The sequence below is a fragment of the Pantherophis guttatus genome, chromosome 4, assembly GCF_059756535.1.
Source record: "Pantherophis guttatus breed Tessera chromosome 4, ASM5975653v1, whole genome shotgun sequence".
In the NCBI taxonomy this organism is placed as follows: Eukaryota; Metazoa; Chordata; class Lepidosauria; order Squamata; family Colubridae; genus Pantherophis; species Pantherophis guttatus.
Genome location: NC_142066.1, coordinates 38064776 through 38136864, shown reverse-complemented (window position 1 = coordinate 38136864; position 72089 = coordinate 38064776). Strand labels below are relative to the sequence as shown.

At 38.8% G+C, this 72089-nt stretch overlaps 3 protein-coding genes across 3 annotated transcripts in view; all 3 read left to right on the top strand.

The window, feature by feature from the left end:
* Positions 1-36456: 36456 nt before the first annotated feature.
* On the top strand, positions 36457-37489 carry LOC117668807 (olfactory receptor 6F1-like). Its single transcript, XM_034422865.2, has one exon. It carries the CDS (start codon positions 36536-36538, stop codon positions 37487-37489), a length of 954 nt encoding a protein of 317 aa, XP_034278756.1. The 5' UTR covers positions 36457-36535.
* A 16818-nt stretch (positions 37490-54307) lies between these two features.
* LOC117668806 (olfactory receptor 6F1-like) lies at positions 54308-55288 on the top strand. Its single transcript, XM_034422864.2, has one exon. It carries the CDS (start codon positions 54335-54337, stop codon positions 55286-55288), a length of 954 nt encoding a protein of 317 aa, XP_034278755.1. The 5' UTR covers positions 54308-54334.
* Positions 55289-71463: 16175 nt separating this feature from the next.
* The window catches only part of LOC148114025 (olfactory receptor 6F1-like), a 945-nt gene continuing 319 nt past the window's right edge, over positions 71464-72089 (top strand). The window contains exon 1 of the mRNA XM_087893634.1: positions 71464-72089. This exon is cut by the window's right edge and continues 319 nt beyond it. Within this exon, the coding sequence (XP_087749760.1) occupies positions 71464-72089 (626 nt within the window).

Genomic DNA, 72089 nt, shown 5'->3' with positions numbered 1-72089 from the left:
TCTAGCTGCCTGAGCGGAAGGAGTGAGAAAATCTTGGCAAAGTAAGGATTACATACAGTGACTGTGCAGAATAGAGGCCGCCATACTGTAACCGGAAAAGACTTCAACAGTTGTAAAAGAACTTGTTTCTTTTTTCTTTATTGAAAACATACCGAGGCCAACAAAAACATTGAAAAGCACTGCTCCAACTTATCATTATTTTCTTTACTTAAGTATAGATGAATTAATATTAATGTTATTTATTGGAATTAATCAATTAAGAAATATAGAGTATATTTAATCAATTTAGAAAATATTTATAATATATAGAGATTTAGAAGTACTATTATTAGAACATCATATTACTATTAATTAATTAATTATTATATATTAACCAGTATATATTATTAGAATATTTTATGTTTGTGGATCTTATTGAATAACTAATTACTAGATATTAAGATACTAAGAATTGATCAATTGTATAGTCTTTAATTAGATAAGATATTTATTTATATATATATTTATACTGGTAGCAATATTTATACTCATATTTATATTTAGATTTATATCTATATTCTTATCACATTCTTAACTGAATTATATATAATTTTATATAGAGAGAATTAATTATTTAAAAGAATTTATTTATTTAAAGAAGGCTTATTGGATTGATCTTTTATAAGGAGGGGGGAAAAAGAGAAAAGAAAAGAAAGGAATTATAGAAATTATAGAAATTTGGATGGTGATTTGGGAGAAAGTTGATAAAATACTGGGAGAACAATACAAGATTTTGAAAGAAATGACTAGCACTACCACAACCACGTTGAAAACAGCTAAGAAGCCAACACCATTTTTAACGGGAACAACGGCCTCCCCAGTGACACAGAAAACCTTAGAGGGAATGTTTGCATCAGACAAGCAACCCAGTACACCTAATATGCCAACAATGCAGGCCACACTCATAACAATTCAGGAAAATATGGCCAAAATGCAAGAGTGTATGACCAGAAACCATGAACAATCCAGAAAAGACATGGACGAGGTAAAGAGAGAAGTCAAGAATGACATTCAAAAGATTGATGAAAAAATGGACTTAATACAAGAAATCATTCAAAAAAATGACCAAAGGATAAAAGAAATAGAACAAAAAACTGAATTGACGGAAGAAAAATTAGAAGCATTAGATACAAAAATGACAGGATTAAATAAGGAACTTGAGAACACTGTGGCCCAATTAGAAATGGAGAAGGCAGCATTCTATTTGCGTTTCCAGAATGTAGCGGAAGACCGGGAGGAAGATCTGACGATGGTAATGGCTGAGATGATAGCAGAGGCACTCCAGAGAGAAAAAGACGAGATAATTAATGAACTAGATGAAGTTTACCGAGTCCACACTAACTACGCCCGACAAAACAAACTCCCTCGGGAGGTACACATAAGATTTGTAAGAAGGAAGGTGAGGGATATTGTATATAAGATAACAAAGGACGAACCAATGTATTATAGAAATAAAGAAATAATCACCCTAAAGCAAGTACCTAAAAGAATACGAGATTTGCGAAGAGATTATTGGTTCCTGGCCACGTTACTAAACAGAAGATATATACCATTCAAATGGATAACCCCGGAAGGAATGTTAGTAACGTGGCAGGGAAAGAAAATCAAGGTGGACTCGCACAGCAAAGCAAAAGAATTATATGACCAAATGATGGGTGCTGAAGCAACAAATGGTAATAAAGAAGAGGAAGGACGGAATATCAAAGGAAAACAGAAGAGAGATCCGGGAAAGAACACCACAACAAGGAGGGAAAGTAGATGAAGGAGAGACCCAGGAAGAGGAAGGAGTGCAGACAAGAGGCAAAAAAAAGGAACAGGAAGAAATAAAGAAGAAACAACAGGAAAGTTAATAAAAAATAATAATAATAATGGAACGGACTTTAAAAATACTATCTGTAAATGTTAATGGACTCAACTCACCATCCAAACGACACCAAATTTACAAAAAAATTTGAAACAAAAATCAGACATTGTGTGCCTCCAGGAGGTACATATAAGAAAACAGGATATTAAATATATACAATATAAAAAATTAGGTAAAGAATACGCTTCATTGGCAGAGGAAAAAAAAAGGAGTGGTGGTATATATCAAGGAAGGAATAGACAGTAATATGAGGTATGTGGATACAGAAGGTAGGATAGTCATGGTAGAGCTAAATCTTGAGCTCAAAAAGATATTATTGGTAGTAATATACGCCCCAAATAGTCAACAATTAGAATTCTACAAAAAAGTGCATGAGAAAATTATAGAACAAAAAATGGAGAATGTCTGTCTGATTGGGGATTTTAATGCTATCTTAGATGTAAGAAAAGATTATGAATGTGGTCAGCAAAACAAAAATAAAAAAAATGTATTACCTAAAACCTTTATGGATATGGTGGAAGAGTTAGATATGGTAGATAGCTGGAGATGTCTTAACCCCGAAGCAAGAAATTATACATATTATTCGAATCCGCATAAATCATGGTCAAGGTTGGATATGATTTGGGTAACTAAGATGTTAATAATGGAGATAGAAGAAGTAGATATTTTACCAAATAATTGGGCTGACCACAACCCGATAATGATGAAGTGGAGAGGTCAGCAGAGAAAGAAGAATAGATGGACTATGAACACACAGATACTGCAAGAAAAAGAGTATAAGAATTACATAGAAAAGGAGCTAGAATGGTTCTATAAGGAAAACACAAAGCAACACACTTCCCTACAAAACCTATGGGATACAACCAAAGCATATGTAAGAGGCCTCACGATATCATATAATGTAAAACGGAGAAAAGAGAGAGAGAAAGAATATAATAAATTATTAGAAGAAATTCAAAATTGGGAATGTAAATTGCAAAGAAACCCAGGGGATGAAAAAATAAGGTTAAATTGGTTAACAGCAAAACATAACCTAAACATATTAGAGCAGGGGAAATATGCAACAGCATTGAAATATATAAGACAAAATTATTTTGAAAACGCAAACAAACCAGGGAGATGGCTGGCGTATAGGCTGAGGAAGGAAAGAGAAAAAAGAACAATTCAGAAATTACGAGATGATGAGGGAAGGATTCAATGGGCCCTAGAGGGAAAAAAGGACATAACAGTCCAATATTATCAAAAACTGTACGAAAAGGATATAGTAACAGAGGAGGAAATTGAATATTATTTAAAAGGGGAGGGATTGCAAATACTAACAGAGGAAGAAAGAGAATTATTAGATAAGGAGATTACGATGGGGGAGCTAAAAGAGGCACTGAAGAGGCAAAAAAATAACAAAACCCCGGGGACAGACGGTTTACCAATAGAATTCTATAAGACATTTGGAGATCCATTAAATGGAATACTGTTAGAAATATATAATGAGGCCCTAATGGAGGCAAAACTACCCAACACATGGAAAGAAGCATATATTTCCTTAATACCTAAAGAGGGGACAGATACCACACTAATAAAAAATTATAGGCCGATTTCTTTGTTGAATACCGATTATAAAGTTTTCATGAGCATAATTGCCAACAGGATGAAAATAATATTACAAAATAAAATACATCAGGATCAAAATGGTTTTCTGCCTACAAGGCAGATAAAAAACAATTTAAGAATAGCATTGGATGTCTTAGAATATTATGAGGTGCATCCAGAGAGACAGGTAGCACTGATCTTTCTGGATGCACAAAAAGCGTTTGACCAAGTTAACTGGCAATTTATGAAGCAACAAATCAAAAGTATGAATTTTGGAGAAAGATTCACTAAAATGATAACATCGATATATCAGAATCAGAAAGCATGTGTCTTGGTGAATGGTGACCCAACAAAATTTTTTGGAATAAATAAGGGAGTAAGGCAGGGATGTCCACTTTCCCCTTTACTATTTATTTTAACATTGGAAAATTTATTAATCAGAATTAGAGCAAATAAAGAAATTCAAGGATTAAAGATCAAGAGAGAGGATTACAAGGTCCAAGCATTTGCAGACAACCTTGTCTTTTTCGTAGAAAACCCATTAGAAACAACCCCAAAATTAATAAAAGAGATTGAAAAATTTGGAAAGGTAGCAGGTTTAAAAATTAATAAAGAAAAGACAAAAATGATAACAAAAAACATGATAACAAAACAAGTAGAGAAATTAGTAAAAGAATCCGGTCTGCAGGCAGTTAAAAAAGTTAAATACCTAGGGATAAATTTGACGGCCAAAACGACAACAATAAAAGAAGACAATTATGATACTTTAGTCCAGAAAATAAAGGAAGATTTAGAAAAATGGGGGAAACTAAAATTGTCTTTACTGGGGAAAATAGCAGCAATAAAATCAAACATACTGCCAAGACTCCTTTATTTATTCCAAACAATTCCAATAAAATTAGATAAGAAATTCTTTGATAATTTGGATAAAATAACTAAAAAATTCGTGTGGGAAGGGAAGAAATCAAGAATAAAATTGAATATACTACAAGATGATAAAAGTAGAGGTGGATTTGGACTCCCGGCATGGGATAAATATTACAAGGCTGCCAGTTTATTATGGATTAAAGATTGGATAACCTTAGATAATCAAAGATTGCTAAATTTAGAAGGGCATGATTTAATGAAGGGATGGCACGCCTTTATATGGAGTTCAGGAAATAAAATATATAAACATTTTAAGAACCATACAATTAGGAGATCTTTAATTAACACATGGCTACAAATTAAACAAAAACATTACATGAAAATTCCCGGCTGGCTATCGACTATAGAAGCAATAACGCACCCTAACATATTATCAAAACAAAAGATTCTAAGATACAGAGAAATAGTAGATGTTCAGGGGAAATTGAAAACTAGGGAAGAGCTCAAAGAACAAGGAATAGGAATAGACTGGTGGCCCTACTCGCAAATAAAAGTAAGATACAGAAAAGACCAAGAGGAAGAAAGAATAGATTTAAAACAAAATCGATTAGACAAACTATTAGAATCAAAAGAAGGGAAATTAATTTCAAAAATCTACAAATATTTACTCGAATTCGATTTGGCAGAAGAGTTGGTCAAAGGGCAGATGATAGCCTGGGCGAGGAACATAGGGCATAATATACAATTAGAAGATTGGGAAAGAGCATGGGAAGATAACTATAGAATGACAAAATCGGTATCATACAAAGAAAATCATTATAAAATGTGGTACCGATGGTATCTGCCACCCGCAAGGTTAGCAAAAATGTATCCAAATGTGAACCCGGCTTGCTGGAAATGTAAAAAAGCGCAGGGAACTTTTTACCATGCTTGGTGGCTTTGCCCAAAAATCAAAAAATATTGGAACAAAATAAAAACATGGATATTAGAGATAACAAATCACGAAATTGAATTAACACCTGAAGTCTTTTTACTCGGCATGATTAATAAGAATATTAGGAAGGACATAAAATACCTAATACTCCACATTATAACAGCGGCAAGATTAGTGTTGGCACAACTCTGGAAAATAGACCGTTTGCCAACTGATCAGGAAGTAATACAGAAAATCTATGTATGCGCAGAGATGGATAAATTAACCCTAAAATTACAGGATAAGGAAGATTCAAAATACTTTAAAATATGGAATAGCTGGTACCAGTGGATAAGTCAGAGAGAGGGAATGCTTAGAGATGAAAGTTAGGAGAAATTAATGCAAATAAACAACTGCACTGTCAGAGAGATATAGAAGGAAATAAGTCACTGTGCGTATATATATATATGTATATATAACATTAGAAAGTAGTTGATAGATGAAGTTGAGCACTATATATGTATAGTATATGTACTTGTAATTTGTGTGTTTGATTAAGAAAAACTTGTTCAGTTTTTCTTATAATTGTTTTAAATGTCCTTTTTTTAAATACGAATAAAGTTTGTTTAAGAAAGCTGGCCGGGTGACATTGGGCCAGCCAGTCACTCTTTCAGCTCACAAGTTAAAAAAAAAAAAAAAAAAAAAAAGAAAGTTGCCATGTTGGACAAAGCAAGATACTTCAGGAAGGCAAACCAGTATGTTGTTATGATTGTATTCCATGTTCAAAAGACATGGTTTCTAACCAGACAGGTAAGTGATAGTAAGTGATGTGTTTGAACATGTACAGTATGTAATATCTGAGCAAGAAATTCACTCTGTCTTCTTTCTAGAGACAGATCTGTACTTATACAGACATATCTCTTTCTGGGGTAAAAATCTTACTTATGAAAGGCAAGATATTCTGAGATGAGAAGAATATTAATCTATTTTTTCTCCAGGAAATCTTAATTAGTAACCATGACTTACTAATGTCATGCTAACAATAGAAATCAATGAGAAAATATGAAATATAGATAAGCTTTTGACATATGTAACTATAATTAATAATATAGAGAGGAGGAAGAGGAAGAGAATAAAGAATACATATTCATAATTTATTTATGTATTTATTTATGTATTTATTTATGTATTTATATATTTAGTTAGTTAGTTAGCTAGTTACTAGCTAGTTAGTTAGTTAGCTAGTTAGTTACTTTTTTAATTGCCAAGCACCTGTATTTTGATCATGTGACCATGCTGCAACAGTCATATGTGTAAAAAAAATGGTCATAACTAACTTTTTTCAGTACTGTTGTAACTTTGAATGGTCATTAAATGAATTATTGTAACTCGAGGACTACCTGTATAAAGGTGTATTCATTAGCTGTGCAAGTGTAAATCTAAAATATTACAATATATGAGGTGGCAATATATAGTATATCACCTAAATCAAGATAGAAAATGTATAATAAACCTAAAGAGAGGAACAGAAGTGATGAGTCATTTCTGTACAGATGTATGGTCTATAGCACTTTTAATATGACAGAAATGTTTATAAGATATTATTATATTTATGTACACTCTCAACTTAGCTTTTGAGAAGTATTACTTGTTTTTTTATTCTTTTCTTAATGTTGTCAATCTGTTGTTGATGTCCCCGTCCCCGTCCCCAACCAGTGGTGGGTTTCAAATTTTTTTACTACCAGTTCTGTGGGTATGGCATGGCTTGGTGGGCGTGGCAGGGGAAGGATACTGTAAAATCTCCATTCCCACCCCAATCCAGGAGCAGGTTACTGCAAAATTCCCATTTCCTGGGACTCGGGAGGCAGAGAATAGATGGGGGGCGGGGTCAGTCAGAGGTGGATTTACCGGTTCTCCAAACTACTCAAAATTTCTGCTACTAGTTCTCCAGAACTGGTCAGAACCTGCTGAAACCGATCTCTGCCCACAAGCCCATCACCACCATAACTCTCTGTGTGTCTCTTTGAGCTAGTCTGGAGAAGTCTGTACAATTTTTAGCAAGATTTTTAGAGTTTACATTTAATTGAAGATGCAACTATTTCAGTCTAAAATAGAGAGAGCTAACAAATTTACTGGATGGACATACAAATAACTCATGAATCTTTCAATCATGTGCTCAAACTGAGGGAAAGAATGGGCAATAAAGCAGTTTCAGGGAAGAGTTTTCCTTTTTTCCCTGACAGCAATGATAATTAAGATAGTACCAGTGGTCAAGAACCTCAATTTGAGGAATTAGGACTACTGAATGTAAACTCAGGCCTGTACAAATAAGATAAAATGTTAGCCTTTCAAATAAAAGTACAAAAAATGGATTTCCATCAAAATATAATCACTTGTGCTGTCATTTTTTTAACATCATAGATAGCAATCACATCTAAGGTCTTTATTGTGGTTGGATCTGGTGCATCTGATTGCTTCTTTGTGAAATGTGCTTCTTCTTCTGGCACCAAATCTGTATGGATACAAATCTGTATGGATAAATCTTCACCATCTTCAAAGGAAAATAATTAAATTATTGGTACATTACTTTGAGGGTTTTTTGGTCTGATTTGAGTAAAATTAACAAACACAAATGAGAAAAGAAAAATCCAAGTTATAGAGAAGAAAGTGTATGATATAAATAAAAGATTAAGCAGACAAATCTATAAATCTGAACAACTGGTCAACAATGAATACAAAAGGTATGCTGTCTCCCATAATTACATCTAATGCAGGGGTGTCAAACTCACATGCTGATCATGCCCACACCCGGTTTAGCAAAGGGGGAAAAGTCTCTATACATCACATGATGATGACATGATGACATGAGTTTGACACCACTGATCTAATATTAACTTATCATTTCTTTTTCTAATCCTCTTATTCTGTTTCATTTTCACTTTTATATTGCATAGAACAAATGGCTGTTCTTACATGTTTATATATGGTAACTGGTTTCATATATATATGAAATGAAGTGTAATTTATTTTGTGGATGTTTTTATCGTTTTAATGTCTTTTAGATTGTTGTAATTGTTTTAAAATTTTAGACTTGTAAGCTACATTGAGATGGGTGGCAACAGAAATTGAATAAATAAATGAATAAATAAATTATTTTTACAGCATCATCTTCCCTTTACACAAGTTAAATTTATATACATATAAATTCGCTGGTCATCCTTGTGGGTGCTATGTGTCTTCTGCAACCTCATGTCCTCTCCCAGAGGCCTGGGAATTTGAGAGTTTTGCATAGGATCTTAGCTATTTCTACCACTGCAAATCCTCCATGGTTTGGACTGGTTCACTGCCCACATATGCGCGGTGTGCACCAAATGCATGCTGTACATGTGAATGTGCACTGTTCACCAAATGCATGCTGCATGCGCATGCGCATGCACAGTTAACACCAAACACATGCTGTGTGCACGTGCATATGCAGTACGGACCAAACACATGCTTTGCACGGAAAAAGGAGACTTAACAAAATAGAACAGAGAGGGTGGGAACAGATGTGCCGTGCAATTTAGATTTAGAAAGCAGGATTTCCTGATTTCCAACGAATATAAATTGTATGGCACAGTTGATCATTAGAAATACCAGTTTGGACAAACCGGTGGCTGTTTTTTAATACTACTTCACCCAAACCAGTAGCTTTTATCACTGATTCTCTCGAATCGGTGCGAACCAGTAGGATTTCACCACTCCACTGTACTCTTTTGGACATAGACTTCTGATGTTGTTACTGGCATCTATTGGAGCCCTTCTCCAACTTTAGGTATCACAGCCCCAAGTGCTCCTACCAACACCGGGACCACCTTGGTTTTTCCTTTTCACAATCTATCCATTTCCTCCTTCAGGACCTGTTACTTCTCTAGCTTCTCAAAGTCCTTCTTCCTGACATTGCTGACACTTGACACTGCTACATCTATCAGCACCTCTGTCTTCTGGTCCTTGTCAACTTCCACAAGGTCTGGTTGATTGGCTAGTAGAATCCAACTGGTGATTGTACTCTCTGTCCCACAACATTTTACTGTACCATGAAGTATGCTGTGGCCTACTTTGCCAAATGCTTTATTGAAGACTAAATAAATTATGTCTATAGTATTTCCCTCTCCCACTCATTTAGTCATTTTGTCAAAGAAGTCAATAAGGTTTTCTGGAATGATCTGTTTTTGATAAATACATGCTGGCTTCTAGTAATTATCTTGTTTTTTTTCTAGATGCTCACAAATGCACTGCTTGAATATCTGTTTCAGGATCTTCCCAAGTATTTATGTCAGCCTTATTGTTCTATTTTTTCATGGATCTGCTTTTTTCTCCTTTTTGTATATTGGAACCAAATCAGCTCTTTTCCAGTCCTCTGGATAAAATATTTCCCCAGTGTGTCATGACTTTTGAAAGATTTTGTTCAGTGTTTCCGAGATCATGTCTACCAGCTCCTTCAGAACCCTGTAATTTATCTAGTCCTGGTGATTTGAACTCATCTAGAGTGGGAAGATGTTCAATTTCCTTGCCTATTTTGTCTTTTGACATCCCTATTCTGTAACCTACAGCACTGTTTTTGATGGTTTGAATTATTTCATCATTTTGCATGAAGACAGATGCAAAGAATAAATAAAGAAATTCTGCTTTATCTCTGTTACCCATCACCTCATCAGTGGATCAACCATTTCTTTGATTCCCCCCTCCTACTTTCTTACCTGTTGAAAAAAAATTGTTGTTTGCATTTATTGAAAGTCTTACTTCATTCTGAGATTTACTTTTCTTGACTTCACACTTGCAGATTCAGATATTTGCTGGTATTCTGATTTAGTTGAAGTTACATGTCCCTCTTTCCATTTTCTTTTTTACTTAACCTTTTTTTTTTCTCACAGTTTTTTGGAGAATACTTTGTTCAATCATACTGGCTTCATCCAGGGTTTCTTGTTTTTCTTTCTCTGGATATTGTCTTATTTTGGGTTTTATAAAAGTTGGTTTCAATCTAGCTTTTTTAAATTTTATTTTATTTTTTTCTTCTCATCATGTTCTGCTCATCTTTTCCTCTCATCATGTTCTGCAGATAATTACTAGAAACCAACATTGATTTCTTTTTCCTTCTCATCACGTTCTGCCAATTTGTGGTTTAGTTAGACTATATAGCAGTTAATCTGTGAAGACAAAATGGTGTTCACAAGTAACTGATTACATTTTCCAACTGTTCAATCAATTTTTTGGGGGGATTTGAACATTGGTGCTCTGGACAAGCATACAGACTCTGCATAACTTATGCTTACTTATGGTATTATTGCATGGTAAAAAGACAAAAGGATGCTGAGAGTTAATGCAAAATGTGTTACAGGATCCATGGATCAGGCCCAACAACTGACACGATTCACTCATTTAAACAAGTCTTCTTTTATTTACAGGTTCAACATAACATCACATGCAGTATCTGGAAGTGGGATGCATGGGAGAGTGTGTCTACCTTTTATACCTGTGGGCGGAGACTCAGGTACGGAGTGGCCTGTGGGTGGAGCTGGCCAGGTGGGTGTTAGTGTTAACCCCTGCACTACTGCACCACAGCTGACCCCTGGCATGGGCAAGGCATTTACACTTGACAAATCCCCCTCTAAATGCCTGACCTGCGGATGTGGGTCTGACTGTCTAATTGGCACCCAGGGGCGGATATCGAGTTTGGATACTAGGTGTGAGTGTGTCTACCCTGTAATGGTTTTGTGAGTATGTCTGCGTTCTGTTCTTCTGTGTCACAATGTATGGCCTTTATGAACCAGATTTTGGAGAGTTGCCTCACGTGTTTGTACTTTATGTCTATATGTCTTGATCTTTGTCCTACTGCGTTGGCCATGGATATTTCTATGGCGGCCATCTTCGTAGATGTTTATCGGGTAAGCTGGTTCGCTCCACACACTGGTGAGTGGGTGGTCGAACCAGATGAGGTTGTTAGCGGCTTTGGAAAGGCATATATACTCTGCCTCTGTGGTCAAAGTGGCTACCAAGTTTTGCTTACCTGTGTACCAATGCACCGGGCTATTGTTCAAGTAAAATATGTATCCTGATGTGCTTTTCTGGCCTTTGGTATCCCCGGCCCAGTCAACATCAGCGTAGCAGGAGAGAATGGGCTCGTTGGATGTTTCTGGTTCTAGGACTAGGCACGCATCGGCACTTTGTTTCAGATATCTCAGCACCCTTTTCACAGCGTCCCAGTGGTACATGGTAGGTTTGCCCACGTGCCTGGACAATAGATTAACTGATAATGCAATGTCTGGCCTTGTCCAGTTGGTGATATACAATAGTGAGTCTATGACTGACCTGTACAGTGTGTTGTCCTCAAATTCGGGTGATTCATCATGCATGTTTTTTAGGAAGTCCGGTTGCATGGGTGAATCACACCCTTTGGCATCTGCCATGTTGCACTTGTGGAGTAATTCTTCTATCTTTTCCTTTTGGGACAGCTGAAAACCTTTGGGGGTTTCATTGACCTGCACGCCTAGGTATCTGTTTATTTTTCCAAGGTATTTTAAAGTGAAGTGTTCACTTAGTTTGCTGGCAAAGGCGTTGTGATTCCCTTCGTGTTTGCTGATGTAAAGTATGTCATCCACGTAGACTAGGATGTATTCTGGCGAGTCCCCCTCTCTCCTAGTGAAAAAACAGTTGTCGGCTACGGTTGCTGTGAATCCCATTGACTTCAGGACCTCAACCAGGCACTCGTACCAGCGTTTGCCTGACTGTTTTAGTCCATATAGGCTTTTGTGAAGCAGCCAGGTGTCTCCCCTGTTGGTCTCTTTACTGTGTGGTGCCCTAATGTATATTTCCTTATCTAGGTTGGCGTGCAGGTAAGCTGTCTGCACGTCGAACTGGTGTACCTCTAGTCTTAACAGGGAAGCGATGACCAGGGCACTTTTGACGCTTTCTGTTCTCACGGTGGGCGAGTAGGTGTCGGTGTAGTCCTCTGGGAACCTCTGAGCAAACCCCTGGGCAACCAGTCTGGCTTTGTATAGATTTTGGCCACCCTCCAGGTTCTTGATCTTGAAGATCCACCTGGTGCCTATCGCACTTTTGCCTTCTGGGACCTTGGCTGGAGTGTAAACTTCTAGCCTTTTCAGACTGTCCAATTCTTTGGCCATAGCAGACTCCCACTTTGTCCTCTCCTCCTGAGGTAGCCTCAATACCTCTTCGTATGAATTGGGTGTGACATGGTTCGTGTGTATGTGCATCACGTAATCATTTAACCTTCTTGGCAATTGGTTCCTGGTTGATCTGACCGGCCTATCTGTCATCTGTTCAGTGTCATGTAAGTACCTGGCTTCCCTTTGTGTTAGTGAGTCTACACTTATTTTGGGGTGATTCCCTTTCCATTCCTCAATCTTGATGCCTTGGAGATTGGGTTTGTGTCCCTTCCCTTCCTGTCTATCTGCCGTTTCGTGTTTGTCTTGCACTTGCTCGTCTGGCCTATCCTCCCGCCTGGTGGATACCTCATTTAGGTGTATCCTGGACCAGTTGGCTTGCTCATGGAATGCTGCTGTCCTAGATACTATGAATCTGTCGTTACTGTTCACAAATCTGAAGCCCTTGGTACCTGGCTCGTATCCCATAAACCTCAGTCTCCTGGATACTTTGTCCCCCTTCTTGCGCAGCTGTTTGGGTATATGGACGTCAGCAGTTACGCCGAATACATGTAAGTGTGCTATCTGTGGCCTTTTGTTGTACATGAGTTCGTAAGGTGTTTTGTCTATCACGCTGGACCAGGTTCTGTTTAGTGTGTAGTTTGAGTAAACCAAGGCCTCAGACCAGAAGCGTTGGCCGATTCCCGCGTCTTCTAAGGCGCACCTGACCATTGTCTGCAGAGTGGAGTTTCGTCATTCTACGACACCGTTCTGAAAGGCAGAGAACGGGGACGACGTAAAGTGAAGCACGCCTTTGGATCTGAGCCAATGGGAGAAATTCTTTGACAGAAACTCGATCCTCTGTCAGTCATGATTTGTTTGATTTGGGTGTTGTTTTGAGTCTCTACCCTTTTGTAGAACTCCTTAAATTTTTGGAAGGCCTCATCCTTTCGTCTTAGGGTATAGACGAAGCCATAGCGACTATAATCATCCACGATGGTGAGGAAGTATCTTTTCTTGTATTTTATGGATGGCCTTAGGGGCCCTACCAAATCCATGTGGACTAAATTGAATATCTGTTTGGCGGCGCGTGAGGACTTCTTAGGCCTGGGTTTGACCTTTAACTTGGAACATTTGCACACCGAGCACTCGAGGTAATTTTCACAACTCTTTATTTTGATACCCTCGGTACAGTTGGCCATTTTTTGGACTATGGGGAAACTGGCGTGCCCTAGTTTCCGGTGTAGTAGGTGAGCACAGTCGTCGTGCATGGGTCTGCCTATCGATGGCCCTCTCTGGGTGTGTCTGGTGGGTTGTGTCTCATGTGTCTTGTTCTCCTCGTTCTCTGTCTCTCCCTCATCCACCTGTTCTCCCTCAGCTCTGCCTTGGTTAATGTCTTACGTGCTTTCTGAGTTGGTGTATATGCTGGGTGTGTTACTCTCATAGAATGTTATGTATGGTAACCCTTGACCGACTGTCACTCTTCCTATATCCTTTCCGCCCTTGCTAACGTGAGCCTTTCCTTCTGCAAAGGTTACCTTAACCCCTGATTCTTCACTGAGTTTTACCACAGCCAATATGTTGTGGGGTATCTCCGGGACCAACAGTACCCCCTCTATTTCCCCTACGTCTGGCAGCATAACTACCCCCTTGCCTGTCACCTTAACCTCGCTTTGATCTGCAACCTTGATTGAGAAGTTCTCCTTTGTGAATGATGAGAGCAGTTTTTGGTTGTAGGTTGTGTGGTTGGAGGCCCCAGAGTCTAGAAGCCACGAGTTGGCCTCCCTACCCTGATGTGTTGTGTGAGTGCACTCCCCTATCCCGTACAATGATCCTGTTCTGCTGTCACGTGAGCTATCTCTGTTCCCCCTCCTGTCTCTGGGGATGGGTGAGTCCCTGCGTCTGTACCTTTCCTCAGAGGTGTGTCTCTCCGTTTGTCTGAACCTATGTTCTGGTCTGCTTCTCTCCCTGTAGTTCTTGGGGCAGTCCCTCTTGAGGTGCCCCCTTGACCCGCAGCTATAGCACTCTGATGTGTTATGCTGTTTTTCCTGGAAGGCTACTTTCTTCTCGCTCTTATGTTCCCTGGAGGAGCCAGAGTGGCTCCTTTTCAAATTGTCTTCAGCGATCAGTTTGTTGGACAGCTTCTCAACAGATAGTAGGCCTAGATTAACAGTATCTAAGTGTGTTAAGAAGCTGTCCCATGAGTGATCTAAAGAGTTAATTATTACACTCTTCATGATCTGATATGATATGACTTCCCCCCTAAGGTGGAGCTCTGCCCTGGTAGCGTTTAAGGACACCAGGTGTTCACTTATGGGGGTCCCTGGTTTGACCCTGGCAGAGAAGAAATCTTTGGAAATCTGGGTGGTGGTAGACACACTTTCACTGTAAAATAACCCAAATATTTTTTGTATGATTTCTGATACAGTGAGGTTATGACCAATGCTGTGATAAATTGTGGGGGATATGCTAGCAATTAAAAGGTAAAATGCCCTATGGTGCATACAGTCCAACTCTAAAGTCCATGGTCTCTCTGGGGGGTCATTAATAAAATGTGACATATTTTCTTTTAGGAACACCACCTGAAGCTTCTGTGACCACTCTAGAATATTGCCCCCATCCATCCTCAACTTGGGAAAGTCACTTGGTAAGTTCCCAGCATTATTTGTAAAGTTACTTACTGCAGGCTGCTGTCCATGGTTCTTTATGTGCCTATAGCAGCAGTACGGCATGGGAACGCTTGCCGGTAGTTTAAAAGTCCCGCTTTGTAATTTTTTTCTTTTTTCTTCTTCTAGGCGGAAGAGCGCATGCGCGAAGTCCATTTCAGCTCTGCTGTCGTTGTGGAAGGACCTGTTCATCACGGCTCCGGTGTAGAGGCCTCTGTCAGTTGGGTAGGCCTCGGCTTCGGTCTTGGGGGTCCAGGTGTGCTCCGGAAGGTGTCGTCCCGCAGCTGCTTCTCCGAAATGAAGATCCTGGCGGCGTTGGGGTCCCGGCGACGACTGTAAGTAGCTGCCCCAGTCCCTGCATTCCGGGGTGTGCGGCTTGGGCGATCGGAGGCGCGGTGTTCCTGGGGTGCATAGGAGGGTCGGCGCGCTGGCATGGGCATCAGTGGTTCTCGGGTGGGTGCTCCGTTGCCCTTCTTCTCACCTCCCCTTTTGTTTTGGCCCTTCCGGTTTCTCTTTTGTAATCTTGAGGCCTGGGCCGAAGGCGGCAGCAAGGGTCTTCATGGCCTTATCGACCTGCTGCTCGGTCGGGGTGTACCTGGGGTCCGAGTCGGATTCTGTCCCCTCAGCCCGGTCGCTTTCTTCATCGCTCATGGTCCGGCATTTTTCGCGCGCCGGCCATTTTGAATTCTGGCTGCCGATTGGATGGGGGTCGGCCATCTTGTCCGACCACGTGGACAAAGATGGCCGCCGTTTCAAATTTTGAGCGGGGCTTCGGGGCTCGGTGACTGTTGAGAGGTCCTTTTGGGGCGATCCACTCACCGAGTCCAGCTCCTCGAGTTCTGGATCTGAGTCCTCCTCGCTCCTCGCCACCTCGCAGTCCATTATGACGCTCCGCAGGTCTGCGATGAGGTTCTTGTTGCTGGCTCGCTCCTTCAGTAATCGTAGGACGTCGAGCCGCAGCTTTTCTTCCTCCCGGTCGTTATGGTCTGCCATTTTTCCTTTCTTGATCTCCCCCTTTTCTTCCGTTGCGGTGGCTTTGGGGTCGATTGAGGTTTCTACCTTCCCTGGCGAGCCCGATGGGTTGCTTTCCCATTGCTTCGGAGGTGTCACCATCTCGTAGGTAGGGATGTGTCCTCGTCATGTGGTCTGAAGTTATTGGGCCATAAAGCCATCCTCTGCTACCATCTTGTTACAGGATCCATGGATCAGGCCCAACAACTGACACAATTCACTCATTTAAATAAGTCTTCTTTTATTTACAGGTTCAACATAACATCACATGCAGTATCTGGAAGTGGGATGCATGGGAGAGTGTGTCTACCTTTTATACCTGTGGGCAGAGACTCAGGTACGGAGTGGCCTGTGGGTGGAGCTGGCCAGGTGGGTGTTAGTGTTAACCTCTGCACTACTGCACCACAGCTGACCCCTGGCATGGGCAAGGTATTTACACTTGACAAAATGTGTACCTGATTGTCCTGTAGGATTGGAGTAAAAATTGTGGTTACTTCCTATTTCTTGTCTTACTGAATTTTAAACAGCTCATGGTTTCAATTAATTAACCAATTTGCAATAAATTCACTTGCATTTCTGATTGAAAAGCAATTGCAGTAACTAGTCAGTCATTGGTAAATCATTTTTCAACATCTAACTAAGGTTGAAGAAGCAAAAATGACAGCATCCAATATATTACTACTACAATGATCAGAAAACCATGTAAATCCTACATTTCTGCTTGAATATTGTTATTCTAATAATTTAAAAAGGCAGATTGGGTCTTGATGCTTTGTGGCTGAAAGCCTAGTCACAATTGTGAAAACTTGCCATTATATTATATGTTTCAAGCAATAATAAATTGGAACATCTAGTTTCCTCCATGCGCTCACTGAATTATTGCATTCAAAATATTTTCAAGGTTGCTTGTAGAAACCAATAGTAAAGCTCTCTCACTTTTAATCTCAATTGTGTCTAATTTCTTTATAGCAATTAAGAGTCAATTTCTGCACATGGTTAAAAATGGAAATGTGAACTAAGTGTCCTTTGAAAGGCTCCTTTTGTGACTGGAGCGAGTGTGGCACATTTCATTAGCTTCCAGTTTTCACACCCTTCATAATTACTGCTTTTCAATCTCCTTATTCAAAGCAACCAGATAGAGAACAGTTTTGGAAAACTTGCATAAGATCCTGATAGGGAATAAGGTCTGGACAGGGATCTTATGCACAGTGGATTGAAGAAGCAAATCTACTTATCAGCTTCCTATTCTTTCTGCAAATATCAGATTTTCATGGATCTGTCTTAAGGCTGACATCCTTCCTTGTATTGTTTTCTAACTGGAGAAAACCATAGCTCCAATACTGAGTGGAAATATTGGCTATGTTAAATATTTAAAGTTGAAGTTTCAGTTATTTAGTCAGCATTGTCATATTTCAATGTGAAATAAATATTGTGACATCATGATTTATTTCAATTTTATTTTTAATGCATTTTGGAGACCTCTGTAAGTAGATGGAGACTTGTGTGTCTGTCTTTTGTATTTTGCAATCAACAGTACTGTGATCTCAGATCTTAAATATAGTATGTTCCTTGAATCTGTTCCTGGTTGCCTCTTTTCCCTTCTCCATTCATCATTTTTAAAAAGAATGACAGGAGCCAAAAGTGGTCAAATGAAATTATAATTCATTAAAGTTGGCACTCATGAATGGGGTTGGAGATAAAGAGAAACTTATAGTTCAAATAATTAAGGAATCTGACAAATATTCACATAAATCCTGCCATTTAAGTCCTGTGTAATATGAGAAACCCAAAGCAAGGTAAGATTTCAAAGCTCAGAGCAAAATCCTAATTTCATGTAAATAGAAAGCAAACAGGAAGCAAACAAAAAAGCACAGTTTTTAGCAATATGCTTTGATTGTGCTGGATCTGCAACGTGACAGCATGAAACAGTTGTAGTGCTTTAAAGTTTATAAGGTTGCTTTTAGACCCTCCCATATAGTTATAAATATACTCTAGAGCCATGATGGCGAACCTATGGCACACATGCCACAGGTGGCACATGTAGCCATCTCAGTGGGCATGCGAGCTCAGCTCCGGTGGGACCGGAAGTCGGCAAACAGGCTGTTTCGGGCCTCTGGACGGCCTCCAGGGAAGTGGGGAAGGCCGTTTTTACCCTCCCCAGGCTCCTAGAAAGGCTCTGGAGCCTGGGGAGAGAGAAAATGGGCCTACCGGGCCCACCGGACCATCGCATGCCAGGAGGGAAGAGCAGGGGGTCACGCGCACATGCACAGGGCACATAGAATTATGGGTGTGGGCACACATGTGCGTGACCCCCTTCCACTGGCATGCAATGGCAAAAAGGTTAGCCATCACTGCCCTAGAGTTCATAGGTATTGAATTCAGTTCTAAGAATTCTCAAAGTGGATGGGATGCCTAGGGAATTTTTGGAAGTTCTAGAATTGGGCCAGGTTGGTTTAATAAAACCCAATTATATGGGGAGGAAATGGCAAAAATTGATCTAGAATATAGATAATAACTTCACAGAGAAATATTGTTTCTGCTGTGCTACTATTCTATATGCATCATAATCTCTACCAAGAAGTATATCATAAGCATGTGTTATAAGGAATGTTATCATAATGCAACTGAAGCTATAACTTAATGGTCAAGATGGTGGCCTAGAAACCAGAAATTGTGGGTTCTAGTCTTGCAATAAACATGAAAGCAGATGGGGGACCTTGAGCTGACACATGCTCAACCCAACTAACTTCATAAGGCTGCTCTTATGGAGAAAATAAGAAGAGGAAAAAGTACAGTATTATGCATGTTTGCCATCTTGAATTATTTATGAAAAAAATAATAATAAAGTGAGATTTAAAAATCTTTAAAAAAAAAACAAAAAAAACCCCCTTGTTTGAAAATCTTTATTAAAACCTTTTAGAGAATATTCCATCAAGAAGGATGTGGCCAATTAAATTAAGATGGAAACATTTTTTCCCAAGTACACATATGGAAGATCTTTTACATCTGAGAGGTGTTTATCTATTCTACTCTGTAATTAATGAAATCACTGGTATTTATTCATTTTCTTGCAGGCAAAAACAATTCAGGCAAATCATGCAAAGAGATATACCTTCTTGTGCTGAAGATATAATTGGACATTCAGATGCTTATGGCAATAGAGGTTTATGAGTAATTTGAAGATCTAATATTCAACATTTTGTGTGACTAAAGATGAGGCTATATAACTGTGGCATCCTGAAGCATAATAACTTCAGATGGCTGCTACTGCTGCTATTACAGCTATTGTTCCCTCCTGCTGCATATGAAGATGTAAGGAAAAAATGTGATCATTATGCAAGTATCCAAAACAACTTGTTCAGACCAGGAGAAGCAATAATTGGAGGCATCCTCTCTCTGCTCTATCCTATAATTCATTCCCACAATTTTACTATAATTCCAAGCAGGGTATATGACATTTTTAGGTAAGTTTTGTCTTAAATTATTTTTTTCAATTTAAACTATAATAAATAATCTATAGTGAATAAACTAAAATAAATAAATAATCATTAACTCATTCAATCAAGCAAGCATAAGTGCTTGGGAAGGACACAATAGGTGGATAAAAATGTCAAATCAAGACTAATAATTTAATTTTCACTTAGATTTTTAGCATAAAAACTATTTTCATGAATTTAAAATAATAATGATAATAGTAATAATATAACAGCAAAACAAAACAAAAACAACAAAATTAATAATAATAATAGGACACTGGCAGCAACCTGTATCAACCATTAGTACCAGTCAATCGTATTTGTGACACATTTTTAAATGTTCAGTTGACACAGTTTCATGTTTAATGAATAAGAAATAATAATAATAATAATAATAATAATAATAATAATAATAATAATAAACCATGTCCAAGAATTTTACAAAGTACATCAAGAAATTGCAGCTTCCCACAATAACACCAGTGGAACTGCAAAAGACTGTGCTATCTGGAACAATATACATTTTAAGAAGATACTTGGTCGATATCTAGGATGTTGGCAGCAACCTATATCAACTATAAGAGCCAGTCAATTATATTTATGATACATTTTTAAATGTTCAGTTGACTGAGTTTCATGTTTAATGAATAAAAGTTTATAATAATAATAATAATAATAATAATAATAATAATAATAATAATAGTAAGTAGTAGTAGTAGTAGTAGTTGACAAAGTTCTTGAAAATGAGCAAGTCAAGATCCTGTGAAACTTTCAGATCCAAACAGACATCTGGCCCACAACATGATTAACATCACTATTGTGAAAAAGAAAAAAAGTCTGGTGCATTGATACTGCAGAACCAGGTGATCCACAAACTGAACAGAAATAGCTAGAAAAAATAAAGAAATATTGTGATTTGCAAACTGAGCGATTGTGGAGAAAGAATTAAATGGTTGTACCAATAGTAATAGGAGCCCTTGGAGCAATATGCAAAGGGCTGCTAGATACATGAAAATTTTGAACTTATAAAACCTGAATATTCTGACTAGCAAAAAATCACCTTACTTGGAACTGCCTATATCAGTGGTTCTCAACCTGTGGGTCGGGACCCCTTTGGGGGTCGAACGACCCTTTCACAGGGGTCGCCTAAGACCATCGGAAAACACATATTTTCAATGGTCTTAGTAATAATTTTATGGTTGGGGGTCACCACAACATGAGTAACTGTATTAAAGGGTCGTGGCATTAGGAAGGTTGAGAACCACTGGCCTATATACTCAGATGCAACCTTAACAGCTCTTAGATCACGGTTGTCAAACTTGTGGCCCATGGGCCAGATGCGTCACATGCTGGCCACGCATATGCCCAGTTTAGCTAAGGGGAAAAAAGTCACAATATGTCATGTGATGCCACCATGATGACATGACATCCCTGTCTTAGGTCCTTGGTTAGGACTGGAATTGTTACGTTTTTACCGATCCCAGACTGGGAATCTAATTGAAGAATAAATCAATAACAACAACAACAACAATAACAACAACAACAATAATAAGAACCAGGTATGATTGAAAGTTAGAAGAATTTCTTCCAACATTAATAGAGACATGGGAATTTAAGTTGTGCAGCAACTACCAAGCAGCATTAAAATCTCAAGTCCCAGATAGCTTTATCTGTGATGTAGCATGGAAGAAAAACTCATTCTTAGTTGCTCCTGGTGTCAATGTTTGTGGTTATTATATTCCAGAACTCTATTTTCCCTTCTCTTCATGAACAACTTTCTCATTTAGTCATTTTTTTTTAAATTAGTAAAATGATTAGAATACAGGCACTGAGGTGTCCTAAGTACTATCTGAACTTGGTAGTTTTCTTGCACACATTTCATTATGCAAACTAGGTAACATTGTCTGTGCTAGCAAGATGCTAGATTCAAGAAAAGAACCAAGCTCAGAGAGCGCCAAGGACCCTTCATTTCAACTAGGCTACAAACATTCTCCATATTAAGGCACTTTAAAACAGCCAGTCAAACTTTGCTCTGTCCTTCTTTCCTTTTTCAAATCTCCTCGAAGGATCACTCTAGAATGACATTTTTTTCAAGGTTCCTATATGTATCTTTGTGAAATGCTAAAGCCTGTTCTGTGCATTTCTCTATGCATGTATCTACAGGTATATAAAATAGTGACTGCTTCACTTTCTTTGCTAGGGGGCCCAAATTCTAGAAAAATATCTAGCTTAATTTCTGGATTAATTTCTGGATGATTTTAATTCACAATAGGGTTATAGTTTTTCATGCATTGTATATGCAAAACTCCCCTGTATTAACTTCAATATTATGCCATTAAGATTTGAAAAATAGATACAGTAGTATCCTTTTTTAAATAAAGTGCTTATATTAATTCTTATAAAACAAATCATCTTTAAATGTTTCATACCTATTATTTTCTTATTTATCCCATTCTTATTTATCATTTTTTTAACATCTTCATTACATATAGTTAAACAGATGGATCTAAAATATGAAACTGAAATACTGAAAACAGTATAAGGCAATGTTAAAAATTTGAAATTTCCCAGAAATGCAAAGGGTAAACTTGGGTATAAAGTCTTATTTATAGTTAAGTCCCTCAACTATTTTACTAGGATGTTTCTACTCACTAGAAAACATTTCCACCAATGGTGGGTTTAAAAATTATTTACTACTGGTTCTGTAGGCGTGGCTTGGTGGGTGTGGCATGGCTTGGAGGGTGTGGCTTGGTAGGCGTGGCAGGGGAATCTCCATTCCCACCCCATTCCAGGGGAAGGATACTGTAAAATCTCAATTCCCTCCGCAATCCAGGGGAAGATTACAAAATCGCTATTTCCTCCTGATCAGCTGAGATTTGGGAGGTAGAGAATAGATGGAGATGGGGCCAGTCAGAATTTTTACTACCGGTTCTCCGAACTACTCAAAATTTCCGCTACTGGTTCTCCAGAACTGGTCAGAACCTGCTGAAACCCACCTCTGATTTCCACGCATCTTTTTCTAGCTTCTGAATTTGTAACTACCGAAAAAAAGCATTTTGATATTCCTAGGATTTTTGGAAGCTACAGGTTAAAAATACCAGGTGGGTGCCAATCACAAGAATAGAACAATCAGATTCCAGCAGGCAAAACAGTGAACATCTCCCTCCCTTGAAAAAAAAATGCTGTATTTCTGCCTGTGGGTTATAAACCATCATATATTGATCATGAATAGGGTGGCTCAGTGGCTAAGATGCTGAGCTTGTCGATCGAAAGGTCAGCAGTTCAGCAGTTCAAATTCCAAGTGTCGTGTAACAGGGTGAGCTCCCATTACTTGTCCCATCTTCTGCCATCCTAGCAGTTCGAAAGCACATAAAAACTGCAAGTAGAAAAATAGGGACCATCTTTGGTGGGAAGGTAACAGCATTCCATGCACGTTTGCCATTTAATTGTGCTAGCCACATGACCATGGAGATGTCTTCGGAAAGGGCTGTCTCTTTGGCTTTGAAAACACGAGATGAGCACTGCCCCCTAGAGTCAGGAATGACTACTACATATGTGCAAGGGGAACCTTTACCTTATTGATCATGAGGTCATTTTCTGATTTTAAGTGTCAATGTTTTTGCAATGTAAAGATGAGATATTACCAACATGTCCTTGTCCTGATTTTTGCAATTGATTGATTGCAAATTAATCAATTGATTCAATTGATTAATTGAAATTAATAAGAATCTAGACCTCTTGCCCAACACCACTTTGGGTTTTCGTATTTATGACAATCTTTTTGTTTCAAAAACAACATATGAGACCATTCTGGACCTATTGTTCTCAAAGGAAAAGAATGCACCCAATTACAAATGTGATAGAAAAAACTATATTATCTTCTATTGGGAGCTTCACTGTTAAAAACAGCATCCAGATGGCCACCATATTAAGTATCTACAAGATTCCACAGGTGTGTGTATGTGTCAGCAGAATCAATTATATTTGTTCTCTTTTATGACCAGAATTAACTAACTATATGTTGTTCAAAACTGTCTTGATGGGAGGGATTTGTAATTTTATAATATTATTTTTCACTTTCAAACACAAAGAAGCTAGACATCATGTAATTATATGACTTCACTGGATTTGATTTTGTATGGGAAAATTCTGTATTATAAATTGTTCAACTATTTAAATTATCAAATGAAAATACTATTTGGTGGCTGAAAGATTATTTAACCATTTCATCAGTAAAATGTGCTCTTGATGTGGAGTTTTATGTTGGTGGATTAAAAGGTTTGGAGTCTTGGTGGGGGAACTGTAATGCAGCAACCAGATTTGGTTGATGCCTACTTTGTAAGAGGTTAGCTCCAGAGGTTTTTTCATTTTTCCTGGATTTCAATGCTTAGAATAATTGAATATGCACTCCAACAAAGTTATCTGAGAGCAAACCTCATTGCATTCTAACATTTATTTCTGGATAAATATGTGCATATGAGTCTTGAAGATTTGCTTTTAAATACAATTCATTTTGGTATTGCTGCACCGTGTATTCAGAAAAAAGTGCAACATTTCAGAAATTTTATTTTCTTCACTTTTACCTCCACTAGTTCATTTATGGTGAATATCAACATGAGTCAAACAGCAAAGCTGATTTCCCATTTTTATATTGGATGATGCCCAGAGAATCCATTCTGTATAGAGGGATAATCCAGTTATTCCTGCATTTTCAATGGAAATGGATTGGTCTTTTGATTTCTGATGATAATGATGGAGAAAATTTTGTGCAAAAACTGAAACCTATGCTGGCCCAGAATGGCATATGCATCGCTTTCCTGAAAAGAGAAACAGTAAATAGTCATCTTACCGCCAGTTACTCAACTGTAAAAAATATAAAATTAATAATAATGCTTTACTCAACAGATGCCAACATAATTATTCTCAGTATGAGTTCTCAATTAATTAATACCTTAGCATTCAACATAGAAAACATTGAATTAATGTTCAAAGGACGTTTAGGAAAAATTTGGATCATGCCAGTCCAATGGCATTTCAGTATCACGGACAAAAATGAATTGCGTAGCAGAAACATTTTTCATGGTTCCTTCTCTTTCACAGTTCAAACAAATACTGTGTCTGGATTTAAAGAGTTCCTTGAGAACAGGAATCTAAATGAAGAATCACACAACTTCTTTTGTAAGTTCTGGGAAGCTGTATTTGATTCCTGTGAAAAATGTGAAGAAGAGAAACTGGAACTACTCCCTTCATATTTATTTGAGATGGATATGTCTAGTGAAAGCTACACAATTTACTATACTGTTCCTGGTATAGCACATGCCTTACATGCCATATACCTCTCTAAACAACAAACCTTCTGTAGAAAATTTCAGTGCAGGAATCTGAATGTTCAACCATGGCAGGTAAATAACGTATCTGTGTGCATTTGATGTTTTTATTTGTGTGATGTAAAGGAAATTACTTTATTTCATTATTAAGTTTTCAGATAGGTTAGGCACATATACACACAAAAACACTTACTATTGAAGCAGTGCAATTAAGAAAATGGGGATATTTAGAAAGGATGTTAATGGGTCACTTTGAAACAGCTCTGGATATCTAAGTGCAGTTTGAGAATTGAGATGATTTTTTCCCTCAGTTTAGTCATAGTGTGAGAAACTGTTGCAAACTATTCAATAAATGTACCTTGACAGTATATGAGAATGGTTCCACTATAGATCAGATATTTTGAGGCTAACAAAACTTCACGATATTATAAAGGGCAGGCAAAGGTAACAGATATAACAAGGACAACTGCTCCTACAGAGGACTAAACATAGAATAAAAAATACCCAATATGGGTATTTTATACCCATTGTTAGATTGGTGCAGGGAAAAGAAGATGCAACTCAGCAGAGGTCCGTTCAGCACTTTATTCAGCTCATACAGAACTGCCGGCTGAGCTGCTGAGCCCTCTTTATATACAGCTCTGGCAAGCTAGCCGGCCAATGATATCTATTTAAACTTCCTGCCGGTGGATTAGCCAACCACCGGCAGATGCCCATATAAGGACACAACACCCCTCCCCTCCTAGTTCTCAGTCTGTCAATCCATGGCTGACGTAGGTCACGTAGTCGCGCAGGTAGGTGGGGCGTCTAATAGCCCTACCTGACCTGCACGGTTCAGTTCTTGCTTTGTTGTTGATCCAGACGGGTCAGGCTCCTACCCTCTCTAGTTCCCAACATGGAACTGTCTGGAACTCGGCCATCGAGTGCGCTGGGTCCTGCCTAGCACCTGTGGCTGGATTTGTTGGATTGTCCTGCGGGTGGCGGAGTCTCTCTCCCTGGCCGGGATGATGGAGATTCGGCCACTGAAGTTTGCCTTGGACCTGGGCTGGGTCCAAGATAGGTCCTTGGGTTCTTTCCTCCCTTCTTTGGCTTGTGCTCCGGGCCCCTGGCGGACTGTCATGGTGGTGCGTCCCTGCAGCTGTGGTTGCAGTTGATGCGGTGTTTGTGGCTGGCCAACCCTGCTGGGGTGGCGGTGATCAACCCTGCTGGGGTGGTGTAGGCCTACCTCATCTGGGTGGTGGTGGCTGACCCTGCCGGGGTGGTGGTCACTGATGTTGTCAGGGTGGTGTGGGTTTCCCTCGCCTGGTGGGTGCAGGTCTCTCTCACCACAGAGGCAGCCCTCCTCGTTGGGGTGGTGAGAGTTGACTCGGTCAGGGTGGTGTAGGCCTACCTCATCTGGGTGGTGGTGGCTGACCCTGCCGGGGTGGTGGTCACTGATGTTGTCAGGGTGGTGTGGGTTTCCCTCGCCTGGTGGGTGCAGGTCTCTCTCACCACAGAGGCAGCCCTCCTCGTTGGGGTGGTGAGAGTTGACTCGGTCGGGGTGGTGTAGGCCTACCTCGTCGGGGTGGTACAGGCCTACCTCATTGGGGTGGTAGCAGTCTACCTCGCTGGGGTGGTGTAGGCCTACCTCGTCGGGGTGGTGGAAGTCTACCTTGTCAGGGTGGCACAGGCCTACCTCGTCAGGGTGGTGGAAGTCTACCTCACTGGGGTGGTGCAGGCCTACCTCATCTGGCTGGTCTTCCTCAACTCCCCTCCACCTTTTCCGGAGTTGGTCAATGTGATGTCTGCAGGTTCATCCGTCATCCAGCTCCACTTTATATGACTTCGGGCCGGTCACTCTCCCGATCAGTCCTTTCAGCCACTTCGGAGGGCCCTGGAAATTTAGCGTAAAGACCGGATCTCCAATTCTGAGGGTCCGCAGTGGCTGGGAAATGTTTTGTTGGCACTGCAGATTGTACTGGGGGTATAGCTGATCCAAAGGTGATTGTAGTCTTCTCCCCATCAGGAGCTCTGCCAGGCTCTTCTTTGTGGTGGTGTGCGGAGTGATGTGCTGGATGAACAGGAACTTATCAATTTTCTCCTGCCAGTGTCCTGCGCCCATTTTGGCGAGTGTGTCTTTGGTGAGTCTCACCATTTTCTCCACTTGCCCATTTCCTGCCAGCCTGTAAGGGGTGATGAGGGCGTGCCTAATGCCCAGCTCTGCTAGGAAGGCTTCCATGGTCTTGGAAGTGAGCTGGGGGCCGTTGTCCAAGACCAGGACGTCTGGAAGGCCATGCATGGCGAACAGCCGGTGGAGTCCCCTGATGGTGGCTCCATTGTGGTGGTGGGCCTCGCGATTACTTCCAGGCATTTTGAGAAAGCATCCCACCATGATGAGGAAAGACTTGCCATCTATTGGTCCTGTGAAATCGATGTGTATTCTCAACCAGGGGCTGCTGGGCATCTCCCACTCCATTGGCTGAGCTTGCGGTGGTGCCGGTCTCACCTCCTGGCATGGGTCACATCTGGCAATCCATTCCTCAATGTCCTTGTCCAGCGTTGGCCACCAGACATAGCTCCATGCCAGGGCCTTCAACCTGACAATGCCAGGGTGCCTGCTGTGCAGTGTCTCTAAGGTCTTCTTCTGTAGGGTGTGGGGAATCACCATCCTGTCACCCCAGAGTAGGCATCCTTTCATTGTGGAGAGTTCTTGTTGTTTCCAAATGAACAGACTGAACTCTTTGCCCACTCTCCCAGTTGGCCAGCCCCTCAAGATCCAGGACGTGATTTGCCTGAGGGTTTTTTCTCTTTGGGTGTGCTTCACACCCAAACTGGGCACAACTGGTCATCATCAATATGGAAAAGTTCGAGAGTGGGTGCTGGGTCTTCCACTGGCTTTTGGATGGGCATCTGCTGAGGGCATCGGCATTGCAGATGGTCTTGCCAGGTCTGTGTATCAGCTTATACGAGTAGCCGGCGAGGAAGATGGCCCAGCGTGTCAACCTGGGCGACATGTAGGTGGGCGTTTGTTTGACTCCTGTGAGGAGTTCCAGCAGCGGCTTGTGGTCTGTCATGATGGTGAATGCTCTTCCGTATAGATATTCATGGAAGTGCTTGATGCCAGCTACGATGGCCAAGGCTTCCTTGTCCAGCTGGCTGTAATTGGGCTCAGTTGTGGACATTGTTTTGGAAAAGAACGCAATGGGAGCTTCTGCTCCATTGGGAAGTTGGTGGCTGAGAACAGCCCCAACTCAATATGGTGAGGCATCACAGGTCAGAAACAGGGGGAGTGTCTCATGGTACTGCATGAGGACGCTGTCCGAAGAGAGTAGTCTTTTGATGTTCCGGAAAGCTGACTCTGCTTCCTCTCCCCATTTCCAAGGGATCGCCTTCCCTAAAAGTCGATGGAGCAGCTCAGCAACTGTGGCTTTCTGTTTTAAGAAGACACTGTAAAAGTTCAGTAGTCCCAAGAAAGCCTGAAGCTCTGCTTTGTTTTTGGGGGCTGGAGCTTCATGAATTGCTTTCACTTTACTTTTGGTGGGGTGGATGCCTTTGCTACCAATTAGGTAGCCCAGGAACTCAACCTCCTGGACCCCGATGATGCACTTGTCTCTCCTGACTCTTAGACCCTTCGCCTGAAACCACTGTAGGGCAAGCCTGAGCCGTTCCAGTAGTTGGGCTTCCGAGTGGCCGGAGACCAAGACGTCATCGAAGTATGGCAACACTCCTGGAATGCCTTGCAGAAGGCGATTGGAAAATGCCTGGAGCAGCGCTGACTCCAAATTGGAGGTGGTTGCATTTGAATGCACCCCGATGAGTGACAATAGTCTGAGCCTCCACAGTTTTTTCATCGACTGGCAGTTGCTGGTAAGCCTGGGCCAGGTCCAGTTTTGCGAATATGGTTCCACTCCCTAGCGAATGCAACAGATGTTGCACCACTGGGACTGAGTATGCGCTCTACTGTAATGCCATGTTAATGGTGCATTTATAATCAGCGCAGATGTGCAAAGATCCATCATGCTTCATTGGGGTCACAATGGGGGTCTCCCATGCAGCATGATCAATTGGCTCCAATATGCCCTGGGCGATTAATTTGTCCAGTTGGGCATCAACTTTAGGCTGGAGGGCAAATGGAACCCTGAGGGGCTTTAGCTGAATTGGAGTAATTGTTGGATCTAAATTGAATGAGATGGGTTTCCCCAAAATGAGTTGGGTTTCCCATTGAAGACATCCTGGAAGTCCTCCAGGAGCTTGTAGAGTTCACTCTGTCTGATCTGATTAATCCCACCAATGGTGAGCCCTAGAGGCTTGAACCACTCCACTCCAAGAAGGGTTGGTCGGGTCTCCTTGACAACTGCTATGGGTAGGTCCCCGGAGAAGTCTTTGTAATGGACTCTGAGCTTTGTCCTTCCCAGGATTCTGATTGGATGGCCTCCAAAATCCACCAATCTCGCTTGCAGCGGCTTGAGGTGGCTTTTGGCAATCTGCAGCTTGAGTTTCTTGAGCTGAACCCAGTCTATAATGGAATAGGGAGGTCCGGAGTCAATCTCCATGGGACATGGTGTCCCTTCCACCTGGACAGTCATGTGGAACTTGTTGGATCCCTCAGCAGCGGCGTGTGCTATGGTGGTCTGATGGACCCCTCTGCTCTTCGGGTAGCCTTCTCCCTCACGCCTGGGGTATTGGGACCATCTGGATGACCTCTGGTTCTCATAGTCATGGATTCCAGGAGCCTCCCTGACCAGTTCTGCCACTCTGCACACCTCGGCAATGTGGCCCTTCCTCCTGCAATGCCTGCAGGTTGCATCCCGCCAGCGACATCTGGCGCGCACGTGATCCCCGTTGAAGCTGGCACAGCATTCCTCTCGTCTGCCATCTTGAGGGTCTTCCCGCCGTTGGGGTCTGAGAACCTTGTGGACAGCCATTTTGGCTTCGGACTGTGACCCCGTGGTGGTCTCGTCTGAAGGCGGTTGGGGATTGTTGCAGATCTTGTGGATCCCCTTGGACCTCCTCATAGTGGCTGCTGCTCTCTCTGACAATTCTGCAGCTGTAGCTTCTTCGATCACATCTCTCAATGAGACCTTCTTACAGGTGAGGAGTTTCTTTTGGACAGATCTGGTCTCTCAGTTGGATGTCCACATTCTCAAACTCACAGCTGGCTGCGATTGTCTGGAGCGCAGATACGAAGTCCTTAACAGATTTGCCGTCCAGTTGATTCTGCTGGTGGAAATCAAACTGGTTGGCCAACGGGGTGCTGGTTGGAGCATAATGCTCTTGCAGGACTTCCTGTAGTTCAGTCCAAGGCATCAGCTCAATATCCCTCGGTGCCACAAGATCCATGGCCATTTCCAGGACCCCGGAGCTGCAATGAGCCAAGAACAGGGCTCGCTTTTGGTTGTCGTCCAGGTCGGTGAACCTGCTGCCCACCAGGAATTGTCTGAACCGGACCATGAAAGACTTCCATTTCTCCTGGTTAGGATCAGACATGGTTAGGGTCCAGACATGGTTCTGTGGTTCAGTTTCAGTGACTTCGCTCAAGTGACTCAGCTCTTGGTAGATGGGGCCATGAGGTATGCTGTTGGCTCTTTTGTGTCCTTCGTCACCAGTGTTTGATTGGCACAGGGAAAAGAAGATGCGACTCAGCAGAGATCCGTTCAGCACTTTATTCAGCTCATACAGAACTGCCGGCTGAGCTGCTGAGCCCTCTTTATATACAGCTCTGGCAAGCTAGCTGGCCAATGACATCCATTTAAACTTCCCGCTGGTGGATTAGCCAGCCACTGGCGGATGCCCATATAAGGACACAACACCCATATTGACCAATACTCAGTCATGGTGGGTGGTGGGGAATAAAATATCTCCAGTGACTAAAAACATCCACTGACAAATTTGTATTCTTTTATCTGACTAATGCTGAGATTTGAGGATATTGGATAATTAATGTTTATGAAGGGGAGCCCTGGACTTTATTCAATTATTCAATCACATATTCCTGGGATAAGATCATTTTAGCCTATTCTAAAAGTCACATGATGAATACATCAATAAAATATTCTTGAATATTCTTATTTTAGAAGTTATCAGCAATGAATTTAAACAGATGCTAACGTCCCACATCATAATAAACAGAAGGGAAATTAAAGAAAGTATTAACTCTTGTGTTAGAATAATGGATTTCATTCATTTTTTTCCGTACTATTTTAGCTCCCAAGTTTCCTGAGAAACATCCAATTTAACAATAGTGCTGGTTATGAAATCTCATTTGACCATGGGGAATTCTTTGCTGGCTTGGACCTCATCAACTGGGTCTCTTTTCCTAATCAGACGTGCTCTAAAGTCAGAGTGGGAAAGTTTTCATCAACACAAAAAATCACTATCTCTGAAAATGCTATTCAGTGGAATACCAGATTAAAGAAGGTAAAAAAAAAAAAAAAAAGGAACACATTGTAAATATCAGTGACGAATGGATGCTTTTGCATTGTTTAGTATTTGGTGCTCTCTGATCATTTTACAGTGGGGGAAAATTTCACATGTATTTAGATATAGCATTGCAGAACAAATAAGGAGCTGTGCTGTACAATGCAAGTAGCAAATTTGATTTTGAGATACATATACAATAGGATATGGGATGAAATCAATTAATCAATTGATTAAATTGATTAATTGATTAATTAAATCAATTAATATATTATTATATTATTACTAGGAGTGGCAATATTCATCGCTATCTCAAGTGTCTTGACTAAAGCGCTGTCTTGAGTCCTTTCTCATTTCATTCTACATAGGCTTGTGGCACAAAATGGAAGCCAACTTGTATAGGGTTCCTAAATACATAGGATTAAGCCGTTGTAAAAATAATAATGCTTACTACATTTTATGCAAAACTAGGTACCTCCCCATTCATTATGTGTAGAAAGTTGTCATGTTGGACAATGCAAGATACTTCAAGAAGGAAAACCAATATGTTGTTATGATTGCATTCCATGTTCAAAAGATATGATTTCTAACCAGACAGGTAAGTGACAGTTTACACATGTTCCATTTGTATGGAACATCTGAGCAAGAAATTCATTTGTCTGGTAATAATTCTGTACTTATGTACACATATTGCTTCTATGACAGTAATGTAATTTATGGAACGCAAGATATTCTGAGCAGAAAAAAGATATGAGAAGGAGAATATTAATCTCCTACGATGTTTTCCCAAAAATAAGACCTGTCTTATATTTTTTTGAATCCTGAAATAAGCGCTTGACCTTATTGTCATGTGCTCAAAAGCCTGATTGGGCTTATTATCAGGGAATGTCTTATTTTGGGGAAAACAGGCTAGCTTTTTTCCATTAAATCTAAGGATACTTACTGAGGCAGTTGTAGTGATATCAATATCACTATTGAAGAAAAAATGGTATCTTTTGGCACCTATAGGCAGAATAAGCCTATAGGTGCCAATAAGTTTGTTCCTCACAGGCTGAGAGTCCTTCAGGTGCCTTTTTTTGCAAACTCCAAATGGACTTTCATGTGTTTTGTACTGAGAAGAGGTTTCCATCTAGCCACTCTGCCATAAAGCCCAGATCAGTGGAGGGCTGCAGTGATGGTTATCCTTCTAGAATTCCACACAGGATCATTGGAGCACAGTCAGAGTGACCTTCAGGTTCTTGGTCACTTCTCTTACTAAGGACCTTTTGCCTTGATTTCTCACTTTGACCAGGTGACCAGTTCTTGGAAGAATCCTGGTTGTGCCAAACTTCTTCCATTTCAGAATTATAGAGGCATCTGTGCTTCTGTGCAGCAGAAATTTTATTGTAGCTTTTCCCAGATCTGTGCCTTGCAATAATCCTGTCTCTGATCTATGAGGTGTCTGCAGGCACCTTATAGATCTTCCTGTGCTACAGTATGCATTGTCAGCTGTGATGCCTTCTATAGAGAGGTATGTTCCTTTCCAAATCATGTCCAATCAATTTAATTTAACAGAGATCAACTGTAGAAGGTGTAGAAACATGTCAGCAACAATCACAAGAAACATGAGGCACTTGAGCTTAATTTCAAATGTTGTTGCAAAGGGTCTGAATACTTATGCCAATGTAATATTTCAGTTTCTTATTTTTAATAAATTTACAGACATTTCTATAATTCTGTTTTATCTTTGTCATTATGGTGTACTGAATAAAGATTAATGAGGAAAAAAATGAATTTCAACAATTGTAGAATCATGCGACAGTATAATAAAATTGACAAAAGTGAAGGGATCTGAATATTTTCTAAATGCACTGTATCTCCTTACTCCTGTTTTACTACAATTCTACAGTACAATCAATGAGGTAAATGCCTTTGATATGATGCGAAGTTGTTGTTCACTTTCTCTGAAAACAGAGCTTTTATTCTCATTGTAGTTTACAGAGAGCAATAATAATTGAAATAGAAGGAGCCATCCAGCACCTTGATTTCAGGAACTAGGACTATTAAAGTTGGATCTATTCAGATGAACTAAAATGGTGGATAAAATGTTAGCCATGCTTGAGCATTAGGTTCTTCTACTATCCTTATCTTATACATCTGCACTGGTAGATGGGGAGATGGGACAAATATGTGCATAATGACTGCGATCATTTTTCCTCTTTTCAACTCTGGTCATCCATTTGAAGTTTTTCCTTTGATATCCAATTCATAAAAAAACCTACTACTTTTTAAAAATTCATTGACATTTCTAACTCAGGAATATTTTTCTGTCTTCCTTATAGATGCTGCACATTGTGTTCCATGCCCACAGGATCAATATCCAAACATCAGTCAAGATCAGTGTATCCGAAAGATTTTAAATTTTCTTTCTTACTGTGAACCAATTGGAGCTGCTTATTATTCTGGCTTTCATGGCTACAAAACCAGGAAGCAAGATTGCAAAATGGCTAGGACAAAAAGTGGCAAATGGCATTGTTGTTTTTTGCTCCTTCATTGAAATAGCTATTTGTGCTGCTAGGTTGTTAATCTTCCCTCCATTTCCACATCTTAACTTGGATTCACCAACTGGACAAATGGAACTAGAATGCAGTGAAGGCTCCATCAACATGTTCTACTATGTTTTGGGCTACCTGGCCTTTTTGGCCACCATCAGCTTTATTGTAGCATTCTTAGCCCGCAAATTACCAGACACTTTCAATGAAGCCAAGTTTATCACCTTTAGCATGCTGGTCTTTTGCAGTGTTTGGATCTCCTTTATTCCAGTTTATCTGAGCATCACAGGGAAGAAGATTGTGATTGTGGAAGTTTTTGCTATCTTGGCCTCCAACACCAACCTCTTAATTTGCATCTTTTCCCCAAAATGTTACATCATTATTTTCAGGCCTGATCTCAATACTAAAAAAGTTCACTGACAAAATGGACCTGTTAAATCAGAATGGAAATTTGAGGGGTTTTTTCTTTCTTTTTTATTATATTGTTATATTTATCATAGTTTCTGTAAATTATTGTTAGCTATATGCTAACTATATGTTAGCTATAAAATATGACATAAAAAAATCCTAATTATAGAATTAACTAGATAATAGAAATAAGAGACCAGGCATAAGAAAAGTTAAATTTGAAAAGCTGATCAACAAGTAATATAAAATGTATGTTTTCCATAAGCTCACTTAATATTTTTCTTTTATTTTTTAATTCACTCATTCTGTCTCATTTTCACTTTCAGATTGCATAGAACAAAGAGTTACCTTTTTATATTTAAATAATTTGTCCCTTACATATAGAAAGTAATATAACACTGCATTATTTTTACATCAACATCTTCCATTTGCTCAAAATTTAGATTAATATTTGGAAAATTTTAGAGACAGAAATGGAGCTTCACAAAACCTGTTAATGTTCCTTGGCTTTGTTGATCTATAGCAATTCAGGAATTACAACTTTTATTCTTTCCACTGTTTTGAGAACTATGTGTCAGAATGGTCAAACAATTGGCAACTCCAAATCTCAACCAACAAATGCTCTATCTTACACATTGGCAAAAAAAATCAGAACTCAAAATGCAGGCTGGATGGATACGACCTAACAGATGACCCTCACTCTGTCAAAGACCTTGGAGTACTCATCTCAAATGATCTAAGTGCCAGAGCTCATTGTAACAACATTGCTAAAAAAAGCATTAAGAGTTGTTAACCTAATCTTGAGTAGTTTTTTCTCTGGTAATATTGAACTGCAAACTAGAGCATACAAAAATTTTGCCAGACCAATTCTTGAATACAACTCATCTGTCTGCAACATGCACTGCATATCAGACATTAATACAATTGAACGAGTCCAGAGATATTTCACGAGAAGAGTCCTCCACTCCTCTGCTCGCAACAAAATACATTATGCCACCAGTCTCAAAATTTTGGGCTTAGACAACTTAGAACTTCGCCATCTTCGGTCTGATCTAAGCATAGTACATAAAATCATCTGCTACAATGTCCTACCAGCCAATGATTACTTCAGCTTCAACCAAAACAGTACAAGAGCACACAATAGATACAAACTCATGGTAAACCGATCCAAACTAGATTGCAGAAAATACGACTTCAGTAACAGAGTTGTCAATGCTTGGAATGCACTATCTGCCTCTGGGGTTTGATTCCCAAATCCCCAAAACTTTAACCTTAGACTTAGACAGTCTACTGTAGACCTCATCCCATTCCTAAGAGGTCTGTAAGGGGCGGGCATAAGCACACCAGCATGCCTACCATCCCTGTCCTAATGTTTTCTTTTATTTGTATCCTTTTCATGTATTTATAATTATGTTTACACTTATATCTGTTATAAAATACAGACTTGACAAAATAAAATAAATAAGTAAATAAAAATCAAGCACCATTTGCAAATGTCAACTGAAGTTTATTAGTCATACTGACTATATTGACCGTACAGTCACTCCCTTCCCCATTGAAATTTTAGAAGCACCAAAAAAAAAAAAAAACAACTTTTCTACTACTGTCCCATAATACATGTTCTAAAACAGTTGAAACTAAATCTGTTAATATGGTATTCTCATACAGCAGGGTGTGGCCCCAGGAGAAACAATTTAAAGGCCAAGTGTGGGTTTCTGTTAAAATGAAGTATATTGATAATGATCCAGTCCAAAATTTAATGAATCACCAAGATTAAATTTAAAATAATAGGTCCCATATGCCTTATTTAATCTTTTCCCTTTGGTTTCTGTAAAACTTCTATTGAGAGTTCTTGGAGGAATAGCAACATAAATCTATCAAGCAGATTGAGCATGAAACTATGTTTGTAAGTAGCATGTGTTTGTCTGTTGGTTTAATTTAGTGACTGTAGTTTAAAATTCCAAATGAGGATGGCAGGCAGTGGAAAACTGGGAAAAACCTCTCAGAAGCAAGACACTAGAATGGAATATTTACTTTGAATAATCTTTTAATTTTACATAGTAGAAATACTGTACTTAAAGAATATACCTGGGAACTGTCATAGTGGCAGGTTATATGTGATCCCAGTATTCCAATTTCAAGAAAGAAGGGTTTTTTTTTTAAAAAAAATTGGAAGATATTATAATTTCAACTTCATGGAGGTTAAATCAGATTTAAATAAATGAACAAAATGTAAAATTGTTCTGTTTCAAGTAGGAAAGCCAAAATCTAATTACTATGCTTTCTCCCAATTTCAGCAAAGAGAAATATGGGACAAATGGACCAAATGACCAATGAAGGTGCACAAAACCAAACAAAAGTAATGGAATTCATTCTTCTTGGCTTCCCTGGATCTCATTACATGCAAATGTTTATCTTTATAATCTTCCTTATCATGTACATTCTAACAGTTTTAGGAAATATTATCATCATCATTCTCGTAATCTCAAATCAGCGTCTCCATACTCCCATGTACTTCTTCCTTTGCAATCTTTCTTTTCTGGAAATGTGCTATACAACAGCTTCTGTTCCAAAGGCCCTTGCCACCGTTCTTGGATGGAATAAAGCCATTTCTTCTACTGGCTGCATTATGCAGATGTACTTTGTTTTTTCTTTGGGATGCACAGAATACTTCCTGCTATCTGTCATGGCTTATGACCGATATTTGGCCATATGTTATCCACTACGTTATACCACCCTCATGAACTTCCATCTCTCTAGCATGCTAGCAGGTGGCTCTTGGCTCTGTGGATTCATTATTATTTCCGTACCTGCTTTGCTGATCTCAAGGTTGACCTTCTGTGGACCCAATGTGATTAATCACTTCTATTGCAACATTGATTCCTGGATAATTCTGGCTTGCAGCAGCACCTATGATGTTGAAATGGCAGCCTTTTTTATATCCATCATTGTTATATTGGGACCCTGTGCTGTAACTCTACTTTCCTACATTTATATCATCTCTACCATCCTTCGTATTCCTTCAGCCAAAGGGAAGCAAAAAGCATTTTCAACATGTTCCTCCCATCTTGCTGTTGTTGTTATTTGGTATGGTTCCACTATTTTTCTCTATGTTAAGCCTTCTAAAAGGACCTCTTTAGAAATGACCAAATTAGTGAACATTTTGAACATAGTTGTAACTCCCTTGCTGAATCCCTTTATTTACACACTAAGGAACAAAGAAGTAAAGGACACATTTAAGCATAAACTATGTTTCCATTAAAGAAGAATGATGATTTGTTGGTTATAAAAATAGGTTTTAATTTGAATAGTTTTATACAGTTTACATTTAATTATGTTTTTATGTCATTTTTAAATGATTATATTCAGATTTTAATAAAAAGGCTATTAAAAACTAATAGAAACTAAGATTTAGAAAGTGTCAAAGACAAGAAGAAAGCTTTATTTCTTCTCTGCTGTTACATCCTATTGAAAAATATTTGGATGGGATTTTTAATTCCTGTCCTATATTGAGAACACAATGTCATTGTTTCAAATGTAGGTTTTATGTCAGACTGCAGGTGAAGACTCAGACATACAATCTACTTTCTCATGGAAACAATCTGATATTGTAGGGCAATTGTAGCATATAGTTGTAATATTGTAGGATACCTGAAGAATAGAAAGGAAACCATGGGCAGAAATCTGCCAAAGATGCAGAAAGAAGCTGATTATGGATTATGGATTATTCCGTCAACAGCCTCATAGGAAAACTTGGAAATACCAAAAGTGGGTTCTCCAAGAACTTTACAGCAAAGTATAATTTTACTTTAGATATTCTTCTATTTCTAAAACAATAGGTAAAAGTTCTATACGGATTTGATTAGTTTTCTTTGTGGTAATAAGTAAACATAAATATGGTTTTCTGTATTAATTAAATAACTGTTTTTAATTGATACTTAAAATTGGTTCTGGAAAATATATTTTCTTTCTTGTTCAGTTTTCTTCATTATGAAACAGGTAAACATCATCTTGAAATTTGAACAGACCATTCAGTGTTCTTCAAATATTTATTTTCTCATTTAGCATCAGGAGTATCATAATTTGGTCAGGTGCAATTAATCTTTCCAAGATTAAAAAGTTGCATTTTTAACACATGAGGAGTATTACCTCCAATGTTCTCCTTCTTTAAACAAAATTTTGATTATTTAAAATCTCCAATCTGAAATTGGTTTAAGAGGGATAGCATGGATGGAATCAATTAAACATAAATACAATGTATAGTACACAACATTTTCTCATTATCCCTGCAAGAATCCTGTGAAATAAATTGGGCTGAGGGAGAGTCATCAGTCATAATCATTTAGTTCCTGTACTTGAATCCAAGACTTCTGGATTGCACTTGAACATCTTAATGACCACATCAATTTTCTTGTTTGAACTGCTTAAATATTCTCAGTGTTCTGACACTTCAAAAATACTTAGATATTTCTGCATTGAGTCACACCAGTTAAATCAAGGATTTGCAGCTTAAGTACTACAAGCACAAAAACATTTGTACAAGATAAAGTTTTCTACCTTCTTTACAGTTGTTGAGTATTTATTTTTATTTTATTTATATATTTATTTGTCAAGCATATATAAGATAACAGATAAAAGTATAAGCATAATTTGAATACATGAAAAGGATACAAGTAAAAAGGGATATTAGGACAGGGATGGTAGGCATCGGTGCACAGATGGTGCACTTATGCACACCCCTTGAAGACCTCTTAGGAATACAGTGAGGTCAACAGTATACAGTCTAAGGTTAAAGTTTTTGGGATTTAGGAAAGAAACCAAAGAGTCAGGTAGTGCATTCCAGGCATTGACCACTCTTTTACTGAAGTCATATTTTCTGCAATCAAGTTTGGAGCGGTTTACCTTGAGTTTTATTTATTGTTTGCTCCTTTATTGTTGTGGTTGAAGCTGAAGTAGTCATTGACAGGTAGGACATTGTGGCAGATAATTTTATGTACTACACTTAGGTCAGACCGAAGTTGGCCTAGTTCTAAGTTGTCTAAGCCCAAAATTTCAAGTCTGGTGGCATAAGGTATTTTATTGCAGGTTTCTTTTCAAGCTGATGAAACTACACGGCTATGGATGAAACATGTAACAGTGATACCAATTGTCATCAGGACACTTGATACCATGTCCAAGAATTTTACAAAACACATCAAGAAATTGCAGCTTCCTGAAATAACACCAGCAGAACTGCAAAAACTGCACTACTCAGTATATTTTAAGAAGATATTTGGTTGATACCTAGGACACTGGCAGCAACCAGTATCAACCATTAGCAACCTAGCAATTTGAAAGCACATAAAAATGCAAGTAGAAAAATAAGGACCACCTTTGGTGGGAAGGTAACAGTGCTCTGTGCACCTTTGGCATTTAGTCATGCCGGCCACATGACCACGGAGATGTCTTTGGACAGTACTGGCTCTTCGGCTTTGAAACAGAGATGAGCACTGCCCCCTAGAGTCGGGAGTGTCTAGCATATATGTGCGAGGGGAACCTTTACCTTTTTAATGACACAAAGCATTCCTGAAACTCATGGATTTATAATATTTTAATATTATATTTAATATTTTTAATAGGATTACCAGCATGATAGCCAATGTCTGGTGATGGATATGGCACAACAAGAAGAATAATTTAATATTTTAAATTTCAATGAAATTGGTAGTATGCACTTGCTTCTTCTGTTATCTCCCATTCAAATAACTTCAGAATGATATTCTTCATTTCTATCTCAGATTAACAGATTAACAGAGTTGGAAGGGACTTTATAGGTCATCTAGTCCAACGCCCCACTCAAGCAGGAAATCCTATACCATTTCTGAAAAATAGCAGTCCAAACTTTTCTTGAAAGTCTCAAGTGATGAAGCTCTCACAACTTCTGAGGGCAAGCTATTCCATTGGTTGATTGTTCTCACTGTCAGAAAGTTCCTCCTCATTTCTAGGTTGAATCTCTCCTTGGTCAGTTTCCATCCATTATTCCTTGTCTGGTGTTCAGGTGCTTTGGAAAACAGCTTGACCCTATCCTCTCTGTGGCAGCCCCTCAGATATTGGAACACTGCTATCATGTCTACCCTGGTCTTCTCTTCATTAGACTAGCCATGCCCAGTTCATGTAACCGTTCTTCATATGTTTTAGTGTCCAGTCCCCTAATCATCCTGGTTGCTCTTCTCTGCACTTTTTCTAGAGTCTCAGCATCTTTTTTATAGTATGGTGACCAAAACTGGATATAGTACTCTAGGTGTGGTCTTACTAGGGCTTTATTGAGTGGTATCAGTACCTCACTTGATCTTGATTGTATCCCTCTGTTAATGCAATTTAGGATTGCATTGGCTTTTTTAGCTGCCACTGCAAACTGCTGACTTATATTTAGCTGATTGTCCACTAAGACTCCAAGATCCCTCTCACAGTCACTGCTATTAAGCCTGGTTTCCCCCAGTTTATATGTGCGCTTTTGGTTTTTCCTACCTAAGTGTAAGACTTTACTTTTCTCTACATTGAATTTCATTTTGTTAGATAGGGCCCAGTGTTCAAGTCTGTCACGATCTATCTGGATCTTGAGCCCATCTTCTAGATAGGCAGGTGCCTTTCCCGCTGCCTTGAAAGAGGCGGTGGTGAGGCCCCTCCTCAAGAAGCCTTCCCTGGACCCAGCTGAATTAGCCAACTACCGTCCAGTCTCCAACCTTCATTTTGTGGTGAAGGTTGTTGAGAGTGTGGTTGCTCCTCTGTCCTGGTCCTGTTAGATCTCTCAGTGGCTATTGATACCATCGACCATGGTATCATGCTGCAGTGGTTGAGGGGGTTAGGAATGAGGGGCACCATTTTGCGGTGGTTCTCCTCCTTCCTCTCTGACCGCTCGCAGTTTGTGTTCACAGGGGGGCAGAGGTCGACCTCGAGGCACCTTGCATGGGGAGTGCCGCAGGGGTCAGTCCTCTCGCCTCTTCTGTTCAACATTTATGTGAAGCCGCTGGGTGAGATCATCCGTGGTTTTGGGGTGAGAGTCCACTTGTACGCTGATGATACTCAGCTGTACATCTCCACCCCAGACCACCCCAACGATGCCCTTGATGTGATGTCTCGCTGCCTGGAAGCCGTGCGGATCTGGATGGGGAGAAATAGGCTCAGACTCAACCCCTCCAAGACCGAGTGGCTGTGGTTCCCAGCATCCCGATATAGTCAGCTGGTGCCATCACTGACTATTGGGGGTGAGTCTTTACCCCCCACAGAGAGGGCTCGCAACCTGGGCATCCTCCTGGACACACGGCTGTCTTTAGAAGAACATATGACGGGTGGCCAGGGGGCCTTTTTATCAGGTTCATCAGATCCGCCAGTTGCAGCCCTTTCTCTCTACATGGGGCTCCCCTTGAAAAGCACCCGGAGGCTCCAACTGGTCCAGAATGCGGCCGGGCGGGTGGTTATGGGCGCAACTCATTGTGCCCACGTGACACCCCTCCTGCACGAGCTGCACTGGCTTCCAATGGTCTTCCGAGTGCGATTCAAGATGCTGGTTACCACCTTTAAAGCGCTCCATGGAATTGGACCTGGATACCTTTGAGACCGTCTTCTGCCACCAGTAGCCTCCCACCGGCAGTTTGCTCCCACAGAGAGGGTCTCCTCAGGGTGCCATCGGCCAAATTATGTCGGCTGGCGACACCCAGGGGGAGGGCCTTCTCTGTGGGAGCCCCTGCCTTTTGGAATGAACTGCCCCCAGAAATTCATAAAATCTCTGATCTCCGTGTATTTCACTGTGCTCTCAAAACCTTGTTGTTCTGCCAGGCTGGGCTATCAATGTAAAGATTTTAATTGGTTTTAAATATGGGATTTTAAATTTGGGGTTTTATAATTGGGCCTATCATTTAATAATTTTAATAATTTTTAAATTTTGTCTGTCTTTGTGCTTTTAATCAGGCTGTACACCGTCCTGAGTCCTTTGGGAGAAGGGCAGTATAGAAATAAAATTAAAAATAAATAATTAAATGAATAAATAAATAAATAAATAAATAAGTGTTAGCTATTCCTGCTAGCTTAATATCATCTGCAAATTTGGTGAGTTCCCCTTCTATTTCCTCATTTAAGTCATTTATGAAGTTATTGAACAGTACTGGGCCTAAGACGGAACCTTGTGACACCTCACTGCTTACTTCTCTCCATGTAGACTTAGACCCATTAATGAGTACTCATTGAGTACAGTTTGTCAGCCAGTTGCGAATCCATCTGGTGGTGAAGCTATCTATACCACTTTTTTCTAGGTTACGAAGAAGTAGGTTGTGGTCTACTTTGTCGAATACCTTGCTGAAGTCTAAGTGTATTATGTCGACAGTATTTCTCTGGTCTACTAATATAGTCACTATGTTGAAGAATGAAATAACATTGGTTTGGCATGATCTGTTTTTAACAAACCTGTGGTGACTACTAGTTATTACTTTAGTCGTTTCTACTCTGTTTTTTTATTATCTTTTCCAGTATCTTCCCGGATATTGATGTTAGGCTGATTGGTCTGTAGTTTTTTTTTTTTTAATTTGAATTTGTATACCGTCCTACTCCCGAAGAACTCAGGGCGGTGAACAGCCATGGAATAAAACATATAAATACAAAATTTAAAAAAATTAAAACAAATTAAATAATTTGGCTGAACAAATTTAAAACCCCAATAATTTAAAACCAGATTTAAAATTTCCATTTAAAAAGGGGAAAGACTTAGGTCAGGCCGGCTTGGTGAAATAGGAAAGTCTTAAGTGCGCGACGGAAGATACGCAGATCCAATATTCTCCGTATCTCCGGGAGGAGCTCGTTCCAGATAGTAGGTGCCCCCACAGAAAAGGCTCTCCCCCTGGGGGCCACCAGTCGACATTGTTTGGCCAATGGCACACGGAGGAGCCCCTCTCTATGGAATGTACTGGTCGGTGGGAGGCTATTGGTGGTAGCAGGCGGTCCCGTAAATAACCAGGTCCTAAGCCATGGAGCGCTCTAAAGGTGATAACCAAAACCTTGAAGCGCACTTGGAAGACCACCGGGAGCCAGTGCAGCTCGCGCAGGAGAGGTGTTACATGGGAGCGCCACATCACTCCCATCACCACCCATGCGGCCGCACTCTGCGCCAGTTGGAGCCTCCGAGTGCTCCTCAAGGGGATCCCCATGTAGAGAGTGTTACAATAGTCCAGACGGGAGGTGACGAGGGCATGAGTGACCGTGCGTAAGGAGTCCCGATCTAGAAAGGGACGCAACTGGCGAATCAGGTGAACCTGATGAAAAATCCTCCCTGTCACGGCCGTCAAGTGCTCTTCTAAAGACAGCCGTGAGTCCAGGAGGACACCCAAGTTGCGAGCCCTTTCCGTGGGGGCCAATGATTTGCCCCCAATAGTCAGCATTGGCACCAGCTGACTATATCGGGACGTCGGAAACCACAGCCACTCGGTCTTGGATGGGTTGAGCCTGAGCCTGTTCCTCCCCATCCAGATCCGTACGGCCTCCAGGCACCGGGACATCACTTCAAGGGCATCGTTGGGGTGGTCTGGGGTGGAGATGTACAGCTGGGTGTCGTCAGCGTACTGATGGTACTCCACCCCGAAACCACGGATGATCTCGCCCAGCGGCTTTACATAAATGTTGAACAAAAGGGGCGAGAGGACCGATCCTTGTGGCACCCCACATATAAAGGGCCTCGGGGTCAACCTCTGCCCCCCAGTCAACACAGACTGTGACCGGTCAGAGAGAAAGGAGGAGAACCACCGTAGTACGGTGCCTCCCACCCCCAACTCTTCCAACCGGTGCAGCATGATACCATGGTCGATGGTATCAAAAGCCGCTGAGAGATCTAACAGGACCAGGACAGAGGAGCACCTCCTGTCCCGAGCCCTCCAGAGATCATCCACCAATGCGACCAATGCCGTTTCTGTGCAGTTTCCTGGGTTTGTTTGGTTTTTTCCCTTTTCTAAAGATGGGAACTACATCAGCTCTTTTCCAGTCCTCTGGTAGTTCTCCGGTTTTTGAAAGATGTGGTGCAATGGTTCTGAGATGACATCTGCCAGCTCCTTTAGAACTCTGGGATGTAATCACCTGTATCCAAGTGATTTATATTCATCAAGTTCAGATAGGTGTTCTCTTACTATTTTTTTTGCTTATTTTAACTTTTATTTCCAGTCTGTTTTTTACAGTTATGTTTCTGGTAGGTTGGGCTATAGTTTCTTTTTGCATGAAGACCGATGCAAAGAATGAGTTAACAAGCTCTGCTTTCTCTCTATTGCCTGTTACTTCCTTGCCATCTTCTTTCTTTAGTGGACCAACTGTTTCCTTGGTTTTTTTCTAGTTATTTATCTGTTGAAAGAAACTTTTTTTGTTATCTTTGACTTTTGTTGCAAGTCTTTGTTCATTCTAAGCCTTTGCTTTCATGAGTTCGTCTTTGTAGATTCTGGCTGTCTGCTGATATCCTGCCTTAGTTATGTGTCCCTCTTTCCATTTTTTATACTTGTCCTTTTTGTCTTTTAATTTGTTAGAGAGATCTTTGGGTAACATACTGATTTCTTCTTGGATTTCTTGTTTTTCTTTCTCAGCGTATTGTGCTGGTCTGGGCTTTTATGGTCGTATTTTTCAGAGTTATCCAAGATTCTTGAGTTGTTTTCCCCTTTAGGATTTTCATCCAAGGAATCTTTCCCAACTTCTCTCTGAGTTTATTAAAATCAGCTCTTTTAAAATCTAAGACTCTTGTATCATTTTTTTATCTTTTATGTTTACCAATATGCATTCTGGGAGGTTTTCATCTTTAGTTTCATGCAATTCTGTAGCAATATTCTGTAGCACTGTCCTTTACATACAGTGCAACTCCACCTCCTTTTTATGGGATCTGGTTTTTTTGAAGAGTTTGTATCCTTCTATCAGTATGTTCCAGTCATGGGTTTCATCCCACCAAGTTTCTGTTATTCCTACTACATCCTTTCAGGGTGGTGATAGGAAGGGCAGTGTAATTGAAATAAAGAGTGGGAGGGCAGATATGATGGGCGCAGGGGGCCATATCATGCTCTGGGGGTGCACACACACTTTTTACAAGTGATTGCGCACTCCGGCCCCCTATGCGCAACTCGTGTCTGGGGTTGCACAGAGCCTCAGGCCCTGGGTCCACGGCTAATGTTCTGTAATGCCAGGTCATTTGTTAACAAAGCCCCCCTCATTTGTGATCTTATTTTGGAGGTGGGTGCGGACCTGGCAGTTATTATGGAGACCTGGTTGGACCAGGAGGGGGTGGTCCCCTTCGTTGAAATGTGCCCACCAGGTTTCTGTGCATTTCATCAGCCAAGGGCTCAGGGGAGAGGTGGGGGAGTGCCGGCAATTATTAGGAAAAGTCTTTGTCTGAGGGAGACCACTGTTCCTCTGATAGCCAGATGTGAGTCCCTTTTTGTGAAGTGAGGCCGTGGGGTGCAGATGGGTTTGCTGACTATGTACCTGGCTTCCTGCCATGTGGCGGCACCCTGCCTGAGCTGCTTGACGTTATTGCCGGGGTGGCAGTTGATACCCCCAGACTTATTGTCATGGGGACTTCAACCTACCATTCGCAGGTGAGACGTCAGAGGTGGCTCGGGAGTTCATGGCTTCCATGGTGGCCATGGACCTGACTCAGTTAGTACAAGGCCCCACTCACATAGGGGGACACACTCTGGACTTGATTTTTGTCTCTGGTCAGTGGTTGAATTATCTTGGCAGAGGGGCCTAGACATTAAACCCTTGTCATGGACAGATCATTCACTCCTTCACTTGGACTTTCCAGCCACTTCCCCCCACCACAGGGAGACAGAACCGACCAGATGGTTCCGTCCCAGGTGCCTGATGGATCCTGAAAGGTTCCTGACAGAGCTTGGGACATTTCCTGAGACCCTGCACATGACCCGACCGAAGACCTGGTGGCCGCCTGGGAGAGTGCGGCCGCCAGAGCTTTGGACCGCGTCATGCCTTTGCGGCCTCTGACCCAATGCTGATCTCAATTGGCTCCTTGGTTCTCCGAGGAGCTGAGAGAGATGAAGCATCGGAAAAGATGCCTAGAGAGCATTTGGAGAACTAGATGGGGTTCCTCCTCTGTCCTGGTCCTATTAGATCTCTCAGCGGCTTTTGATACCATCGACCATGGTATCATGCTGCAGCAGTTGAGGGGGTTAGGAATAGGGGGCACCGTTCTGTGGTGGTTCTCTTCCTTCCTCTCCAACCGTTCGCAGTTTGTGTTCACAGGGGGGCAGAGGTCGACCTCGTGGCGCCTCGCATGGGGAGTGTCCCAAGGGTCGGTCCTCTTGCCCCTTCTGTTCAACATTTATGTGAAGCTGCTGGGTGAGATAATTCATGGTTTTGGGGTGAGAGTCCATCAGTACGCCGATGACACTCAGCTGTACATATCCACCCCAGACCACCCCAACAATGCCCTTGATGTGATGTCTCGCTGCCTGAAGGCCATGCGGGTCTGGATGGGGAGAAATAGGCTCAGACTCAACCCTTCCAAGACCGAGTGGCTGTGGTTTCCAGCGTCCCAATATAGTCAGCTGGTGCCATTGCTGACTATTGGGGGTGAATCTCTACCCCCCACAGAGAGGGCTCGCAATCTGGGTGTCTTCCTGGACGCATGGCTGTCTTTAGAAGAGCATATGACGGCCATGGCCAGGGGGGCTTTTTATCAGGTTTGCCTGATTCACCAGTTGCAGCCCTTTCTGGACCGGGATGCCTTGTGCACGGCCACTCACGCCCTTGTCACCTCCCGGCTGGACTATTGTAATGCTCTCTATATGGGGCTCCTCTTGAAGAGCACTCGGAGGCTCCAACTGGTCCAGAATGTGGCCGCGCGGGTGGTTATGGGCGCAACTCGTTGTGCCCACATGACACCCCTCCTGCGTGAGCTGCACTGGCTCCCAGTGGTGTTCCATGTGCGATTCAAGGTACTGGTCACCACCTTTAAAGCGCTCCATGGCATAGGACCCGGGTACCTTTGAGACCGACTTCTGCCACCAATAGCCTCCCACCGGCAAGTTCACTCCCACAGAAAGGGTCTCCTCAGGGTGCCATCAGCCAAGTTATGTCAGCTGGCAACACCCAGGGGGAGGGCCTTCTCTGTGGGAGCCCCTGCCCTGTGGAATGAACTGCCCCCAGAAATGTGTAAGACCTCCGACCTCCGTTTATTTTGCTGTGCCCTCAAGACCCTGCTGTTCCGCCAGGCCGGGCTATCAATGTAATGATTTTAAATTGGGTGTTTTAAATTTGGGGTTTTAAATCTGGGCCAAAATTATTTAATAATTTTAATTATTTTTAAATTGATGTCTGTCTTTGTGCTTTTAATAGGTTGTATACCACCCTGAGTCCCTCGGGAGAAGGGCGGTATAGAAATAAATTATTATTATTATTATTATTATTATTATTATTATTATTATTATTATTATTATTATTATTATTATTATTATTATTATTATTATTTAGTGAGATTCACAGCCTTTGAGGCTGGTTAACAGCTCAGCAGCTTGAGTCCTAACCAAGGACCTAGGAACTGCCAAGGTATCGTCGGAGGATGTAAGCTGTTCCGAGTAAGGTGGTTTTTTGTAGAGTCAAAATGTTCAAGTCCGGCAAATTTAGAATTTCTAAATAGCGGGGCAGCCCTTTGGGTAATGCTCCAAGGGCTCCAATTACAATTGGGACAACACACGATTTCTTTTTCCACAGTCGCTCAACTTCAATTTGCAAGTCCCAGTACTTTGTGATTTTTTCTTGCTGCTTATCTTCAATCCGTGCATCACCAGGTATTGCAATGTCAATGAACCTTACTTTTTTCTTTCAACTATTGTTATGTCAGGTGTGTTGTGGACCAAGTGCCTGTCAGTCTGAATCCTAAAGTCCCACAAGATCTTGAGTGGTTTTTGCTGTACTCAAATCCAAACTTCTGGCACAATTTCCAGTGAATGATCTTAGCAACACGGTCATGGCATTGTAGGTAGTCAGTTTGTGAAATTTTGCTGCATCCACTGATTAGGTGGTTGACTGTCTCATCTTTCTCACTGCAGAGGCGGCATTTGCTGTTGGTGGTAACATGTTGAATTTTTGCCTTCATGCAGTTTGTGGCTAGGGCTTGTTCTTGAGCTGCCAAAATAAAGCTTTCTGTTTCTTTTTTCAGTACTCCTGATTTTAACCAGTTCCAAGTTAGTTTCTGGTCAGCTTTGCCTTCAATACTTTTCAAGTATTGGCCATGAAGAGCTTTGCTTTTCCAATTTTCAGCTTGCTGCTCAATTACTTCTTTCTTATATTCTGCTTTTGTTTTAATTGTCTTTAAAAAGCCTCCTTTATTTACTTCCTTAATCATTGGTTCTTCACTTTTCTGGATGTAATCATTCAATCTTCCACAGTCTGCTTTACTTGTAGGAATCCTCGACCACCCTCTGCTCTTGGTAAATATAATCGGTCAACATCACTTTTAGGGTGCAAGGCATGATTCATTGTCATAAGCTTCCTTGTTTTTCTGTCCAAATTGTCTAACTCCATCTGGGTCCAGTCAATTATTCCTACAGAGTATCTAATCACAGGTATAGCCCAGGTATTTATGGCTTTTATGATGTTTCCTCCACTCAATTTGGACATTAATATCTTATGAATTCGCCGAATGTACTTGGCTGAAGTTGATTCCTTGACTTTATTATGCATTAAGTCAGAGGCTTCTAAAATCCCCAAGTACTTGTAGCCTTCTTCTGATTTTACTGCCTTTATCATTTCTTCATTCTCTAGTTCTATTCCATCCTCTTTTATGATCTTGCCTGCTTTGGTTGCTATTGTTGCACATTTGTCAATTCCAAACTGCATACCGATGTCTTGGCTGAATTCTTTTTTGTTTTCAATTAATAAATTCAGTTCAGCTTTTGTTTTACCAAACAAATCATCAAATCATCAAATCTTCAAATCATTCATGTACATCAAGTGCGAGATTTTCAGTCCTTTCTTTGCAAGTTCGTATCCACAGTTCATCTTCTTCAAAATGATTGTCAGTGATAGCATTGAGAGTATAAAAAATAGGGGTGAAAGGGAATCGCCCTGGAAAATGCCTTGTTGTTGTTGTTGTTGTTGTTGTTGTTGTTGTTGTTGTTGTTGTTATTATTATTATTATTATTATTATTATTATTATTATTATTATCTACCTTCATGTATTAATAGTTCAAGTTCACTCTGTTTGTTCCCCAGACTTTGTGCATTTGTATATAGGCACTTGAGGTCTTTATGCCTTGCTCTGGATATGCTTCCTATGTCTCTTATTTGGTATTTGAGTTTGTCTTCCTTCCCATCCCTCCTTACTTCATTATTTGCCTTGCTTTCTGTAGATTTTTGCTTGGAATTAGGTCCTCGAGATCCTAGAGACTGTTTGCCCTCCCTCCTCAATTTTAATTTAAAGTCCTCCTGATAAGTTGAGCCAGTCGTTTTCCAAAAATATTTTTTTCCAGTCTTTGTGAGGTGCAACCCATCCCTTCCCATACGCCCATCTTGGAGGTAGTACAGAACATGTCCCAGGAATCCAAAGGTTTTTTGGTGACACCAACCCTTAAGCCAGTGGTTCACTTCTAGACTTCTTTGTTCTCTTGTCAGATGTTGTCCTTTCATTGGCAGTACAGATGAAAAAAAAAACTACTTGTGCACCTAAGTCCTTGACTTCCTTGCCTAGCTGCTCTTAATCATTCAATATTGTTTTCAAGTCATTTTTTGTGTCATTTGTCTCCACATGTAGTAATATAAAGGGGTAATAGTCTGTTGGTTTTATTATTTTGGTTAGGTTCTCAGCCACATCTTTAATTTAATCCAGGAAGACAACATACCTCTCTTGATTCACTGTCTGGTCTACAGATGGCAGGTTCTGTTCCCTTGAGAACTGAATCTCCTATCACCAACACTTGCCTTTTTTTTCCCTAGGGAGGTTTGTGGTGTTTTTCTATCTATCACATTTGGTGGTGCTACTTTTTTAAGGACATTTGATGGTGGTTCTTCTCTATGTGTCTGCATGTTTTCTTCTAGTGAAAGTCCATGAAATCGATTGCTTAGCACCAGTGGGGCTGCTTCAGAGTAGGTTGGTTTGGACACGGGTTTTGTACTAGGTTTGTTTTTTTCTATGAGTGACATGTTTCCATCTGTCTTTTTCCTCTAAGGGATCAACTCGTTTAGAAGTTGTTTGGTCATTATCATGTTCAATTTAGGCATATTATTTTTGCAAGATTTGAGGTTTCGCATTTTGTAGGTCAAGTTTGAGTGGTTAGAGTTTCCTTTAGACCCTTTACTTTTTCTTCTAGTAACTTGATTAATTTACATTTGGTACATATATAGTTTGGGTATTCTATGGGCATAAGTATATACATGGAACATGTTCTGCAGATCATAATAGTATCAGTTTCTTCTTCCATGAGTGGGTTTACAAAAAATTGAGAGTGAAAGTGTAGAGAGTTTTACCACAGATTTTTAAAAGGGAAAAATGTCCAATTTGGGATACAGATGTTTTAACAGATTGTTTAAAATTTAAAATCTGGGGGACTCAAGTCTAGCTAAAGTTTAAGGTTCTAACATTTAAAGAATGTCTAGTTTAAGTATTTAAAGTTCTACAGTTCAAATTGTCTAGTTTAAAATTTTAAGGGTCTAGCAGATCATTTAGATTGTCCAATTTAATTTTTTTAGTGTTGAGCGGGCTTAAGTGTGAGGTTCATTCTTAGCCTGTAATGGAATGTTCTTTGATTGTCCCTTCCTTCTTGTGATCCTTTCACTTCCTGCTTTCTTGTGGGCTTGATTTATCTCTTACTTCTCTGCCTTTATGTGTTCTGTACTTGCTACTGCCTACTTGCCTTTGATTTTCTTTTGCCTTGTGTCCTGTGTTGTCTTTTTATCCTCCCTTCCTACTTGTTTTTCTCCTGCCACTATCGGGTATTCAGCTCTCCCTGCTTTTCTCAGTCCCCACCCCCCTTGCCTGTTGGTCTCCCATGCTGTTTTTTTTTTTTTTTGCAAAACGTTTTTTTATTTTTTAAACAAAAACCACATAAAAACATCATCCTTCCAAACAATCACAGACAGTGTTTTGATCGGTTAAAATCATTTCGTGCTCTCAAAGAATTTTCACAGTCTCATTATATGACAAATGTTCTTTCCTCTAGCAGAAAACAAGTATTTAAACATTTTATACAATTTTCATTTCATATATAATATTTCATCCCCATGCTTTATTATCTACCCATTGATAAAATAGCTCCCATATCAAATAATATTGTTTATCTTCCTGCTCTCTTATTTCAAGTGTCAATCTAATCATTTCAGCACAATCCAACATTTTCTTAATAATTTCTTCATCAGTAATTCGCTTCTCTCCTTTCCAGTTTTTTTCAAATACAATTCTAGCCGCTGTTAAAATATTCACAATTAAATATTGCAATTCTTTCTTAAATGTCTCTGGTAAAATCCCTAATAAAAATATCTCTGGTTTAAAGTCAATATGTCTCTTTGTAATTTTTCCAACCACGAGTTGGAAAAAATGTCCAAAATCTCTTCGCATCTACGCATGTCCACCACATGTGGTAATAAGATCCTGGGGTCTGATGACACTTCCAACACTTCTCCGATTTGTTCTTGAACATTCTGGCTATCCTCGTCGGGGGTAAATGCCACCTGTAAAACATCTTATACAAATTCTCCTTATATGCTGTAGACATTGTCATTTTGTAATTATATAACCACAATTTTTGCCATTTCTCTAAATCAATTCTATAACCAAAATTCCCCCCCCCATGCTATTATTGATTCTTTAACCTGTTCTTCTTCCAATTTTACCTCTAGCAAATATCCATATAACTTTTTAATTAAATGGTCATCAGAACCCATTAGTATCTTATCCAAAACAGTCAAAACATTATAAATATCTTCTTGTTTAAAATCTTCTCGATATCTAGAAAATATTTGCATGTAGGAAAACCAATCCATCTTAAATCCCTGGTCTTCCAGGTCTTGCTTTAGTTTAAGTTCACCCTTTTCATCCAATAGTTAACTATATCTAATAATTTGTTCCTTTTTAAATATCACTGAATATGAAAAGGCTTCAATTGTAGATATCCAGACTGGAATCTTCAAATAGTGATATTTAAAAAATACCATTAGTCTCCCACTCTGTTTTGTTGCTGTTCTCAGTCACCGGTTCTCTGAAAGGCTCCACAATCACCCACGACAGCCTCTGGTTGCACCAATGCTCTCCCATTGCTTTTCATGCTCCTCTCAGGATTTGCTTTGTTGTGCTGCCTCTTGCTGCCGGCTCTCCCATCTGCTGAACTGCCACTGCTCCTGGCTCCTCAGCCATGTGGCTCCCATTTGTGCTGCTTCTCCCAGCAACAGGACCGCCCAGATGGCCCACAGCAAGCTCATTTCCTCTCCACAGCCAGTTCTCCTTCTCCTCCTCCTCCCTGATCCTCTCTCTCTCACTCTCTCTCTCTCTTTCACACACACACACACTGGCTCACTTTTTCCTTCTCTGCCAGTCATTGCTTTGCCCTCAGTCAGCTTGCCTCTCTGTCCCATCGTTTTCCTCCCTGCTCCACAGCTGGGAGGGAGCTGGGACTTGCTCACCGGCTTGCCTCCTTGTTCTCCACTGGTGTGTTTTGCCTCTCCGCTCACCTCACTTCAATGGGCCTCCAGACTCTTGGGAAGACCTCTTGGGTGCAGATAGGCTTCTCTCAGCAGGCCAAGTTCACTATGGATTGTTTTCCTCCTATTTCTTCAGTCTTTGCTCTCCTTTTCCTTTCTCCTCTATTTTTCTTTCTCTATGATTTATTCTATGATTTGTCTTTCCCTCTCCATCTCTCCTCCTATTTATTTATCTTACTTTAATAGCAACTTTTCTCTTCTTTTACCTCCCTGTGATATAACTATGCTTCCTCTGTTGCTGCTATCTTGAACTTCCTCATTTTAAAATCTCCAATAACATCACTTTATTATTATTGCAAAAGTAGCTTGAAGAACCAGTTGAAGGCTTCAAACTCAGACAATGTACAGTCCAGAGTCAGGCAATGGTAGCTACCACGGATTTCTTTTTTTCTTTTTTTCTTTTTTTAATTTTCAGGAACTGTCAGGAATTCAGCTTAGAAAGTGTGGCAGAAGGAGATAAGATTCTCAGTGCTAGTTTCAACTTTACCATCAAGCACCATTTGCAAATGTCAACTGATGTTTTTTACTCACATTGACTATATTGACCCTATAGTCACTCCCTTCCCCATTGAAATTTTAGAAGCACAAAAAAATGAACCTTTCTGCTACTGTCATCTAATACATGTTCTAAAACCACCAAATACAAAACAAATTAAAATAAATAAATGCTTCAAAAATTAATTTGATGGCAGTAGTGTCAACAGCCTACATACAGTTGAAACTAAATCTATTCATATGGTCTTATCACTTTGCAGAGTGTGGCCCCAGGAGAAACAACTTAAAGGCCAAGGGTGGGTTTCTGTTAAAATGAAGTATACAGATAATGACCCAGTCCAAAATTTAATGAATCACCAATGTTCAGTTAAAAATAATAAATCCCATATGCCTTATCTAATCTGATGATTTTTTCCCCATTGGTTTCAGTAAAACTTCTATTGAGAGTTCTTGGAGGAATAGCAACATAAATCTATCAAGCAGATTGAGCATGAAACTATGTTTGTAAACAGCATTTATTTGTCTGCTGGTTTAATTTAGTGACTGTAGATTAAAATTCCAAATGAGGATGTCAGGCAGTCAAAAACTGAGAAAAAACTTTTAAAAACAAGGGACTAGAATAGAATATTTGCTCTGAATAATTCTTTTATTTTAGATAGTAGAAGTACTGTACTTACAGAATATACCTGGGAACTATCATAGTGGCAGGTTGTTTGTGATCCCAGTATTCAAATTTCAAGAATCAACCTTTTTTTCTTTTAAAGATTTTTGAAAGGTATTATAATTGCAATCTCATGTAGGTGAAATCAGATTTAGGGAAGACTTAAACAAAATGTAAAATTGGTCTCTTTCAAATAGGAAAGCCAGAATCTAATTACTATGCTTTCTCCCAATTTCAGCAAAGAGAAATATGGGACAAATGGACCAAATGACCAATGAAGGTGCACAAAACCAAACAAAAGTAATGGAATTCATTCTTCTTGGCTTCCCTGGATCTCATTACATGCAAATGTTTATCTTTATAATCTTCCTTATCATGTACATTCTAACAGTTTTAGGAAATATTGTCATCATCATTCTCGTAATCTCAAATCAGCATCTCCATACCCCCATGTACTTCTTCCTTTGCAATCTTTCTTTTCTGGAAATATGGTATATAACAGCTTCTGTTCCAAAGGCCCTTGCTACCATTCTTGGATGGAATAAAGCCATTTCTTCTACTGGCTGCATTATGCAGATGTACTTTGTTTTTTCTTTGGGATGCACAGAATACTTCCTGCTATCTGTCATGGCTTATGACCGATATTTGGCCATATGTTATCCACTACGTTATACCACCCTCATGAACTTCCATCTCTCTAGCATGCTAGCAGGTGGCTCTTGGCTCTGTGGATTCATTGTTATTTCCGTACCTGCTTTGCTGATCTCAAGGTTGACCTTCTGTGGACCCAATGTGATTAATCACTTCTATTGCAACATTGATTCCTGGATAATTCTGGCTTGCAGCAGCACCTATGATGTTGAAATGGCAGCCTTTTTTATATCCATCATTGTTATATTGGGACCCTGTGCTGTAACTCTACTTTCCTACATTTATATCATCTCTACCATCCTTCGTATTCCTTCAGCCAAAGGGAAGCAAAAAGCATTTTCAACATGTTCCTCCCATCTTGCTGTTGTTGTTATTTGGTATGGTTCCACTATTTTTCTCTATGTTAAGCCTTCTAAAAGGACCTCTTTAGAAATGACCAAATTAGTGAACATCTTGAGCACAGTTGTAACTCCCTTGCTGAATCCCTTTATCTACACACTAAGGAACAAAGAAGTAAAGGACACATTTAAGCATAAACTATGTTTCCATTAAAGAAGAATGATGATTTGTTGGTTATAAAAATAGGTTTTAATTTGAATAGTTTTATACAGTTTACATTTAATTATGTTTTTATGTCATTTTTAAATGACTATATTCAGATTTTAATAAAAAGGCTATTAAAAACTAATAGAAACTAAGATTTAGAAAGTGTCAAAGACAAGAAGAAAGCTTTATTTCTTCTCTGCTGTTACATCCTATTTAAAAATATTTGGATGGGATTTTTAATTCCTGTCCAATATTGAGAATACAATGTCATTGTTTCAAATGTAGGTTTTATGTCAGACTGCAGGTGAAGACTCAGATATACAATCTACTTTCTCATGGAAATAATCTGATATTGTAGGGCAATTGTAGCATATAGTTGTAGTATTGTAGGATACCTGAAGAATAGAAAGAAAACCATAGGCAGAAATCTGAAATTATAAATTATGAAACAGGTAAACGTATTTTAGAATCTACAGACTACTCAGTGTTCTTCAAATATTTATTTTCTCATTTAGCATCAGGAGTATCATAATTTGGTCAGGTGCAATTAATCTTTCCAAGATTAAAAAGTTGCATTTTTAACACATGAGGAGTATTACCTCCAATGTTCTCCTTCTTTAAACAAAATTTTGATTATTTAAAATCTCCAATCTGAAATTGGTCTAAGAGGGATTGCATGGACGGAATCAATTAAACATAGGTACAATGTATAGTACACAACATTTTCTCATTCTCCCTGCAAGAATCCTGTGAAATAAATTGGGTTGAGGGAGAGTCATCAATCATAATCACTTAGTTCCTGTACTTGAATCCAAGACTTCTGGATTGCACTTGAACATCTTAATGACCACATAAATTTTCTTGTTTGAACTGCTTAAATATTCTCAGTATTCAAAAATACTTAGATATTTCTTCATTGAGTCACCTGATCTCACATCAGTTAAATCAAAGATTTCCAGCTAAAGTACTACAAGCACAGAAACATTTGTACAAGGTAAAATTTTCTACCTTTCTCACAGTGGTTGAATAATACAGAGGTTTCTTTTCAATCTGATGAAACACAGATCATCTGGGAGTGAACAATACTAGTCTTTTCACAGGAAGGGACAAATACTAGAGGGAAAAGTGGGGAATTTTGCTGCTTGATACACACTGCAATAAAATGGAAAAATTAAAATCTGAATAATATCACAGGGCAAAATCTGCCTTTTTGTAACAGTGATCTAATGTTTTATGGAAATAACATGTGGGTTGTGTACAATGCGATAATACTTTTTTTTTCATTTTCCCCATCTCGTTACTTCCCTTTAGTTTTATTTTGTTGAGCATTTTCCTAATCATTCTGTACTGAGTGAAAATTAATAAAATTGTACCTTTAATAAGATTATTAATAATATTAAAATAGGTTTGAATGCAATACCTTGAACTCAGAAAGTATTTGGTTCTCACGCTGATTTGAATCTCTTTTTAATAATAAACTGCTTTTTGAAATGAATAACAATTAAAATAAAATGTCAATTTTAAATCATACTAACAAACAAGTAAACAATGATTTTATTTGAATAACATTTAAAAACTTTAATAAAAACAAATAGCCCTTATACAACAAATTAAACATTTTTTAAAAAGATAATGATGTCCTGACTTCTTTTACGATACAAATCAGAATCACTGAACTAATTCTAGTTTCAGATTAGTATTAGGGAGAAAGATAACCTCAGAAAGTATTAGTATGGATGACTAGGTTGACAGCAAGCTAAACACAAAACAACTGATGAACTTGCATGCATCCCAGTAGCAGCCAGCAGAATGTTGGAACTGAGTCGTAAGTATTTTTTGAGGAGTAACTTCAAAAGGTTGTTAAGTGACCAACAGTAAATCAAAGGCTGCATTATTAGTTTGTTATAAGTGACCAGAAGAATGACCCTGAACCCCAGTGACAATAATAACATGTAACATGGAATCCTGTAATTACTTTTAAGAACAATTATGGGATCCAGGTTTGTTTTTTTTTTTGGGGGGGGGGGACATTTTTTTTTTTTTGTGGAAGCAGAAGGAGCTATGTATTGAGAAGTGTGAAAACCAACCATAGTTTGATTTATACAGGGGGGGGGAATGCATGATATGGATTGCTAGCAATATCATATATGCTCAGAAACATACCAGCAGCATTACCTATTAATAGTCAAAGTTATTATTATACAATTGAAGCAGTAATTTGCTATAGTGTTGAAGATGCTGACTAGAAACCAGGAGACTATGAGTTCTAGGCATAAAAGTTGGCTGAGTGATCTTCATTCTCTCTCAGCCTTAATAATTTCACAAGGGGAAAATAGGAAAAATAAGGAGTCTTATGTATGATTGCCATCTTGAGTAATTTATAAAGAATAATTAAGGTGAGATAAAAAATATTTTAGAAACTTGTACAAAAATCATTTATCTGAATCAACTTTTCAAAGAGAATTCCACAGAGAAGGATATGGCTAATATGAACCCATATGACAGATCTTTGCCATCTGAGAGATACTTTCCTACTCTGTAATTAATGAAATCACTGGTATGTATTTATTTTCTTGCAGTCAATAACAATCAAGGCTAAAAATACAAAGAGATGAATTATGTACCCTGTGTGCTGAAGCTACAATTTGACATTCAGAGCTGTGGCCAATAGAAATTTTATGACTAATTTGGAAGCCTGATCTGCAGAACATTGAAGCATTTTGTATGACTAAAGATGAGACTGTACAATTATGGCATCTTTAAGCAAGGAAACTTCCAGTGGCTGCTACTACTGCTCTTACAGTTGCTGCTTCCTCCTCCTGCATGTGAAAATGTAACCAAAAAATGTAGTCATTCTACAAGTATGCAAGACAATTTATATAGACCAGGAGAAGTGATTATTGGGGGCATTCTTTCTCTAATCTATCCTGTAGTTCATTTCCACAATTTTAATGAAATTCCAAATAGGATTTATAGCACTTTTATGTAAGTTTGCTCTCGAAGTACCTCTTATATTAAAACTATTATTATAAATTTAAACAAACAAACAAACAAACAAACAAACAAACAAATAAATAGTAATTCCAGGTCCTTGAGTCTAAACATCTGGCTAACTGTGTAACCAATCATAATAATAAATTTATTAGATGTTATGAGAACTGACTGGAGTTAAGAAAGATATATCCCATTCTCAATCATACATTAAACTAGCAAAGCTGGAAGGTTCTTGCAACAATAATATTAGTAAATTGTGTTAATTAGGGTTGTGCAGCAACTACCCAGTTGCTTTAAACATCTGAGATTCACAAACAGTTCATCAGTGATATGTCTAGGAATAACTCATTCTCAATTGTTTCTGGTACTGATGTATGTAGTTATGATGTTGAACACTTTTTTAAAATTTATCTCCACAAACAACTTTATATTTTTAATTAAGTTTATTTTTTAACTAAGAAGATGAACAGAATCCAAGCATTGTGAAGCAGACAATTAAATATTGTCACTCTCCCTCTTTCCTCTTACAAATCCCCTAAAAAAATCACTATATAAACTGAATTGATTTTTTTCAGAGTTTACATAAGCATATATATAAACCCTGTTCTGTGTGTTTGTCTATCCATGTATCTAAACATAGCAACTGCCACACTACCATTGCCTGCATGCCTGAATAATTGTGTCCAAAGTCTGGAAACTTCCTACAATTTTAATTAATAAAAGAGTTTTAGTTTTTCATGTACTGCATATGCTAAATATCTCTGAATTATCTCACAATATTAATTTATCCAGACCTGGAAAACAGATATCATAGACTCCATAATTAATTAAATAAATTCTTTATATTTATAACAATTCTTTTGAACATTTCACATTGATTACTTTCTTGTTTATCCTATCATTTTTCAACATCCTCCCAACATATTCTTCAGCAAATAGAACTAAAAAATAAAACAGTGGAAACAATATAAGGCAATGTTGTATTATTTGAAATCTCCCTGTAAAGTCAATGATAAACTCTCAGCATTAAGTATAATTTGCAATAAAGTCTCTCAAACACTTCTTCTTTCTCGTAGTCTAGAACAGATTTCTATTCTCTGATCTGCTTTCAGTTTGTGAGAATTGCAGCTCCACAAATTTATTAACAGCACTGAAATATTCCTAGAATTTCTGGGTTAATGGGTTGAAGATATCAGATGGATGGTAGATTAAGAATCACAGATTAGAGCAATTCTATTCCAGTAAACAGGATTGCGAATATATCTCTTTTTTAGGGAGAAAATACAGTCTTTCTATCTGTGGGTTAGAAACAACATTACATCGTTTCTGATGTCAGTTTTTCATGCCCATTGTTGATATTTTTGCAGAGTAAAGATGAAATATTATCAACACATTCTTGCCCTGATTTTTGCAATTGATGAAATTGATAAGAATCCAGAGCTCCTGTCCAATATCACTTTGGGTTTTCATATTTATGACAATCTCTTTGATTCAAAGACAACATATGAAATCATTCTGGACCTATTGTTCTCAAAGAAGAATACATCTAATTACAAATGTGATAAGAAACATCTATTATCCGTTATTGGAGGCTTCACTGTTGAAAATAGCATCCAGATGGCCACAATATTAAGTATCTACAAGATTCCACAGGTGTGTGTTTATGTCTGTAGTAACAATTTGAATTCTCACATTTGTTTTCATTTATGACCAGTTTCTCTGGTGCTTAACTATATTCTGTTCAATTAATTCTCTCAATAGGGAGAGACTTGTAATTTTAATATAGTATTTTTCACTCATATACATGAAGCCAAACATAATATAATTACTGTATATGATTTCTTTTCAATGGCTTAGATTTTGTATGCAAGAAGTTCTAGGTACTGACTGTTCAAGTGTTCAAGTGTTTAAATGATCAAATAAAAATACTATTTTGTGGCTGAGAATCTTTTCAAACATTTCATCAATAAAGTGTACTCTTGGTGGTGTGTTTTATACTGATGATTCAGAAGATTTGAAGTCTCGCTAGTAGAATTATAATGCAGAATGTACTTTGGTTGATGCCTGCTTTGGGAAAGATTTTGCTTCAGTTTTTTTTTTTTTTTGTATTTTCCCTGATTTTTAATGCTTAGAACAATTGAATCTGCAATTCTACTAAGTTATTTAGTTATTTAATTCTCATTTTATTCTGACATTTATTTCTGTAGGATATAATTTTACACATTTTATTTTTTTAACTTTGTTTTTACTTTACTTGTTTTATAATCTTTACTAAATATTTTACTTAAAAAGAAAAAAGTCTGAAATTTTTTGTTGTAGTTTAACTTGACAACAATAAATAGAACATTTATATGAAGGCTTTATTAATCTTACTTGGGGGCATACATGCTGTTTTATTTTGGTAAAACATGTTATCAAAATAGAATTATTTTCCTTCCATTAGTTCACTTATGGGGAATATCGGCCTGAATTAAACAGTAAAACTGATTTCCCATCTCTGTACTGGATGGTACCCAGAGAATTTATTCTGTTTAGAGGGATAATCCAGTTACTTCTACATTTTCAATGGAAGTGGATTGGACTAGTTGTTTCTGATGATGATGATGGAGAAAACTTTCTGCAGAAACTGACACCTATGCTGGCCCAGAATAGCATATGTATTGCTTTCTTAAAAAGAGATACAGCAAAGAATTATCTTCCTGTCAGTTACTCAGCTGAAAATACTAGAAAATTAATAATAACACTTCACTCAACAGGTGCCAGTGTAATTATTCTCAGCATGGACTCTGAATTAATTAATATCTTAACATTCTTCTTAGAAAAAAATGAATTAACATTTGAAGGGTGTGTAGAAAAAATTTGGATCATGCCAGTCCAATGGTATTTCAGTATCACACCTAAAAATCAATTGCATGGCAGAAACATTTTCCACGGTTCCTTCTCTTTCTCTGTTCAAACAAATCTAGTACCTGGGTTTAAAGACTTCCTTGATAACATGACTCCAGATGAGAGACTGAATAACTTCTTCTGTATGTTTTGGAAAATTGCATTTAATGCATGTGAAAAATGTAGAGGAGAAAAGAAACTGGAGCAACTCCCTGCACATGTATTTGAGATGGAAATGTCTAGTGAGAGCTATAATATCTACAATACTGTTTATTCCTTAGCACATGCTTTACATGCTATATATCTTTCTAAACAAAGAATCTTCCAAAGTAAATTTCAATATAAGCATTTGAATGTTGAACCCTGGCAGGTAAAGAAATTTCTGTGTCTCTGTGCATTTGTATGTGTTTGCATGTTTCTATTCAGATTTTTATTTGTGTGACCTAAAATATGAGAGTCAAAACCAATAATTTCCTAAATATTTTTTCATATGTTTTTGAGGAAGGAATCTGTCATAGACACATAGGCACAGAGAAATTTATACTGTTGAAGTTATATACTTGTTTTTGAGTATATAAATATTCAAATGTTGTGTACAAATACATACAGCAGCCATATGTTTGGTCCCATTGTATAGCAACTAGGGAACCCAACCTGTAACATTGTTAAAGAACTGACAAAAAAAGCTTAGACATCTCACAGAAGAGAGCAAATAGTCTGTCAACTCTGCAATATGTGCCTCCCCAAAAATTAAATACCTAATAATAGAAAAAGATGAGATCATGTTTTATTTTGATGTCACAGGACTCTCTACATCCAGACCCAAAATTATAAATGAATTCATGCAGCACATAAGATACCAGAGCCAACCAAATATACTAAGATTGAAATACCCAGAATCATGGACTTCATCAACCTTTGCCTTACCTGTCAGTTTTCTGGACAAATGTACCAGAAAATCAGACGAACACCCATGGGAATGCCACTTTCAGGACTCATGGTACAAACTGTAATGTAATTTCTAGAAACTGCACCATTCCCACAGATACAACTAGTGGTGGAATTCAGCCAGTTTGCACCATTCAGGAGAACCGGTTGTTAAATTTCTGAACAGTTTGGTGAACTGGTTGTTGGAAAAATCATTAGGGCAAAGAACCGGTTGTTAAATTAGTTGAATCCCACCACTGGATACAACCCAAAATATTGATTTAATATGTAGAGAACTCCTTTGTCATAACAACAACAACAAGAAGAAGGAACAATTAGAGTCATTGAAATTATCAACAACATTTTCAGACAGTACCTTTAGCCATGCCCTTAAGACCCTTTTGTTCCAACAGGCCGGGCTGGCTTAGAATATGAATTTTAAATTGGGTTGTTTGTCAATTTTTAACTTTGTGGGCCAAATTTTATATATTCGTTTTAAATTGTTTTTAAATTTTGTGAGTTTATGTGTGTTTTAACATGGCTGTACACTGTCCTGAGTCCTTTGGGAGAAGGGCGGTATAGAAGTTTAATAAACTAAACTAAACTAACAAACAAAATTCACAAGGGAAAAAGAAAACAACATCACACTTCCCTTCCTGGATATCCTCATCAGCCAAGACAAGGATAGTAGATTAGAAACACAGGTCTATTGTAAAATTATTCATACTAACCAAGTGCTCCACTACCAAAGTAACAACCCAACCTCCCCAAAGAGAAGCTGTTTGGATGAGGGCAAATAAGTGCAACAACTCTGCACATTCTGAAAAGGAAATAGGTTATTTATACAACGTCCTCCAAAAAATGTACAACAGTGTTGTTATTTTTTAGGGCTTATGTTGTTTGTATTATATTGGGTTGAATGGTCAGCACCTTTTGATAAAGTTGTGTGGATGTCCATTTTGTCAAAATATGTAGTATAGATTATCTGTTTCCTTTTTGTGCTGTTCAGGATTGCTGCAGTGATCTAAATAAAGTTCTTATGCAGCTTCTCTTGTGGGAGGTGTATAATACTGCCATGTCTAGAATATGTCAGAAACCACCAACAGATTACTACCACCATATGGAATCAGTATAATGTAGATCTTCAAAATATCCTAAGAAAACTAAAAGACCAAGCAGCCCAGAAGAAAAAACAAGAGTCATCTGTAACAAACAGTATAATGAACACGACAACAACTATGTAGAATAGAAAACTGTCAGAATACATCCATGAACACCAAGCAGCAGTGAGAAGGCATGATAAAACTCTTTAATTTTGCAGCATAGTTAACCATAGTGTCTATTGGGAAGCTGTGAGCATCCTAGACAAGCCATGTCCAAAAATGTCAGGGAATTTCTAAAAGCCTGGCACTCTGAAAAATTATCGATCAATGGACACATAGACATAAATAATATTTATATATTATGCAAAAAAGATAATCAACAAGCCAAAAAGGAAATAAAAAGACCAAAGCTTCTCCCCATCAGCAATCAGCACTCAGATAAGATTAACATCAGACCAGGGGTGAAATGCTCCTGGTTCAGATCGGCTCAGGTGAGTAGGTAGCATAGATTGAGGTTAGTTTGCTGAACTGGGAGCAATGGCTGGCCGGCCAGGCCCCTGAACCAATCCATGGCCTGCAGTCCTGCCATGCTTGCTTGCCTTCCATGCTGCCTTCCTGGCGTCCCAGTGGCCAGCTTGCGAAGGCAGGCAAGCATAAGTCCACGTGGAAGGCAGGCAAGCATGGCAGGGCTGTGGGGAAGGAGCTAGCAGCTTATTTCCCCCCCCCTCCACTCAAGCAGTGGCTTCCCTGCTCAGCCCTGACAAGCTATGCATCCATAGCAATGGGGTTGTTTTGTTCACTACAGTGGTGTTTCTGGAGGGCAGGTAGACATATTCATTATAGTTGTCAGCTGCAGACGTCCACCTGCCCTCCCGAAGTACCACCTCAGTAACAAAATAATCCCATTGCGCTGCACTTCCTTCTGCAGCCAAACGCGCCCAGCCATCCATGCCCTTTCCTCAAATAGGCTGTGCATGGGGCGCTTGGAAAGCGAGCGAGCAAGAGAACTCTCCAACCTGTGTGTGTGTGTGTGTGTGTGTGTGTGTGTGTGTGTGAGGGAGTGATCTGAAGCCGAGGCACCCAAACTTCTGGCAGCAGTGGGGCAGCTTCTGAGCAGCCAGCTCCACCTGATCTACTCCCTATGTCTTGCCACTCTCCTGCCCCCCCCCAGCTCAAGCAGCAGCAGGCTCTGCGGGACAACAGGACCTCTCATTTTTCCCACAGCACGGTGTACGCTTGCTACCTCTGCTTGTCTGCTTGAAAGCGATGATCTTCTCTGCTTCTCTCGGGATGCTGGTGTGGGCACCATGGATGCATAGCTTGTTGGGGCTGAGCAGGGAAGCCACTGCTTGAGCGAGGGAGGGGTAGGAGAACGACGGGACTCAGGGAGTAGGTCAGGTGGAGCTGGCTGCTCAGAAGCTGCCCCGCTGCTGCCAGAAGTTTGGGTGCCTCAGCTTCAGATCACACACACACACACACACACACACACACACACACACACACACAAACAGAGGTTGGAAAGCTGTCTTGCTCCTCTCTCCAAGCACCCCATGCACAGCAGAGTCATGTGAATGACATCAAAGTGGCCACACCCACCCAGTCACATGACCACCAAGCCATGCCACACCAAGCCACGCCCACAGAACCGGTAGCAAAAAAAAAATAGATTTCACCCCTGCATCAGACCAACAATCCAGTAAACAATACCCCAGTCAAGGAGCTGCTAAAGAAGTCAATAGTAAACAGTACAACAAAAGAACCTCTAAGACCAACACAACCAACAGTTGACAGGGCAAGCCATAGAATATAAATTGAGGGTGAACACCACTCCTTACTAGTATTGATGATGTTACTGAGTTTGGGTAATGAAACATCTGTAAGAAAACAACCAAGCTCAGAGAGCACCAAGGCCTTCTCATTGCCACATTATAGTACACAAACAAATTAAGCATTTAACCACTGTTATATTAATATATTCCATTCATTTATTTTTCTTCTATCCTAGCTTCTAAATTTCCTGAGAAATATCAAGTTTAACAACAGTGCTGGTCATGAAATCTCATTTGCCTCTGGGGAATTCTTTGCTGGGTTGGACCTCATCAACTGGATCGCTTTCCCCAATCAAACATACTCTAAAATCAAAGTGGGAAAGCTTTCAGCAAAGCAAGAATTCACTATCTCTGAAAATGCTATTCAGTGGAATACTAGATTAAAGCAGGTAAAAATAAATAAACAACACAATTTAAATGTCATTGATGAATGGTGCTATTGTGCTGTTGATCAATTGTTGGGGTTCTCTGATCACTACCGAGTGTGAAAAATTCTACATACATTCAGATATAGTACTCTAGAACAAATAGGGAGATATATTATATAATGTAAGCATATAGTACACCTGAAATACAATGATATATGAACTAAAATTCAGGGAGGGTTATTACTAGCAGTGATAATCATCATCATTATCATTATAGAGTGAATATTCAAATTTCTTGACTAAAGATAGTATCTTGTGTGCTTTCTCTTTTTATTGTATACAGACTTGTGACTGAAAATAGAAGTCAACTTGTGTAGACGAACATATTTCCTTAAAAATAGAATTAGACTGGTATAATAATAATGCTTACAAAACATTTTATAAAATTAGGTACCTCCCACTTCATTGTGTGTTGAAAGTTGCCATTTAGGACAAAGCAAGAGACTTCAGGAAGGAAAATCAATATGTTGTTATGATTGTGTTCCATGTTCAAAAGACATGATTTCTAACCAGACAGGTAAGTGACAGTTTACACATGTGTACTAATTATGTTTGAAAATGTAGGTAACATCAAGAGGTTCACATGTCATCTATCTAGAGATAGTTCTGTAGTTATATGCACTCTGAAAAATGATTGACTCATGCTATATATTAAATAGTATGAGTTATGTAACAGAGAAGATATAGTTAATTTATATTCTGTTGTTTTGTTCTGCATCCAAATATTTGAAATAACCAACCCTGAGCAGAATTAAACCTGTTTTGGTATTGAAAAAATGAAATAACTTTTTTTGATCAATGAAAAATTTGAAAATTGAAAGTGCAAAAGAAAATCAAATGAATATGATAATATAACAATGAATCTCTATGATAAACATGTACAGACATTATGATAATGGTGTATTAATTATTTGTGCAAATATAAATCTAAAATATTATAATCTGTAAGGATATATACAGTATATATTCTAAAGAAGATAGTTAACATGTAATAAACATCAATTATGAATGGAAGAGCATAAGTCATTTGTGTGTACAGTTATGACTTGTCGGTATCTACAGTACCTTTAAAAGGGACAGAAAATTATTATAATGCCACTTTATTTTGGAATACTATCAACTACGCTTTTGAGAAGTATTATTTACTTTTTATTCGTTTGTTACTGTTATCAGTCTTGTTGACATATATGTACCCATAACCACCAATTCTCTCTCTCCCTCCCTCCCTCCCTTTTAGCAAATCTGGAAAAGTCTATGCAATTTTTAGGAAGACATTTAGAGTTTAAAATTAATGAAATACCTGAACATGCAACTATTTGAATCTAAAGCAGAGAAAGATAGCATCTCATTGGATGGGCATGCAAGTCACCCTTCTATCTATAACCATGTCCTCAAGAGGATGGAAAAAATGGGCAGTAAAGCAGTTTCAGGGAGAATGTAGTCAGCATTCCATGAAAGAATAGTTCTCCTGTTGCTCTCAGACAATTGATATAGTAGGAGTGGTCAAGCATCTCGGTTTCAGAAACTAGGACTACTAAATATAAACACAGGCCTATTTTATGAATTAAAGTGATATATAAAATGTTAGCAGTGTTTTGAGTATTAAATTCTTCTATTATCCTTATAATAGGTGTCTGCACAGGTGGTCAGGGAGCAATGGGAATAAATGCATCATGATACAAAATTTATATTTCAGATACCTGCATCCATTGTTTGTGGATTACAAAAATCAGTTTGCATCCAACTATTACCACATGTGCTATGATTTTTTAGTTACATGGATAACAATGGATACCAATCCCTCTTATTGTGTTTGGTTATCTGTTTTGATTTTTTTTTCTTGTGCATCTGATAATTTCTTTGTGTTGTTTAAAAGAAGAGCTTCTCATATTTTTTATCATCCTAAAAGGAAGATAATTAAGATGTTCCTTTCTGAGATCTGACTATATCCTTTCCTCCCTTTCCTACTCATAATCTCTCTTGATAGCCAATTCACAAAGTAATTAGTACTTTTAAAAAAGGCAATGGAATTACTGATTCAGGAATATTTTTCTTTCTTCCTTTCAGATGCTGCTCATTGTGTTCCATGCCCACAGGATCAATATCCAAACATCAGTCAAGATCAGTGTATCTCAAAGATTTTAACTTTCCTTTCTTACCATGAACCAATTGGGGCTGCTTTAATTTGTTTTGCTATATCATTGGCCTTTATCACAGCTTTGGTAATGATCATTTTTATAAAGAACTGGAACACACCCATTGTCCGGGCTAACAATCGAAATCTCAGTTGGGTTCTTCTTATCTCCTTACTACTTTCTTATCTTTGTTCCCTGCTTTTTATTGGCAAACCTACTAAAGTGTCCTGCCTCCTTCAGATAACATGTTTTGGCATAATTTTTTCCATTGCAGTTTCGTGTGTTTTGGCAAAAACAATCATTGTTATTCTGGCTTTCATGGCTACAAAACCAGGAAACAAGATTGCAAAATGGCTAGGACAAAAAGTGGCAAATGCCATTGTTGTTTTTTGCTCCTTCATTGAAGTAGCTATTTGTGCTGCTAGGTTGTTAATCTCCCCTCCATTTCCACATCTTAACTTGGATTCACCAACTGGACAAATAGAACTAGAATGCAGCGAAGGCTCCATCAACATGATCTACTATGTTCTGGGCTACCTGGCCTTTTTGGCCACCATCAGCTTTATTGTAGCTTTCTTAGGCCGCAAATTACCAGACACTTTTAATGAAGCCAAGTTTATCACCTTTAGCATGCTGGTCTTTTGCAGTGTTTGGATCTCCTTTATTCCAGTTTATCTGAGCATCACAGGGAAGAAGATTGTGATTGTGGAGATTTTTGCTATCTTGGCCTCCAACACCAGCGTCTTAACTTGCATCTTTTCCCCAAAATGTTACATCATTATTTTCAGGCCTAATCTTAATACTAAAAAAATGTTCACTGAAAAAAGGAGCAATTAAACCAGGAGATAAAACTTGGGGTTTTTGTTTTTGTTTTTCATGTCTTTATATTTATCTTAGGATCTGTATAAATTAATGTCAGCTAAGAGTTATCATTTTTGTAGTTTTATAGGAGAATGAATTAGAAAAATGATTATACAATTTGTCCAACCATTACAAATAGAGTTAAAAAAGCTAAAGAAGTGTCTGCAGATTTTACTCTGTTAGTCATTGCTGACTATAGGGGATAGTGCTTATCTTTGTTTCCTGGCCATTGAGCCAGAACTGTCCAAAGACATTTTTGCAGTCTTGTGGCCATCATGATGTCATGGACCACTATTACCTTCCCACTGAAGTGGTACCTGTAGTAAATTAGAGGCCAGGCATTTGCTCTGATCAAAGATGTCTCCCCCACTCTCATAGAGAGCTTTATTTTTTATACAGTTTTACACAGACAGATAAAAGGCAGGACAGCAACAGTGTTTTAATTGGTAAATCCTTCTCCCACTCAGAAGAAGGTCAGAGCAAGTATGAGATCATACAGGAAGAAGATACAATGACACCAGAAACGAAAGCAGTTTGCTGCATTCTGCCCGATGTCATGGATTTCAATTTCCTACAGGTACCTATTTATCTACTTGCATTTGTATGCTTTTGAACTGCTAGGTTGGCAGAAGCTGGAGTGAGGATGGGAGCTCTTCATGTCACATGGAGTTTGGGTTTTGAAGCCAGGCTTCCCACTTTCCAGCCAACAAAACCCGCAACTTTACCACTGAGGCACTGCACCTACCATTACAAATAAGAATTTGATTAAAGTCACTACCTATGATGGTATATTATCATAAATTCATTGATTTGAGAAAAATGAACAGGTAAAAATGATGACATTAAAAAAATCCAATTTATAGAAGTAAACGAAAGAACCTAGATAATAGAAATAAGAGACCAAGGAGAAGAAAACTATAAATTTGAAGAGATGATAAATAAGAAATGTAAAATGTATTTTGTCTTCCAGCATCACACCTAATATTTATCTTATAATTTTTAAATCACTTATTCTATTTCATTTTTGGTTTCAGATTTTATGGGACAAATAGCTGCCTTTATTACTCCTTGAAGGATGGTATACTTAAAATCTCACTTCCAAAGTTGATAACAGATTTGTTCAGAAATCTGAAAACTATTTCACTGAAAAAAATATTTTATTTTATTTATTTATTTATTAAACTTCTATACTGCCCTTTTCCTGAAGGACTCAGAGTGGTGTACAGCCATATTAAAACAAACATCATATAGTAATATTTATTTATTTCTTATTTATTTATTTATTTATTTATTTATTTATTTATTTATTTATTTATTTACTTACTTACTTACTTACTTACTTACTTACTTACTTACTTACTTATTTATTTATTTATTTATTGGCAGTAGTGTGAATAGCCTTGATATATGATACTGGATACTAAAGATTTAAAGTGGACTTCCCACTGTGCAGAATATGGCCCCAGGAGACATAACTCAAAGGCAAAGTGTGGCTCTTCCAGTCAAAATAATTTATATTGATAATGATCAAGTACAAAATTAAATGACTCACCAATTTGAAATAAAATATATTAGGTCCCATATCACTTATCTACTCTCATGAGGCTTTCTTTGGTTTCTGTGAAACTTCTTCTACTGAGTGATCTCAGGAGAAATAGCACTATAAATCTATTGAGGAGGTTGAGCAAGAAAACATTTGACCTTTGGGATTCTTTCCAATGATAACAAAAGAAAATATATGAAAATATTTTAAACCCTTATAGAATTCTTTGAGCATGGCATTTCAATAAAGCCTGAAATTATGATGTCATAAATATTATTCATTCAAATTATATTTTAGTTGCAAACTGCAATATACAAAAATATGGTTTTGACCTAGGAATCATGAAAAAAATAATCTACTTGCTATACTGGAAAAGTGTAAGTTTATTTATATATTTCTATCTTGCAATCTCTATTATATCATCCTTTATTTTTAAATATGAATAATTATTAGATAGAAGAGGAATTGCAAATTATTAAAATAGAAGTGCAAGTGCATTTCAGATTAAGAACCCAAGTCGCAAATACTTTGATAGTAGTCTTTGTTTTTTACGTCACTGAATACAAGTTTAGAAAATTTCCACTTGGTATACATGTGTTTTTCCATAATTGCAGGTTCAACATATACTTTATTTTTCAAAACATATTGACACTTGGTACACTCTAATACAAATAATAAATAATAATATTAGACAATACCAGAAGGCATGCTTAAAAATTTTTGAAATTTATTTTTATTGTTTTGAAGTTCATAGATGGAAAGAGATAAAATATATTAGAATTAGCAAAATATGTATTATTTCATTTTTCCCAATTCCCACTACATTATAGATATAGTTTTAAAAACAAGAAAATATTCTATATGTCATAATTTATTGTCTCAAATTTATTCTACAATGTAGCGGATACAAATCTTTCAAAGTGCCTTACAACCTAAATTGTAAAGATATATAATACACACACATACATGTACATATACATGTACATGTGCATACACACACACATACAATAATGCCTATATACATTTGTCTGTTTGTATGTAACAAGTTTTTGTCTGTTAGTTTGGCTATTTAGTGACTGAAAACTAAAAATGTGAAGTAGGACATCAGACCGTGGTAGAGCATAACTAGTAAAATCATTTTATAATGGAGAATTTGCCCTAGATAACAGTTATATTTCAGATGGTAAAAGTACCTTCACAATATCTTTAGGAAGCTATCACAGAGGCAGGCTGAATGTGATCCCAGTATTCAAATTTAAGAAAGAGTTTATTACTTTTATAAATGTGATTTCATATAGGTGAAATCAAACTTTGAGAAAACCTACCAACAGAATGAAAAATTGGGTTGTTTCAAGTATAGAATATATAACATAGAATCATAGGGCTGAAAGGGATCTTGGAAGTCTCAGAGATTAAAAGCCTGAATCCAATTAGTATGTTTTTCCCCAATTTCAGCAAAGACAAATAGAGGATAAATGGAAAAGACCAATGAAGGAGCCCAAAATGAAACAAAAGTTATGGAATTCATTCTTCTTGGCTTCCCTGGGTCTCATTATCTAAAAATGTTCATCTTTATAATCTTTCTTATCATGTATACTCTAACAATTTTAGGAAATGTTGCCATTATCATCATCGTAACTACAAATCAACGTCTCCATACTCCCATGTACTTCTTCCTTTGCAATCTTTCTTTCCTGGAAATTTGGTATACAACAGCCTGTGTACCAAAGACACTTGTCACCATTCTTGGATGGAATAGAACCATATCTTTCATTGGATGCATTATGCAGATGTACTTTGTTTTTGCCTTGGGTTGCACAGAATATTTCCTATTATCTGTCATGGCTTACGACCGATATTTGGCAATATGTTATCCACTGCATTACACCACCATCATGAACTTCCATTTGTCTAGCATGCTAGCAGCTAGCTCTTGGCTCTGTGGATTCATTATTATTTCCGTACCTGCTTTTCTGATCTCAAGGTTGACCTTCTGTGGACCCAGTGTGATTAATCACTTCTATTGCAACATTGATTCCTGGATAATTCTGGCTTGCAGCAGCACCTATAATGTTGAAATGGCAGCTTTTGTTATATCTAT

Bases quoted from the DNA above. Each gene is read 5' to 3' on its own strand.
- LOC117668806 (XM_034422864.2), top strand. From the start codon at position 54,335: ATGGGACAAATGGACCAAATGACCAATGAAGGTGCACAAAACCAAACA.
- LOC117668807 (XM_034422865.2), top strand. From the start codon at position 36,536: ATGGGACAAATGGACCAAATGACCAATGAAGGTGCACAAAACCAAACA.